General features: G+C 34.4%; 4 protein-coding genes across 4 annotated transcripts; 1 reads left to right on the top strand and 3 right to left on the bottom strand.

Moving 5' to 3' along the window:
• Positions 1 to 32,007: 32,007 nt before the first annotated feature.
• On the top strand, positions 32,008 to 34,762 carry LOC104210287 (F-box protein At5g39250). The gene is made up of 2 exons (XM_009759149.2): positions 32,008 to 32,184; positions 33,531 to 34,762. The coding sequence occupies exon 2, from the start codon at positions 33,791 to 33,793 to the stop codon at positions 34,541 to 34,543; it is 753 nt and encodes a 250-aa protein (XP_009757451.1). The 5' UTR covers positions 32,008 to 32,184; positions 33,531 to 33,790; the 3' UTR covers positions 34,544 to 34,762.
• Positions 34,763 to 35,689: 927 nt separating this feature from the next.
• On the bottom strand, positions 35,690 to 53,121 carry LOC104210286 (uncharacterized). The gene is made up of 18 exons (XM_070167698.1): positions 53,040 to 53,121; positions 52,677 to 52,785; positions 52,263 to 52,336; positions 49,320 to 49,385; positions 49,046 to 49,117; positions 47,017 to 47,089; positions 46,488 to 46,525; positions 46,294 to 46,401; positions 41,559 to 41,669; positions 41,388 to 41,468; positions 41,208 to 41,276; positions 39,346 to 39,423; positions 39,091 to 39,237; positions 38,018 to 38,125; positions 36,974 to 37,042; positions 36,793 to 36,855; positions 36,542 to 36,696; positions 35,690 to 36,351 (listed from the first exon to the last, which is right to left on the bottom strand). Exons 2-18 carry the CDS (start codon positions 52,711 to 52,713, stop codon positions 35,877 to 35,879), a joined length of 1,824 nt encoding a protein of 607 aa, XP_070023799.1. The 5' UTR covers positions 52,714 to 52,785; positions 53,040 to 53,121; the 3' UTR covers positions 35,690 to 35,876.
• A 1,568-nt stretch (positions 53,122 to 54,689) lies between these two features.
• LOC104210285 (4-coumarate--CoA ligase-like 1) lies at positions 54,690 to 57,404 on the bottom strand. Its single transcript, NM_001302584.1, has 6 exons — positions 56,951 to 57,404; positions 56,064 to 56,663; positions 55,774 to 55,960; positions 55,532 to 55,677; positions 55,126 to 55,193; positions 54,690 to 55,042 (listed from the first exon to the last, which is right to left on the bottom strand). The coding sequence occupies exons 1-6, from the start codon at positions 57,377 to 57,379 to the stop codon at positions 54,817 to 54,819; spliced, it is 1,656 nt and encodes a 551-aa protein (NP_001289513.1). The 5' UTR covers positions 57,380 to 57,404; the 3' UTR covers positions 54,690 to 54,816.
• A 1,053-nt stretch (positions 57,405 to 58,457) lies between these two features.
• On the bottom strand, positions 58,458 to 64,949 carry LOC104210284 (probable mitochondrial-processing peptidase subunit beta, mitochondrial). The gene is made up of 9 exons (XM_070167697.1): positions 64,152 to 64,949; positions 62,736 to 62,900; positions 62,468 to 62,605; positions 62,235 to 62,386; positions 62,020 to 62,128; positions 60,956 to 61,054; positions 60,794 to 60,859; positions 58,917 to 59,024; positions 58,458 to 58,789 (listed from the first exon to the last, which is right to left on the bottom strand). The coding sequence occupies exons 1-9, from the start codon at positions 64,815 to 64,817 to the stop codon at positions 58,703 to 58,705; spliced, it is 1,590 nt and encodes a 529-aa protein (XP_070023798.1). The 5' UTR covers positions 64,818 to 64,949; the 3' UTR covers positions 58,458 to 58,702.
• Between the last annotated feature and the right edge of the window lie 7,140 nt (positions 64,950 to 72,089).

Here is a 72,089-nt window from a genome sequence, read left to right as displayed (position 1 = left end):
TGACTGTCTCACTCTATTCATTATACATAAACATTTTTTACTTAATTCTAGTATAGAAATATGCATGCATGTCAAACGGGGACTGTATCATTTCACTTTCTATCCAGAAGAAATTAAGTAATTAACATTACTTTCAAAATCAGGTAATTATAGTGGCATATGCAGAAATTCATTTCCATTTTATGTACCCAATCACAAAATTATTAATATTACTATTATTTTGAGAAAGACAATGGTTGGAATTTGTCTGTTACTAGGAGTTTCTAGCTTCCCTTTTTCTTGATAGTTCTAAGACGATAGAAAGGAAAGGAAATACCAAGCTTCCTCTCCCTTTTTCATTTTTGTTTTTTCTCCAAAATTTGGAGGCATTCTGATATCTGCACATGTTCCTTAAAGCGTTACTATTACTACTGCTTGTACTAGTTGTCACTGCTGTCCATAACATAGCATGTGAGGCCATAACATGAAGAGCAGTGCTGTCTATTTCACTGAGATATCATGTGAAAACACTCAGAAATCAAAAAAAAAAAAATCAAATCACCTAAAAGATAGCTACAAACGTAAGTGAATATAATATATGAATCCTATAATTGCAAAAATACACTATATAGTGTAATACTAATAGTTGTTTAAGTTAAATACAAGTAAACTCTATTGTCAGATCTAACATTCAGTGAACAGGTCTGAAACTAAGGCGTGGGCGTGGCTTCTGAAATGAATTTTGTCATCACTTGCCACGGTTACAACATTTACCACAATGCCCCCATTGTCATCAGCATTAAGCAACCACCTCAGACATAGGGCAGATTGATGGAGAGACTTCAGATTTTTTGTCTGCACTAACTATGACAAATGACAAATTTGATGACTAAAACATCTAACAATGTTGTAATTAAATCCCTTTTTTCTTTCACCTAAATGACTCAAGAATATATTTGGACAAAGGCTAAATATCGAGAAATTAAAATATTCTATAGAATTACGTTAGCTGGTGTTTCCTTTTTCCACACCATATATAGTTAATTAGTTACCACTTAAATGAAATGAAAGAAATGAAAAACTCAAGCACAACAAAAATTAAGAACTTCATTAGTGCCTAACCAACAGTTCAAATCTTGCCCATTAGGGAAATTCAAGCAATAAGCACTTAAATAATAGTACAATTCAATTCAAGTGTACCAATCTTTTTCTCTGGAGAAAAATAAAATCTAAAAATTGAACAAATATAAGTTCATATAGCAAAAGAAAAGGTGAAGTCTTTGCGATATACTATAACTACTTGATCCTGAAATCCAGTACCCGTAACCCACCTAATACCTACCCATACATTACTTGAAACCTACTAATTAAGAGAGAAAAATAAGATTAACTCCAAAAAAAAAGGAAGAAGAAGCAATATTTTTTCTTTTTCTGTTTCTGACTTTAGAAAACTGCTATGTACTATACAGGATTTTGGTTATTTAGAGACTGGTCAGTATTGGACCCATAAAAATCGACGAGCTTCTGTAAAACGAAGACCTGGGTTTTGAGAAGAACAATATAGTCAGCAGTTTCTTGAAACAACTGGTCAACTTTGATTTCGCCATTGTTGGCTGGGATTAGCTGCTTGAGAGCCTCCAATTTTTCAGAGATAGAACGGCTGTCCTCGACAGGTCTTGAGCTATTTTGAGATTTGCATGGTTTAGATCTTCTTGTCTTTCTTATTGATAAGCTACCGGAGTTTAGATTTGAGCAAGAACCCATTGGAAGAATATTGTGTGAGTTTCTGTGGAACGGAGGGACCTGACGTTAAATCTGTTCCGTGCTACTATAACGGGAGAGAGAGGCAGCGCGTTTTGGGGTTTAAGTAAGGGAAAAGCTTTCATAATTGCCACTTTGTATTCAATAAATTACAGAACTACCATTGGCACTTTTTTGGGATTAAATTGCTGGCCTAAATATTATTTTCACTTCTATTTTATAAAGTTCAGGGCGTATCTATGGGTTCCTATTCTTTTTCTTTTTTTACTGTAATTTTTTTTATAATTAAATAAAATATATACGAGTGTATATTTAAACTAATAACAGTGGATGGTATAGCATATAGTCAATAGGTTCAATCGCTCTCAATATTTTTGACACGAGGTATAGATATAAATATAAAAAAATTATTATTTTAAATTTATAATTCCAAAGTGTATTGTGCACGTAATAAAAAATCACTAAAGATTGAACCCGTAAAATTTATATCCAGGATCCACCTTTTTATAATAGTGCAGTCATCCTCCTAAATCTTAAATTCGCACCAAAAATTACATTTAGATCTACTGATCTTAAACTAACCATGATATTCCTACGGTTATAAGAAAATTCATAAAAATAAAACGGAATATTTAAAGTTAAAAAATTTCAAACATAAAAAGATATATATTGTTTTTAGTGCAGACAAAAAAGAAAAAGCACCATCTGAAATGGAACAGAACAAGGAAGCAATACAAAACAAACATTAAAGTTTTGAAAATTTTCGTTTTAATTCGTTATAATGCTTCTGTACCGTATAGATAAAAGTAGCATTACCATTAGTCCATCACCCCACTTGCAAATAATATACTCTGTTGGTTTCAATTGATGTGAACCTGTTTTTTTTAGTCTCTTGCCAAAAAAAATGTGCCCTTTTCTTATTTGGAATTAATTTATTTTTATGCAATAATTTATAGGCACACAAAATATATGTGCTTCATTTTATACCACTAATTCAAAAGTTTTCTATATTTTCTTAAACTCTATGTCCAGTCAAATGAATTCACATAGATTGAAACGGGAAGAGTAATTCTTGGTTGAGATTAAAAATGCAACTATAACTTATTTCTTATTCAGTCGTTGAAGAGGTCAAATCAAATAGAATTAACAAGAATATACATATGACATCATTATCAGATACTATAGTTGTAACTGTCAAAATTCTCACTATGGGAGCCACTTAAATATTTCCAACAATCTTTTTGGATCTATTCTATTGCAACCGTTTAATGGACATGATCGAATTGAATAAAACCAACTAAAAGAATTAATTATAAATTTGAGATAGCAATGGGATATCAAAGCGGAGAATTATTGAAATAAAAGTCGACATCAATTAATTTCTAATTAATTCTTCAACGTTCTAGAAAAAAAACACGAGCCAAAAATAATAAATAGAGCTATCAAAATCATTTCCTGCCACAGAAGCGTTCATTAATATGTTCACATGAATAAAGCTTATTTTCATGCAGAATTAAATTACTGTATTATTTGAAAATAATGTACCACACGTGATACCCCAGCTAGTAATTCTCTTACAGCTTGTTTGGATGGTTGTTACCTATTGTATCGTATCGTATTGTTACTTTAAATATTGTTTGTTTTGATTGTTACTTAAATTTTATTGTATCGTATTGTTAAATCCGTCGTTACGTAACGATCAAATGTGCCACTTTATGTAATGATCGATTTGGTGTGGTCGCATCGTTTCCTTGTGTTTTTCTCTCAATCTCACCCTTCATTATTATTAAATAATTTTATTTTATCATTTACCCTACCTTTTTGTATACCGTATTATAATTTTTCTACCGTATTATAATTTTTCTTTGTAATATTGCAAGTTTATTCATCATATTACAGGTGCATGATACCATGAAACGATGACAAAACGACACAATTCATCCAAACATTGTATTCATCAAACGATACTCTACAATACAATACAATATGATACGATACATTATGAAACGATATGTAACAACCATCCAAACAAACTGTTAGTTCCTCTACTCTCATATTTTTGCATTTTTCCTCCTTGAAAAACATTGGCCAACAATAAAAATCATTCGGTAAGGGATTTAAAATTTAATATATACGTAAAAATACTAATATTTTATCTATATACCTAATATAATTTTCTCACGAATGCTCCGCACCTACTTAAGTCTCCAATGAAAGAACCTAGTCATCAAAATTGTGTAATTCAAGCATTATATTACCAATTTCTCTCCATTTGGATCTTTGTATATCAAGACAAATTATAATAAGCTAAATAAAAGAAGAGTCAACTTATGCCGGCTATATATATATATATATATATATATATATATATATATATATATATATATATCAAGTTAAAAAAGACTAAATTTAATATAAAATAATTCCTGAGTCATCCTGAAGAAAGGAAATATCTCAAAATGCTATGAAAACTCAAACTACATGGTTTTTTTATCTTCATGAAATTCCATATAGTCATTGGATGCTCTGGAAGAAAATATCTAGTAGTTGCAACAAAAAGAAAAGCCAAACTAACAAAACTGTAGGCTATGTAGTTTCCCATTATTTTCGAGGGAAAAAAAAGTCCCCATAAAAGTTAATGGTCCAGATCATTTATGGGCGGCTTTTTTATGATGAATTATGATATTTGGGTCCTCTCTACAATAAAAATAGGTCCCAACTCCATGAATTGTTACAATAATTCATGTGAAGAGATGTTTTTTAACTATCTCATTGAAAAAAATTATATTAAATGGTATTAGTATTTTTCTCACATATTAATAGAAAGTTAAAACAACATTTTGTAGAAATGTAGGGTAAGGCTGCTTATAATAGATCCTTGTGGTCCGGCTCTTCCCTGAGCCTCGCACATAGCGGAAGCTTAGTACATCAAGTTGTCCTTTATATTACTCCTAGAAAGTTATTATTACTCGAATTTGTGACGGTTATAGTGATACTACATTTTGAAAAGTGGTTTATTAACTACAATTTTGTTTATTAGATCAATATCTTTCTTTCAGTTTAACTAATAAACTAACGGTGAAAGAATCAAAACCATCTTATCATACTCGTCATTGCTGGTATTAGTTAATTTGGTGAAAAAACTGAATCAATTTGGTTATTTAATTTATTATGGTAGGAAATAAATTTTATATCCAAGTTGAAAAAGTTAGCGGGAAGACAGGCACAACTAGCAACAACAACAACCTTCCCTCCATCTTTCCCTCGGCATCCTTCCCTCCAAGAATTCCCACCTTGCTCTTGGGATAACTCGAACTCACAATCTCTTGATTGAAAGTGGAGGGTGTTTACCATCGGAGCAACCCACCTTGTCACAACTAGCGAGCACAGGAAATTTAGTGGACTGCCAAAGAAGGTTTGCCAGAGAAAGCTGGCTAGAACACATCCCACATGTGAAATGACGGGACCTTCTATTTTTGTTCCAAATTACCCTCAACAGATATCCAAATAAAGGTTGTACTTCTTCCCTCTTAAGTCATTTTATTTTTGGGTTATTCTCTTGTAAAACACTATTTTTGGTCTTTTTCTTCCCCTTTTCAATTTTTTGTATGATTTGAACATTTCAGTTTTTCAAGAGAAGTCATGGACGTGCCTTCAGTTCGTTTTTATCTCTTAAAATATTTTAAAGGCTTCATCCACCTAGTTTAATACGATATCAAAATCAATAAACATAATAATATGAAAATATTATGGCTGTGTGGGCTTTAAACTTAATAATAATGACCAATAGCTAATGAAACCTTCATCAAATGGTTGATGAAAATGTACCAAGACTTATGTGCAGGGTAAAAACTTATCTACACCACCATGTATAATTTATTACTTTTTATTATATGATAGAATTAGACATATACATGAAATCTTTCTGCCAGAAGATGCTGAATTTCACGATAACGTACACAATATTGTAATAACCGCTCGATGAAATAATATATATACTGACAAACCAGACATATAGTTGAGGTTAACATTTGGTAAGAAAAGTACTCATTATATAATCTTAAATTTAGCGAGACAAGAGAATGCTTTTGAAGAGCTAAAAAAGGTGAAGCAAAGATAAATAGAAAGAGAAAGAGGGGCAAGTGAGTCATTGAATAGGGAAGAAAAGGTAGTTAGCCAGTTGTGTGAGGGCACATGTGAATGTGGTATGGGGCCAGCAAAGTCTAAAAACGTACTACAAAGATCGAGATGTGAGAAAATCAAAGACCTTCCGGTCGTCGATAAGAAATAATTAATCCCAATATTAAATTTAAGAAGAGTTTATTCCATATTTGGTTAGTAGAAAAGTGCTGTAAAATTAATCTCGAGATTAGTTATCTCGGAATTATAGTATTTTTTTATCCCCACAGGAAAATAAAATAATTAATCCCGAGATAATTAATCCTGCGATAACTTCTTTCCAACCAAACGACCCCGAATTCTCTTCTCTCCACCGGTGGCCCGAAATGCGCAAAGAGGAAAAGCACATGGCAAGTGCACATGCACATGCAGAAGCTAAGACTAAGAGGCAATATATGTACATGCAAAGAGAGAAGAGGAAAGAAAAGAGGAGGAGTATTTGAGAGAGAGATGAGAGGCATGTGACAAAGTTTAGACAGTGAAGCAGCATGAAATGTACAGCATGTTCTGCACATTCCCTGCATGCTACTGCACCTTCTTTGCTCTATTTCCTTGATGTTTCCTTTGCCTCACTTCGAATGTGCGCTGTTAAAAAGTTAGTAGGTGAGTTTACACCAATTGAATAAATGTGCGATAGTGTTTATACTTTTACCACTTAATTACGACTATTTAATATGTATTCTCATCTAAATTTAGACTTTTATTATATGGTAAACTTGTATAGCTTGGTATAGCCACCAAAAGTGGATAACAAAATTTCGTTTGAGAGAGTTAGAAGGTCGGAAAACCGTCGGCACTAACTGTTTAAACTTTGTTTTTGTGTATGTATAGGTAAACGATATTAAAAAGCGTATAATTGTGCTAAATTCATAGTTATTGACAAAAAGAATATTTAGTGACTGCCATTGTAATTCGCATTTAAGGATAAAATTTCATATCCAGTTTCTTTGCACCATGTACTAATTTCGATTGGATTGAACATACATATCCTGACAATGAAAAAGGTTTTAGATACACAAAAAAATTAAGTCATCACATCAAATTTATTATACTATTAGCTAGTGCATATAATATTTTTAAAAGATGTTATATGCTTTATTTTATTTTGTAAGTCACCACATTAAATTTATTATAAACGTTAATGATAATAGGCTAGATTCATATAGTTTGGCGATTGTTTATGCTCCAACTTAACTATGTTTCACTGTTCTAGGATGGTTAAATGATGATAAATTGGCTCTAATTGTGAATTTCATGTTTTGCAGGAGCGAGTTGCGCTTATGAGGACTTAGGACAGTATTTGGAACTAAATTAAAGTAAGAAAAGTCCCTCGGAGCTGAGTACGTGTGAAAGAAGAGAGAAAAGAAGAGATAAAGTGTTGTACCAGCTTAGCGCGACCGCGCTAGCCCAGGAAATCGAGGCAGAATACTATGCTATATGCGCGGCCATTAGCGCGGGAACGTGCGCGGCCATTAACGCGGGTCCAGCTCGGAGCATATAATTTCAGGGATAAACTTGGAAGTTCGGGGGTAATTCTACTTAACCTATAAGAGGTCCAGCTCGCCCAAAGGGACTTTATCAAGGTTTTTACAACTTAGTTGAAGGCAAGAAAAGGCCAGAGACAAGGAGGATAATTCTACATCGAGTTCTACCTTTCTTCCTTTTGTATTTATCAATTATGATAAATTCTGTTGTTGTTAGTATGAATACGATTATGAGTAGCTAATTATTTAGTCTAGGGTTTTGATGGAACCTGTTGAAGGATGAACTTCGTGTTATGTTAATATAATTTGCTTAGTTTAATCTCTATTTGTTCAACTACGTTCTTGTTGTAGTTAATTGATAGGATCTTCAATTAGCTGTGCCTATTTAGTATGTATTACTCGGGAGAGAGTGCATATTTAGGTAATTGTTGAACAACACCACTCCCAAAGTATATGAGGAATCAATAACCGAGGGTTTAAAGGTGGGGTTAGGGATAACGAAACCTTGGGTGCGATCTAAAGTGAGCTGTAATAAAAGTCAGCTAGCGTAACTCGGGAGAGTATGTCTAGTAAATTGTCGTAATTACTCGGGAGAGATTTACGGTAGTAAGAGTGTTCATGATCGATAGAGACGGTTAGGCAATTCTATGCGAAACATAACAGGAAGGGATCATTCCATCAATAGGGGAAATCACAACCTTAGATCCTTCTCTTATCTATTTACAACTGAATCATAGTTAGCTTTTAGTTTACTTAACTTTCATTCAGTTATAGTTAGTAAAAATATCATCAATTGTTATTCAAAATATCTGGAAAGTTGATTACGAAGAATTCAGTGAGTCTGACAAAATGTAATTGATAGATTAATTCCCTGTGAGATTTAATTCTGGGCTAAATACTCGGATTATATTTGTAACGACCGCTTGTCTTTTTTATAAGGTATAACTTATTGTCGTAAGTCAGCTTAAAATGACGGCATAAAAAATTTATACTGTCTATGCACAAAAAATTAAGCTTTATTTCAATTATTGTTAATGCTACGGCTAATAGATATGTAATTTTCACTGATAACAGCATGGAAGATCACACATACCCAAATCACAGATAAGACTATACATTCTCTTAATTTGGTCACATGTTAGCATGTGAATCTATATACGGCATGTAAGCCACGTGTGACTAATATTGCTACATCTGCGCGATTAAATAATTGCTTAACCTATAACCTCAAAATAATAAAATTAATTTATTATGATTTGTGACAATGTTATCTTTCCAATTCAAATCCCTTTTTATCCAATAGCAGTCTTTAGAAACATCCCCCCTCCCCCCACCCACCTCTCCTTCCTTTTTCCATTCTCTATTCCTTAACCTAATTCCTTCTCCTCCTAATTAAAATTTCCAGTCATGTAGTCTATTTCAACTTACTTAAGATTAAAATATAATTGTAGAATCCTTCAGTAACCTTTATACTTTTGCAGTGGTGCATTTATTTTTCAAAAAGCTCGTAAAAAAAAAAAAAAAAAAAAAAAAAAAAAAGAACTTACTTTAATTTGGTGTAGCAGTTAAGAGAATATAGTTTATATCCTAATAGTCATTCCTTCCTCGGTTAAAAAATGTAGAGTCCATCAAAACCTATTTCACAGTAGTTCGCTTCTAGACTGGCGACCCACCTTAAAAAAACATTGCTACTTAATTTACTTGTATTAGCAAAATATGCTGATTATTAAGCCAAATAAAGATTAATTGTGCGCAGCGGAAGTGGTGATTTTGGTAGAGTGTGTGTTTTGCTTGGCCTTTTTGACCATGAGTGAGCATATCATTTTGGAGCACCTTCTTGATAGATTATTTGACCATGAGGGATAAGATTAATTATGTGGAGGGAGATTTGAATTTGTAGTCGTCACAATTATTTTAGTTATATGACCTTTTCTACGGGAGATCAACAAATTAAAACAACACAAGATATCTATAAATAAAACATATGAGATCTTTGTATAGGGTCATTTTTCTCTATTTATTTGAAAAGAGGCTTCTTTTGTGGGAAAAAAAATATGCAATTCTGTCTAATATCTAAGCAAATGCAGGGCATTGAGAAAGCAGTTTGGCTATTGCACAAGTCCAACAAAATAACACAGCCAACCTACAACTTTGCATAAAATACAACTGTTGAGTTTTTTTTTAATATGGAAAGGTATTAAAAAGAGGATGAATGAGAAATGGAGGGAAATAAAAATTTTGAGTAAAATTTTAAGTTTCCCTCTCTTTTTAATGAGATATTGTCCCTCATTGGTAGAGGAAAAGGAGTTTGGTGAGTTTATATACAAATGCACTTCATTTAGCTCTTAAAGAGTTAGGAAGAAGGCAAGCCTCGCGCCGTCGTCGTCGCTCGCTCGCTCGGCTTCGGCTACGGCTTCGGATTTATTAATAGTGAATATTAACGTAATATTATCCGTGTTTGTAACGGATATTTTCCAATCCGTGAATATTAATGAGCAAATGCTCATTCCACCATGAGTAGTGCTCCAGCCACCATTTTCATATTGATTGCTCCATTAGTAAACAGCCTGGTGCTCTGTCCACCATGGCTCTGTCCACTTCATGAGTGGCGGCGGGTCTCACAACTGACTGCTATAAATATGAACAGCAGCAGTTGGAAAAAAGACACACTGAAACTGAATTGAGAGCTATTGATCTTCTCTTCACCGAAAACTCAACGTTGGCTATAATTTGCATTCCTTCCTCTCAGAATTTCCATTTGACTTCTGAGTTTTCCTCCATTGTTCTGCATTGTTTTAAACTACAAACAAAGCATCCGTAAGTGTGATTTGCTGCCGAACTTTGTATTCGCTGAAACACTGGGGTTTGAAGTACCGCTACACCAGTGTGTAATTCGTTCTATCCTGGGAGGAAATAATCCATAACCTTGGGTACTAGGAGGGGATTAAATTCCTTAAGGAAACACTGTGAATTCAGTGGGCTCCTTTAGACTTAATTCACACAGATATTTGTGACATGAAGTCAATACCATCTCGCGGTGGAAAGAAGTATTTCATAACTTTTATTGACGATAGTACTCGATATTGCTATGTTTACTTACTTAATAGTAAAGATGAAGCAATAGACGCATTCAAGCAATACAAAAATGAAGTTGAAACGCAACTTAACAAGAAAATCAAAATGATAAGAAGTGATAGGGGTGGTGAATATGAATCTCCTTTTGAACAAATATGTTTAGAATATGGAATTATTCATCAAACAACAGCCCCTTACACGCCCCAATCCAATGGGATTGCGGAAAGAAAGAATCGTTCATTAAAGAAGATGATGAACGCATTGTTGATAAGTTCTGGTTTGCCACAGAACTTGTGGGGGGAAGCCGTTCTTACGGCTAACCGAATACTAAATCGAGTACCCCATAGCAAAATACAATCCATTCCATATGAAAAATGAAAAGGAAGGAAGCCCAACTTAAATTATTTTAAAGTGTGGGGGTGTTTATTAAAAGTGCAAGTTCCTAAACCCAAAAGGGTAAAAATAGGACCGAAAACAGTAGATTGCGTTTTCATTGAATATGCGACCAATAGTAAAACGTATCGATTTCTGGTTCATAAATTAGAAAATTCCAACATTCATAACAATACGGTTATAGAATCTGATAATGCTGAGTTCTTTGAATATATATATCCGTACAAAAAGGAATGCGAGTCGATTGATGAAGGATCTAAACGACCTCGGGAAGAAACAAAAGAAAGTACATTTAATCAGGGGGATCCAAGATGCAGTAAACGTCAAAGAACGTCTACTTCGTTTGGACCAGATTTTGTGACTTTCTTATTGGAAAATGAGCCTCGAACATTTAAAGAAGTTATGTCTTCTTCGGAATTATTGTTCTAGAAAGAGGTAGTCATTAGTGAAATAGAACCCATTTTGAACAACCATACATGGGAATTGGTTGATCTTCCTCCTAGAAATAAACCTTTGGGTTCTAAATGGATTTTTAAGAGAAAAATGAAAGATGATGGCACTACTGATAAATTTAAGGCAAGATTTATTGTCAAAGGGTATAGACAACGAGAAGGTCTTGACTACTTTGATGCATACTCCCCAGTTACAAGGATTACGTCCATACGGATGTTAGTAGCATTAGCTGCAGTGTATGATCTTGAAATTCATCAAATGGATGTTAAAACGGCCTTCTTAAATGGAGAGTTGGAGGAAGAAATTTACATGGAACAACCTGAAGGGTTTGTGGTTCCAGGTAAAGAAAATAAGGTATGTAGACTTGTTAAGTCCCTTTACGGACTAAAACAAGCACCCAAACAATGGCATGCGAAATTTGACCAAACAATGTTGTCAAATGGTTTTAAGATAAATGAATGTGATAAATGTGTGTACATTAAAAATGTTCCAAATCACATAGTCATTGTTTGCCTATATGTGGATGATATGCTGATAATGAGTAATAACATTGCCAACATAAATGCTACTAAGCGTATGCTAACTAGCAAGTTTGATATGAAGGACTTGGGAATTGCGGATTTAATTCTGGGGATTAAGATCCAAAAGACTCCTCAAGGTCTGGCATTGTCACAATCTCATTATATTAAGACAGTACTTGAAAAATTCAAGCACTTGGGCTTTAAAGTTGCAAAGACTCCAATTGACGTAAATCTTGCACTAGCAAAGAATAAAGGCCAAAGCATATCACAATTGGATTATGCTCGTGTGTTGGGATGCTTAATGTACATCATGAATTGTACACGACCAGATATAGCTTGTGCTATAAGTAAACTAAGTCGATACACGAGCAATCCAGGTCAATCTCATTGGATGGCAATGAAACGAGTTTTGGGATACTTAGAACATACCCAAAACTTTGATTTGCACTACAGTAAATATCCTGCGGTGATTGAAGGATATTGTGATGCAAATTGGATCACCGGTTCAACTGATTCGAAGTCCACAAGTGGATATGTATTCACTATTGGTGGAGGAGCGATATCTTGGAAGTCCTCCAAACAAACTTGTATTGCCTGCTCTACAATAGAGGCTGAGTTCATAGCCTTAGATAAAGCCGGTGAAGAAGCTGAATGGCTCCGGAATTTCTTGGAAGACATTCCATTTTGGCCCAAACCGTTGGCACCAATATGCATACACTGTGATAGCCAAGCGGCAATTGGAAGGGCTGGGAGCGTTATGTATAACGGTAAATCTCATCATATACGACGAAGACATAAAACTGTTAGGCAACTTCTCTCTAGAGGAATTATCATGATTGACTATGTAAAGTCAAGTGATAATGTGTCGGATCCACTTACAAAAGGCCTAACTAGAGAGGTAGTTGAGAAATCATCAAGGAGAATGGGACTATGGCCGAGAACAAGTCATTGTGGCGGTAACTCTACCTAGAAGACTAGAGATCCCAAGATCTAGGTTCAAGGAAATCAAACAAAGTCGTTAATGACGGTTTAACATTGTCAACAAAAAAAAATTGGTCCATTCTCGTGATGAGACAATGTTCAGTACCAAGGATAAAGTATGAAGGCTTTTTAATGATTTCTAAATTTGATACGGGGTATATCAAATAGTGTATCTACGGGATGACACGTTTAGAAATCACCTATGTAAGTGTGAAGTGTTAGCCGCTTCAAGGAGAATTTTGCAAGGCCAATTCTCTACGCACTTATGAAACCAGGCGGTGTTCATGGCTGAAACGAACACAACAATGAGAACCAAAGACGGTTAAGGGTTGATTGTATGACTTATGGTTGTCTAGGTATACACTAAAGTTCGACGGTTCAAAGATATCAAATCTACCGATTGACCAAGTATATCCGACATAAGTTCACTACGGAAAGTTCAAAGGGAAACCTATTTATCCAGATGCAATTAATCCTTGCTTGCAAATCACACAAGTCTTCATGCATACTTCCGTGATATAGCCATTCTCCATTCATGTGGGGGATTGTTGAGTTTCTTTTTAATATGGAAAGGTATTAAAAAGAGGATGAATGAGAAATAGAGGGAAATAAAAATTTGAGTAAAATTTTAAGTTTCCCTCTCTTTTTAATGAGACATTGTCCCTCATTGGTAGAGGAAAAGGAGTTTGGTGAGTTTATATACAAATGCACTTCATGTAGCTCTTAAAGAGTTAGGAAGAAGGCAAGCCTCGTGCTGTCGCCGTCGCTCGCTCGCTCGGCTCGGCTTCGGTTTCGGCTTCGGCTTCGGATTCGGATTCAGATTCGGATTCGGATTCGGATTTGAATTCGGATTTGGTCAAATGATCGATTGATTGATTAATTTTTTGGGCCAATTTTTTGTGTTAATAGTGAATATTAACGTAATATTATCCGTGTTTGTAACGGATGTTTTCCAATTCGTGAATATTAATGAGCAAGTGCTCATTCCACCATGAGTAGTGCTCCAGCCACCATTGCCATATTGATTGTTCCATTAGTAAGCAGCCTGGTGCTCTGTCCACCATGGACAAGTGCTCCACTTCATGAGTGGTGGCGGGTCTCACAACTGACTGTTATAAATATGAACAGCAGCAGTTGGAGAAAAGACACACCGAAACAGAATTGAGAGCTATTGATCTTCTCTTCACCGAAAACTCAACCTTGGCTATAATTTGCATTCCTTCCTCTCAGAATTTCCACTCGACTTCTGAGTTTTCCTCCATTGTTCTGTATTGTTTTAAACTACAAACAAAGCATCTGTAAGTGTGATTTGCTGCCGAACTTTGTATTCGCTGAAACACTGGGGTTTGAAGTACCGCTACACCAGTGTGTAATTCGTTCTATCCAGGGAGGAAATAATCCATAACCTTGGGTACTAGAAGGGGATTAAATTCCTTAAGAAAACACTGTGAATTCAGTGGGCTCGAATTAATTTCTCTTTTATTTATATTTACGTTTATAAGCTAACGTTCTAAGGCTTTGGATTTGGATTTGGATTTGGTCAAATGATCGATTGATTGATTAATTTTTTGGACCAAATTTATTTGTTAATAGTGAATATTAACGTAATATTATCCGTTTTTGTAACGAATGTTTTCCAATCCGTGAATATTAATGAGCAAGTGCTCATTCCACCATGAGTAGTGCTCCAGCCACCATTGCCATATTGATTGCTCCATTAGTAAACAGTCTGGTGCTCTGTCCACCATGGCCAAGTGCTCCACTTCATGAGTGGCGGAGGGTCTCACAACTGACTGTTATAAATATGAACAGCAACAGTTGGAGAAAAGACACACCGAAACAGAATTGAGAGCTATTGATCTTCTCTTCACCGCAAACTCAACGTTGGCTATAATTTGCATTCCTTCTTCTCAGAATTTCCATTCGACTTCTGAGTTTTCCTCTATTGTTCTGCATTGTTTTAAACTACAAACAAAGCATCCGTAAGTGTGATTTGATGCCGAACTTTGTATTCGCTGAAACACTGGGGTTTGAAGTACCGCTACACCAGTGTGTAATTCGTTTTATCCTGGGAGGAAATAATCCATAACCTTGGGTACTAGGAGGGGATTATATTCCTTAAGAAAACACTGTGAATTCAGTGGGCTCGAATTAATTTCTCTTTTATTTATATTTACGTTTATAAGCTAACGTTCTTAGGCTTTGGATTTGGATTTGGATTTGTTCAAATGATCGATTGATTGATTAATTTTTTGGACCAAATTTATTTGTTAATAGTGAATATTAATGTAATATTATCCGTGTTTGTAACGAATGTTTTGCAATCCGTGAATATTAATGAGCAAGTGCTCATTCCACCATGAGTAGTGCTCCAGCCACCATTGCCATATTGATTGCTCCATTAGGAAACAGTCTGGTGCTCTGTCCACCATGGCCAAGTGCTCCACTTCATGAGTGGCGGAGGGTCTCACAACTGACTGTTATAAATATGAACAGCAACAGTTGGAGAAAAGACACACCGAAACAGAATTGAGAGCTATTGATCTTCTCTTCACCGCAAACTCAACGTTGGCTATAATTTGCATTCCTTCCTCTCAGAATTTCCATTCAACTTCTGAGTTTTCCTCTATTGTTCTGCATTGTTTTAAACTACAAACAAAGCATCCGTAAGTGTGATTTGATGCCGAACTTTGTATTCGCTGAAACACTGGGGTTTGAAGTACCGCTACACCAGTGTGTAATTCGTTCTATCCTGGGAGGAAATAATCCATAACCTTGGGTACTAGGAGGGGATTATATTCCTTAAGGAAACACTGTGAATTCAGTGGGCTCGAATTAATTTCTCTTTTATTTATATTTACGTTTATAAGCTAACGTTCTTAGGCTTTGGATTTGGATTTGGATTTGGTCAAATGATCGATTGATTGATTAATTTTTTGGACCAAATTTATTTGTTAATAGAGAATATTAACGTAATATTATCTGTGCTTGTAACGAATGTTTTCCAATCCGTGAATATTAATGAGCAAGTGCTCATTCCACCATGAGTAGTGCTCCAGCCACCATTGCCATATTGATTGCTCCATTAGTAAACAGCCTGGTGCTCTGTCCACCATGGCCAAGTGCTCCACTTCATGAGTGGCGGCGGGTCTCACACCTGACTGCTATAAATATGAGCAGCAACAGTTGGATAAAAGACACACCGAAACAAAATTGAGAGCTATTGATCTTCTCTTCACCGCAAACTCAACGTTGGCTATAATTTGCATTCCTTCCTCTTAGAATTTCCATTCGACTTCAGAGTTTTCCTCCATTATTCTGCATTGTTTTAAACTACAAAGAAAGCATCTGTAAGTGTGATTTGCTGCCGAACTTTGTATTCGCTTAAACACTGGGGTTTGAAGTACCGCTACACCAGTGTGTAATTCGTTCTATCCTGGGAGGAAATAATCCATAACCTTGGGTACTAGGAGGGGATTAAATTCCTTAAGGAAACACTATGAATTCAGTGGGCTCGAATTAATTTCTCTTTTATTTATATTTACGTTTATAAGCTAATGTTCTAAGGCTTTGGATTTGGATTTGGATTTGGTCAAATGATCGATTGATTGATTAATATTTTGGACCAAATTTATTTGTTAATAGTGAATATTAACGTAATATTATCCGTTTTTGTAACGAATGTTTTCCAATCCGTGAATATTAATGAGCAAGTGCTCATTCCACCATGAGTAGTGCTCCAACCACCATTGCCATATTGATTGCTCCATTAGTAAACAGCCTGGTGCTCTGTCCACCATGGCCAAGTGCTCCTCTTCATGAGTGGTGGCGGGTCTCACAACTGACTGCTATAAATATGAACAACAGCAGTTGGAGAAAAGATACACCGAAACAGAATTGAGATCTATTGATCTTCTCTTCACCGAAAACTCAACGTTGGCTATAATTTGCATTCCTTCCTCTCAGAATTTCCATTCGACTTCTGAGTTTTCCTCCATTGTTCTGCATTGTTTTAAACTACAAACAAAGCATCCGTAAGTGTGATTTGCTGCCGAACTTTGTATTCGCTGAAACACTGGGGTTTGAAGTACCGCTAAACCAGTGTGTAATTCGTTCTATCCCGGGAGGAAATAATCCATAACCTTGGGTACTATGAGGGGATTAAATTCCTTAAGGAAACACTGTGAATTCAGTGGGCTAGAATTAATTTCTGTTTTATTTATATTTACGTTTATAAACTAACGTTCTAAGGCTTTGGATTTGGATTTGGATTTGGTCAAATGATCGATTGATTGATTAATTTTTTGGACCAAATTTATTTGTTAATAGTGAATATTAACGTAATATTATCCGTGTTTGTAACGGATATTTTCCAATCCGTGAATATTAATGAGCAAGTGCTCATTCCACCATGAGTAGTGCTCCAGCCACCATTGCTATATTGATTGCTCCATTAGTAAACAGCTTGGTGCTCTGTCCATCATGGACAAGTGCTCCACTTCATGAGTGGCGGTGGGTCTCACAACTGACTGCTATAAATATGAACAGCAGCAGTTGGAGAAAAGACACATCAAAACAGAATTGAGAGTTATTGATCTTCTTTTCACCGAAAACTCAACGTTGGCTATAATTTGCATTCCTTCCTCTCAGAATTTCCATTCAACTTCTGAGTTTTCCTCCATTGTTCTGCATTGTCTTAAACTACAAACAAAGCATCCGTAAGTGTGATTTGCTGTCGAACTTTGTATTCGCTAAAACACTGGGGTTTGAAGTACCGCTACACCAGTGTGTAATTTGTTCTATCCTGGGAGGAAATAATCCATAACCTTGGGTACTAGGAGGGGATTAAATTCCTTAAGGAAACACTGTGAATTCAGTGGGCTCGAATTAATTTCTATTTTATTTATATACGTTTATAAGCTAACGTTCTAATTTCCAGAATCATTATTTACAAATACATGCATAATAATAACAACAACTGCTTAATTATGATTATAATATTAACGTACATTAATGTTCTTATTTGATTCCCTTGCTATTTACCTAAACTTTCTTCCATTAAAATTGGAAAATGATATACAGTATCATATATTATGGTCCTTGTGTATGACCTAAATTTAGATCTAGATTTTTACACAATTAGATTTATAGTAAAACGGTTAATCTATGTCAATATTAATATCCAAATGATAGATTTAGTGTATTTATGAAAAATATCGCACGTGTGCTGTTGGATAACAATATCTTGGAGCAATAATGGAGTAATAAATAATTCAAGAATATGAAAGAAAGCAATAAATGACAATAAATGGCATTTAAATAAATAAAGGAACAAGGACGTTCACCCGACAAGAGTGAGATTTCCCCATAATTCTTCTTACTATGATGGATAATGATAAGTCAGAGGCGGATCTAGAATTTGAAGGTGGCGGATGCCACCATAAATTTTTTTAATGTAGACTTTGTAATAATTAATATAGAGCTTGTTCGGAACACTTGTTCGGTTCATTTTTTTTTTTGGGTTTATTCGGGTAATTTAATAGGCATTTTTTATTTGCAAATATGAAGATTACATCTCTATATCCTACCCTACTTGTGAGATTTCACTAGATATTTTGTTGTTATATGAAAATTATATCTCAGGCATCAAGAAGAAAATGTAATTAGCATTTTTAAAAAGGAATCACACCTTTACTATTAATAATACAAGTACAATTAATATTTTCACTTGGGAACTACATCTTTTTGTATGCTAAAAATAAATTTGCACAAGTAAAATATAATAACATCTTCAAAAGGGAATTTTACCAATCAGAATAAGAAAAATAATATATATATATATATATATATATATATATATATATATATATCGCCAATAGATGCAGAATTAGATAAACGACAAGATCCAAAAAAATTAAAATAATAAATCTCATATTTTTCTAGGCAATACTTGGAACATATTCACCATAATTTAGTAGTAAAGAAATTTAAGTTGTATTTAACAATTATAAAATATCATATTTTTTATGTTATAATTAAAAAAAATATAAAAATTAAATTTGATTTGAATCCAAAATACCTATCAAGACCCAAGTTTTTGATTTTGAAAGGAAAAACTTAAATGTTTTGAGATTAAGAGAAATACTTATTTTATGAAATTTTAAGTATTGGAGGCTCTTTTTTGAGTGTTTTTGTTAAAGATCACACATAAATAACAGAATACAGGGAAAAATTATAAAATATAATGAACGAAAAATAGGAATTAGGAGGTAGCCAAAAAGAAAAATGACTACGACAAAGTAAATAAAAAGCACAACGAAAAGGGAAAGTCAGATAAGGTTCAACATAAATTCGAAGTTGAATTTTACACACGAGAAATTAAAGCTTTCAAAAAGGCCTACCAGCCATGGCACCTTTGTTTAGTCTGCAATTGGAGATGGCATGATCAAATATTTAACCTAATTTAAAAAAATTCTACATAAATATATAATAATTTTACCAACATAGCGGGTGTCATACCACCCCACCTTAAAGGGTGGATCCGCCACTGTGATAAGCCTTTGAATAATTCGATTCTTCTTGGATCGGAGAAGAAAAGATAGATAAAGATGTGAAATGCAAACTTTGTACGAATATGATAAAGAAAGAATCTTTAGAGAATGTCAATATTGTTCTTTACAAAAAATGTTCAATCTTATTTCTATAACTACATCTCTTCTTATTTATAAGGGAACATGAACCACAAAACCTTAGATAGTATAACATGAATGAATATTCTCTAGGGAATATAAATCTTGGAACTAGCCGTTACTGCAAGCCGAGGAGGGGTGCTCGTCCTTGTCTTTTATCGGACCACCTCGACCTGTTATCTTCTCGTGGATCGACCTTTCGAAATCAAGTTATCGTGTCCTATGGACGACACGTGGCAGCCTCCAAAGGCTTTACTTCCGTTGACCTAGTCAACATATGACATGAAGTAATTTTTCGCCCATACACCTTGATCAACAATGAAACTGTATAAGTAGTTTAAAAGTTCAATATCTTTGGCCTATGGCCATTTTTCCACCTGACCTTTTTTCTTGATTTTCATCTGCCAAACAAAATTATATCCTCCGAAACACCTTCAGTAACCTAGTAGCATATCGTCTTTGTGAGAAAAAATTCAAAAAGAACCAATGCAACTAGTCACTTGTCCAATGGGTTCCTCTTCTTGCTTAAGGACATTAAATCGTGTTCAAGATTTTGAATTCTGAAGCTAGTGGATTCATATTTCTTAATTCCTTGAGAATTCTGCAGGGGTGCATTAATTATTTTTCATATAGTTCGTAAAATAGTACTAGCAAAAACTTACTTTGGTGCAGCAGTTAAAATAATAAAACTGAAATTTAAACTGATGAAACTATATATAATCTTTGAAATTTGTATCTTTTAACTACTAGACAATTAAATTACCTATAGAACAATGATATTAATGCACGTTGGCATTGTCAGAATTTGGAAAAGAAGTGTAAAAGTTTATGAATCGTTAGGAAAGAATAATATGGGGTAAGAACGTACGATAGCAATAGATCAATGTTCATGTCCCCGGCTGCCGAATGAATTTCAGTTTTGTATCTTTTGACATAGCAGTGAGCGCGTATCTCTTGAAAGTTACACAACTTCAGAGTAACAATAGCTACATGTGATCAGTGGCGGTGCCACCTTAGGTTAAGGGGTGTCAATTACACTCTTTCGTCGGAAAATTATGTATGTAATCGGATCAAAATTTTATTTTGTATATATATATATCACTACATGTTGATAAAGACAGCTTGGTGAAACATAATGGGTAATTCTCCCGGCTAGTTACTATCTACTAATCTGTAGCAGATGTAACCAGATTGAATACATCAACATCAATCGCAGCAGCAATATGTATGATTCACCATGTGTTTCAGTAGTGTGCTTTATTCCTTTTGTTTTGTGGTCGGCAGTACAAGCTTCTCTCGGATAAATTTGGTATGATGAAAATATTAAATACTACTTTTTCAGTAATTTGGTTATAACCTTCACTCCTTCAGGTATAAGTAAAATGTTTTGTCTAGTGAAAAATATTCTGCATGAAATGGGAGAAGATAACTCCTCATTTTCCGTTATAAATATCTCTACTCCTTTATATATAGTGCATATCACTTTTAATATTTTGACATTAACCTTTAATACGAAAAAATATTACTATTAAACCACTATCTTCATACATTGTCCTGCACCTTGTATGATGAATTGATCATTATATATCACCAAATTTTATATCTAACCTAATTTTGAAATATGAATCATAAAATGATTTTTTAAAGGAAAATAACGGCGTAATATATGAATAGTCACTCAATATCTATTTTATTGTATCAGAATTGTAAACTATTTTTATATTACTTAACTTTACCTAAGAATCAAAAAAATCACTAATTAATTTTTTGTAATTGAAAAGTCACTCAATTTTCTTGAAGTAACAAAGAGAATGTTTCATTTGTTTCCTCCTAGTAACTTTTTTGATATTTAGACAAAACCAGTGGCATTGTTGTTAAAAAAATAATTTAATTACTTTCATGATACTTTGATAAGTTAAATGACTTTTTTATTATAGAAATAACCTTCATCTAATAAAATGAAATTATGCCCATCCACAAAATTAACTCAAAAATTAACTACAATGGTTCCTGCATATTTCTTCTTCTTTTCCATTATTTTCCTTTTGTCGTTTTGTCCTTTTTTTCCAATTTTTGTTCTTCATTTTTCCCATCCCTTTTTCATGTTGCTGCTTACGTCGCGCACCGTATGAAGATATTGAGCCCATACTAACGCATTTCCCCCATAGTTTCCTTTAAATCATCATTGCCAAGTGCCAATGTCTATAAACCATAATAGATGTAGTCAGAGTTAAATTCAAGATTTAAATTTAATGAGTTTAATTTTTATGGTTTTCATCATTAAATTCATTGTACTATAAAAATTATGGTTCAAATTTAATATATATTAAAATTAAATTTCTACATATATATTTATACTTCGTATCAAAACTTATGGATTCACCGGCCCTTGGATGTATAGTAAGTTGCAGCTTCTTCGAGCTATACATAAGCCTACACGCTTGCGAAAAACTATTGTGCATGGTTTGAGTTGAGAGTGAGCTAAGCAAGAATCTAAACAACTACTCCCTCGGTCCACTTTTAGTTGGCACATTTTGACTTTTTACGCCTCTTAAAAAAAAAAAAATGAAGTGTATAATTTACCATGATACTCATACTAATTGATACATATTTTATTGAATTTGAGAAAATGATTTGAAAAGATTAATAAATATTGTGGGTATAACAGGAAAAAAAATTATTTTTCTTGATATGCGTAAAGTGACAAGTAAAAATTAAAATCTATTTTTAGTATACATGTCAAGTAAAAGTAAACAAAGGGAGTAGTATATTACTATAAATTACATCATTCAGTCTCACTTCAAATATTGAGTTTCCAGAACTTTAATGATAACATAAAATTTCAGATTATTTAGGACATCTTTTTTGCGGAAAACCAAAAAGTAAAAGGTAAAAAGAATAAGAAGTTTACCCTACACAGCATCCCAACAAAGGCCACAACAAAAATTAACCCGTTGTTATTTTTTAGGAATTTTAGCCTATATATTGCGTGTAATCAAAGTATAATTATTATATATACTAGTGTATAGTTTTGGTGTGTATCTTTTATTCACTGAATTTACAATTATTTTGCACTTATTATGTACTTGTCATACACTAAGTATCAGTGGCGGAGCCACACTACTAGAAATCCGGTAAATACCAACTAAAAAGACCGACCAACTTTGATCGGTTATGGCCAATTTTCGACCAAAATGTCACCAAATACGCTTGGACGATATTTTGATGGTCGTTTTAATATACTGATCAAAGTTGGTCGGAAATTACCGACCAACTTTGGTCGGTCAATTAAATTCAAAAAAAAAATATTGCAAAAAAAATCGATCAAAGTTGGTCAGTATTTTAATTATGTAATCAAAAGATTCACCATCTGGGAATTGAACCGGGGTGTATACTGTGACAGAATACTATTCTACCACTAGACCATTGGTGCATTTTGTTTTACGATTATCTTATTTTTATTTATACTCTTTAATTATATATTTGCACGAAAATAACCGACCAAAGTTGGTCGATTTTATTAAAAAATAAAATTACCGACCAAAGTTGGTCGGTTTTTTAAAATGACCGGCCGAATTTACCGACCAAAGTTGGTCGTTTTATTAAAAAATAAAATTACCGACCAAAGTTGGTCGGTTTTTTAAAATGACCGGCCGAATTTACCGACCAAAGTTGGTCGGTTTTTTTAATATTAATTTTTATTTATTTTAATTGCAAAACTGACCAAAGTTGGTCGATTTCTTGAAAAATAAATTTCGCGGGACTCAAAAATAGTTTCCTGCATTTTTGCGCCAAAGAAAACCGACCAAAGTTGGTCGGTTTCGTAAAAAAAAAATTAAAAATTAAAATATTTTGAAAAATCGACCAACTTTGGTCGGTTTTTGGCCGATTTTTTGACCGACCAAAGTTGGTCGATTTTTCTTGGTCGGTTTTTGCCGAATTTCTAGTAGTGCCACCTTAACACAAATACACTGTGTAGGTAGGTAAAAAAATAAATCATATGTATATATACTATGTATTGACTCCCCTTTAATTTCCTGGTATGTTTACTTTTATATATTTCGATACCCCTTAACGAAAATTCTCGCTCTGCCACTACTAAGTATACAACTGGCGGGAGTATTTTTATAGCCGCCTGATAGATGGGCGAAATGTACAAACAACTATTCTTAAGGTTGCTATTTAGGAATTAATCAGTACTCATTGTATCCTGAAATTTTGAACTAAAATCTTAATTCAGGACAATTCAAGTCATTTGTTTACCAAAAAATTAAACTAAAAAAACTAAAATTGAATATTCATCGGCTAATTCCTAAATATCAACTCTTTAGAGTGGCTATCTGATATCATTTTTGGTGGAAACTGCATAAGTCAAGTATATTGTTAAAATAGCACGGTCTGGCCAGTTTTCGGACTGGTTATTCAAAAATAGCCAGCGTTCGCCAAGTCATTGAAAAATAGCCACTATTTTGCTGCAACAGAGACCGGTCCAGCATAGTATACTGGAGTTCGGTGCACCTGTGTATGAACTTCCAGCATATTATGTTGAACCGGTATACTTTGCTGGCTCCAGTATAATATACTAGAGACTGGAGCACCGGTGCTCCAAACTTCAGTATATTATGTTGGACCGGTATATTATACTGGAACTCCAGTATATTATGCTGGAGTATTTTTCCGGATTTTGAATAGTGATTTTGTTCAGATTTATCTTTACATGAAAAGTGGCTAAATTTGATTACTTTTGAAATTGTGGCTATTTTTGAATGACCACTTGTAAATCTGGCTATTTTTTAAAATTTGTCCCAAGTATATTGGGTGAACTTGCCAAACACGTGGGCCGACGATAAAATAGTATAGTGCATAACGGGGAGAAATTAAAAAATAGCCAGATTTACAACTGGTCATTCAAAAATAGCTCAGTTTTAAAAGTAATCGAAATTTAGCCACTTTTCATGTAAAGATAAATCTGAGTTAAAACACTGTTCAAAACCCGGACAATACGTCAGTATATTATGCTGGAGTTCCAGCATAAGTATACTTGAACTCCAGCATATTATAGTGGAATTCCAGGATAAGTATGCAATTCCAGGATAAGTATGTTGGAACTCCAGCATAATATAATGGAGTTCCAACATAAGTACACTAGAACTCCAACATAATATACTAGAGTTTGGAGCACCAGTGCTCCAGTCTCCAGTATATTATACTGGAGCCAGCAATGTATACCGGTCCAGCATAATATGTTGGAGTTAATACACAGGTGCACCGAACTCCAGTATATTATGCTGGACCGATCTCTATTGCAGCAAAATAGTGGCTATTTTTCATTGACTTGGTAAACGCTGCTATTTTTGAATGACCAGTCCAAAAACTGGCTATACCGTGCTATTTTTATTGCATAATGCCAAGAGCCTTCTAATTCTTGGTCCGTAACAAATTCTGTACTTCATGTGTAGAAATAACACCACGCAGTCCCTCGATCTAAATGGCCGCTATTTAGGAATTAGCCAGTATATCTTAATTTTTATTTTTTTATTTTAATTTTTATGGACAAAAGTGTTGTGAATTGTTCTAAAGTTAAAAAATTTAGTTTAAATTAAAGGTTCAGGGCAAAATAAGTATTGGTTAATTTCTAAATAGCATCTTTAAAAATGGCTATCTGTGCACTTGCCCCACTTCACCTCCAGCATTTTCCATGAGCGCAATGCTACTTTGAGATTGAGTACTATTTTGAGTTCTGGCGTACGAAAAATTTACAAAAAAAATGTAACGAATATAAACAAGCACAAAAAAAAAAACGTTTGCTAATAAGAAGAATTAATAGAAGAAAAAGTTGAATACTCTTTTTGCTTTCAGAAAGGATAAAAATAGTGAGGAGTTGCAAATCATAGTTTGGGGTGTACATAGGTCGGATTGGTTCGGATTTTACAATGACCAAATCAAACCAATTGTATCGGATTATTAAATCTAACCAAACCAAATCAATAAAACTCGGGTTTTTCAATCTCGGGGTTTTTCGGGGTTTCGGGTTATTCGGATTTTTTCGGCTTTTTTCTGGTAAAATCTTCGTAGAACAAAATATATAACTTGTGCTCAAAATATTTTTTTAATCCTAGTAAGATACAACTATATAAAGTATTTTCCAAAAAAATAATACAAAATATGAGATGTGTCATGGCATTATCCTAAAATATTCAATAATAAAGACAATAAAATTATGTAATATAAATATTGCTAATTAAAAAATCATAATAAAAATAAACATAATCTAAAAGTACTAAGTCATGTTAAAATAAATAGACTAATAAGGGAGTATTAATTACATGACTAAACGCTAAAATATATATATATAAAAGTAGGTTATGCATTTTTATCTAAATTTTTGCAAAACAAAAAATAGATATTCAATACATTCCCGTTCGTAGTATTGAATTGAATGTCTTTTGTTAGCATTAGTATTGATTTGATTTTGGTTTGGGTTTTTCTTAGCATTATTTAATTTACTAATATTAATGGCTATAAAACTGATTGGAACACTCAAAAGTTCTAAGTTCAACCTTGAAATAATACCTTAAAAGATAAAATTATGAAATTTTTTAAGAAATATTTATAAAATACATCACAAAAAATATATTTATATATTAAATATATCTAAAATTTATACATATGTAATGTCGGGTTGGTTTGGTTTCGGTTTGACTTTCTTTAGTTAAAAAACCAAACCAATTATGGTCGGGTTTTTTTTCCAACACCAAACCATAGTCGGATTTTTTTTCTCGATTTGACTCGAATTATCGGGTTGGTACGATTTGTCGGTTTCTTTTGTACACCTCTAATCATAGTATTATCTTTGTCTTTCTTCTTTCTCGCCCCACCCCAACCCATACTATTATTTGTAGTAATACTACTTTAATTGATAATCAAGAACATATCCTATACTAACATTATGAACCTTTAATTTAAGGGGAATGACACAATTACCCACAAAAATAAAATTATTTATCCTTATCTATCCATTTATTTTTCTACCCATAAACTAATTACATTTTCTAACCATAGTAGTTTTTATGGGGAATTTTTTCTTTATTCTCCAATTCTTTTTTATTTCTATGCTTCTTCTCTTTTTTTTTCTTTTCTCGTTTTCTTCTTATTTTTTTCTTTTTTCCTTTTCTAATTTCATTTAACTTTTTTTATATTTTTTTCTCTTCATAATCTAATTTCATTTACTGTTTTCACTATTTTTTATTATTTTTTTATACTATTACTAAAGAAAAATCAAATTGTGTACCAATTAAATGTAACTAATACAACCAAAAAATATTAACTAATATATGATACTAGTATAGTATATAGCTATACCAACAGGGTATACAATTGTACGCAAAGAGTTGAAAAAAAAATTTAATTCAATTATTAAACTAAAATAATATCAGTTGTCAATAAAAATTTCAAAATATTCTAAAAGGATTTAATTGTAAGAGTATACCGTTACATTATATAGCATACTATAATTTATTTATTTTTGCATTTTTAATTTACCCCTCACGCTGGGTAAAAACTTAAAGCAAATTAAAAGGGAAAAGACAAGTGAATTTACGGGTAATAAGTATATTATTATAGTATATTGTATACTATTATAGCATAATGTTACATTATATTGCATATTATTACAGTATACTATAACAATATATTTTATACTATAATAGTATACTGTTGCAGTATAACTATATACTCCTATAGTATATTTTATATTGTAGCGGTATACTGTTAGGTAACTATGTTCTTCTTCGATTATTATAATATACCGTTGCAGTATATTGTAAACTACAATAGTATACTATTGCATTATAGCTATATACTCCTACAACATATTGTATACCGTAGCGGTATATTATTCGGTAGCTGTGTTCTTCGATTTTCAGGGGAAAATTTTGATCTCAATCACCTCAAATCACCTCCAAATGTTATTAAATTTCAGTATGACCTTCCAGAAGGTACTATAAGCAAGATTTAACAGCACCCACTCTAAATCAAACAAGAAATCTTCAAAAATAAAATTGAGCTTCAAGCCCAACAATGATGGATATTCAAATACACATAAAAATTTATATTCGGGAAACCAGAAAAACTCAAACTTTCTCTTTTAGCTAAGGATTCTTTCACCCCTCTCTCCATTTCCTGCTCACAGCGCTCATCCTACAAATAAGTAGCCAAGAAATGACAAAATAAACGCAACACGAAACAAAAACAAAAGGGTAGATTCAGAAGAAAACGTAGAGGAAAAAGAATTAAGTAAATTAACTGAGCCAAATCCTTGAAACAAGTAAGCAGAGCAAAAATATGAGCCAAGAGGTCAAAGGGCAGTCTATCAATTGGCATTTCTTGATCATCTACTTCTTCAACCTCCTTTCGCTTCATGGAAACAAATTAAAAGAAAAATGCAGAAATAACAAAGGGTTTCAAAATTCAACACACACACACAGAAAAATTCAAGAAGAAGAAAGAAGGAGTCGAAGTTATGTAAGTTGTGAAACAGAAAAATAATAAAAATCTAATAAGTAAGAGAGATAAAGAAGAAGATAAAAATAAAGTGTGATCAACTTTTCGTCATGTCATTCACACTTTGAATCAAATGCGAATGCAAATAGCTGTGGGCCGGGTAAATAGTCTTGATTGCATAGATAGAAAAAGTAAATAGTTTAGGTTTGGATATTTAAGGGTAAATAGTCTTGATTGCATAGGTAGAAAAATAAATAGTTTAGGTTTGGATATTTAAGGGTAAATAGTTTGGGCTTAATGGGTATAAATTGAGATTTTCAGTTTTCGATTGTCTCCTATATTTAAACTTAACCCAAAAAAAATATTAAGTGTTATAAATAGAATTCTATTTAAGGTGAATGTCTATATTTAGAGAGATTCTAGGATTTATTGCTTGGTGGCTAAGCCAATCTCTCCCTATAAATAGAGGGTTCTATTCCATTGTAATTCATCACATATCAATAAGAATTCTCTCTCTACTTTGCTCTGCAATACTCTTCTTCTTCTTTTATTATTTCATAACACTTTATCAGCACGAGACTCTAACCAATTGAGTAGAAGCTTTGGATTGAGCATAATGATTGTCAATTATTCTATGAACTTCCTTCATGATTAAATTCTGGATTTAAGGTAAGTATTTTACTTTTATCTTTCAAATTCTTGACATTCTATAATTTGATTTTAAATATAAGCAAAGACGATAAATTTTGATTGCAACTCTAATGGAGTTTGAAAGATATTATAACCACCCAAAGTGGTAAAATTTTTATGCCTTGCCATGATCAAATTCATGTATGATTGTGGGCAAAGAATTGAAAACCTGTCCCATTGAATTTGTTCCATTCTCATTCCCTTTAGAGAATGTGATAGCAGTATATGATAAGTCTGAAAGAAGATAATATTATTACTATGAATGTATCAATGGATGTGGACGTGGCAATAGACGAAATTATAATCGTCATCATTGTGGTAATGAGAACAATAAGGATTCTCAAAATAATCATTCACTTTGTGAAAGTAATATTTGTCATCAATTTGACATGAGATTTTATAAAGCACATATAGATGATTATGGTCCATTCATGATGTGAATATAACAACATCTAATTTATGAATACATATTCATTCTTGGAAGAATATGAACGTGCTAGTGGTAGTGAATATAACGCAGTCACCTCTAGAAGAAGGTTTGAGATGATATAAGAAAATAACATCATTATTATGGCATGAATGGTCATTGGTCACGTACCTATTGCGCACCAAAATATTTTGGTAATGCGATTATTAAAGAATAACATTAATGCAAGAAACATATCTTGTATATAATTTTGACCATAACCATAATGGTATAACTTTCTCTTTAAAAGAGATATTCACCATATTGATGTTGATGAATATGTGGTAGTACAAAATTAATTGAGAACTCTGCAAGAGCCAATTATACTATTTTGGAGAAACACAATTGATTACCAATAAGGTATTGTGTTGTAGTAAGTCTCAAAGAAACTTATTCAGTTTCCAAAGTACACGCGAAAGCAGTTGATTATATTGAGACTATAAATAAAGGAAAGATTTAATATCTTCTTTTACTACAACTTGTAGCAGGGTAATATGTATGTGAAAAGTTACCCGCTTTATTCTTCAGTTTGTACTACACAAATAAAAGAATGCCACAATAAAGTAGAACTTTATTGATATAAAACTCATATCATAATAAACTTGGAGTTTATTGATATCCAGTTGGCATAGCTGGTTTAGTCATATCAATTTAAGTATGATGTGCAAAAATAAAAGAGAATTCAAATGAGTAAACATTAAAGAACTAGAAAGCTCTTTACGGATTCTCCTAGGTTGCTTGTTCTCATTAATTAGTAGACCAACTAAAATTGGGATTGAATCCCATAAACGCTAGAAATATCAAAAGTGAATATGGGCTCATTCACTTGCCATGTATACCACATAAGATGCATCTATGAGATGGTTACATGTGCGATTATTATTAACCCGCAATATGATGTTTTGCGAGGTAACTTGCTCAATAATTTAATTTCGAGCATAATTTCCAGATTTTCTACTCAAGAAAGTTTTTCTTGATAAGTTGGTTTACATCACAGTTGGTTTAGCAAAATAATTTATTGAGTGCATCCACTTAATAGCTAAACTATTGCTTATGAGAATAAAGTTACCTATATCAGTTTGTATATTATATTCTCCCCTCACAAGTGGTTTAGGGTCAGGAACCAAATAATTTCATCTTGTTATTATTGATGTGCGGTGTATATATTGATTAAGACCATAACGCACAAAGATGGGTTCCCAAAATTGAGGAAGCAAGTTAGTTTTTCTAACATGAGGGGAGACATGATAAACAGTTGAGAAAAAGTTACGTGGAATGAATTATCATTTGTATATCTAGATCTTCAAATACGATAATATGAACTTGAAGTTCATAAAAAGATAATTCATCTGCAATAAACGCATTTGCTGACCCAAAGAAAGTAACTATAATCTCATTGCAAATGCTCCTATTAAGTCATAGAAGGACAAAGTCTATGGTACGCTTAAACCATATAGACAAATCAGTTTCAAATAAACTTCTTGATAAAGAAGATGAGCAAATGATCAAAATGATCATAATAAAGGAGGCAAGTGATCTAAAAGATCACATGACATAACACTTCATAAAATCTCATGAAGATTCAGGTACCTGAATATATGAATGAAGAGATCTCTATGTTATGTCTTTATGAAAAATTATTGGAATCGATATAAAATGTTCGTCGACGACATCTATCATAGCGCTAAGTATAGATGGAGATCTTAAGGCTGTCGAGACATACAAAAATATTGGCCAAATAGGCGATACACAATTCAAATAGAATTGATTTAATATGAAAGACATGTAGTTTTGGACATGTAGTTCAAATACTTGAAAGTATAAAGTCAATGGTATGTGCAATCAGTTTTCGATATCTTATATGTCTAGCATGACATAAAAACTTGATATGCATCTAAAGTCTATTATATGGATTATATGACTTAACTTATATGACAATCCATGAAGGATTTAAGTCGCTTAAAGCATATACAATTCTTGGTCTTGAAGTACCACATCCTAAGTGAAATTTGTGCACAAATGTATCTTGTTATAACTATAAGCATGATAATATGATAGCAAGAGTTTTCACCTCTATGTGAAGATATTGAACTGACGATTCCAACAAGATCATATGAAAACAATACATCTATTAAGAATGATGATTTCAAGGTTCAGCATATTCATTCAAGTTAATATGACTAATTTATTTATCAAATCTCTACCAAAGATCCTTTGAAAATGTTGCACAAGATTGGAATGCAAATGCTTAAAAATGCGAATTGATGCTCTCATCAGGGGGAGTTAATGCGCGTTGCACTCTTTTTCCCTTACAAGGTTTTGTCCCATTGGGTTTTCCTTGCAAGGTTTTTAACGAGGCAACCAAAAAGTGTATTGTTAAATATGTGTACTCTTTTTCCTTTTCTACAATTTTTTTTCATTGGGTTTTATTTAGTTAAGGTTTTAACGAGGCACATTATCTGTTGAATAGACATTCAAGGGGGAGTGTTATAAATAGAATTCTATTTAAGGTGAATGTCTATATTTAGAGAGATTCTAGGGTTTATTACTTGGTGGTTAAGCCAATCTCTTCCTATAAATAGAGGGTTCTATTTTATTGTAATTCATCTCATATCAATAAGAATTCTCTCTCAACTTTTACCAGTAATTACTACTGTATTGCTTAAAAGTGGGACGCAACGAAACGCCGTCGTTGAAGGTCGGTCTTGGCCAAGTAGAGAAGAAGCTGGATATGATCCTATACATCTGCAGCATACTGTATTAGAATGTTGCATAATCCAGCACAGTTAGATTGCTACAATCTGGTAAAATAGGACCACAGAGCCTATCCAAACGGTACACAGTTGTTTTTCTTGACGACACATCCAAACAAATCTCTTAGCAGTCTGTTTCTCTCTCCTCTCTCTATTTCTCTCTCTATTAAAATCAAAGTTTGCTAAGTCATTTTGTTCTTTGACGATAACCGTTGAGTGTATTCCGAGACTCTCTCCTTAATCTGCTTTGTTTGAAAGGTAATTTTAGCTTCTCAATTTAAATTGTTTGATTTAGCTCTTCCTTCATTTCTCATGATCATTATCTCATTTATTATAGATCAGAAAAAGCAAATATTTTTAATTTAGGGCTATATTCGATTCAGATAGAGCCGAATAAATACTACTATAGGATTCATACAACGGACTGAGGATTTTGGAATTGAGGCATACTAGTTATTGTTCTTGTCGTATTCTTTAATTTAGGGTTTCTGCTTTTCTATTTTCTATTTTTTTCTTCATTGGTTTTGTTTTTCCTCTTTTTATCCAGAAATTACACTTGTTTGTTTGTTCCAGCATTAAAAATTCGATAAATTGAACATTTTGGGCTGGGTTGTTGGAGTTACTTTGTTTTACTCGTTTCTGGATTCGAATGCTTTGTCCTTTTCCTTTTACCGCTTGCTAGGGCGTTGCTTTTTTGGGTAATTTCTTAAAATCTGTTTTCTACAGAAAGGCGCATCCTTTTCTATTCAAGTATTTTCTGGGGTGTTGATCTGTGTCACTGAGCGCTGATGACCAGTGCTGGAGCTAAGTCTGTTGAAAAATTACACTGTACAAATAGGGTAAAAACAAAGTTTTGTTATATATGTGTGTGTGTGTGTGTGAGAGAGAGAGAGAGAGAGAGAATTGTTGAATCCCTTGATAGTTTGGTCTATCACTCACTGTGCAAGTTTACATTTTTTGTACCTCGTGCTCTGCCACTGGCGGATAGTAATCTCTAAGCAGCATCTTGTCTCCTTGTTGTTTCCATAAAGCTGACAGCTAGTTGGATTTAGACAAAACCTTACTGTTTTTTGTTTAAAACTTGTACAGGCTGGTTTATGATCTTTATATGACTTCATGTTTTTATACAGATCAATAAGCAAACTGCGAAAGCTGTAGCTTGTACATGTCTTTGTCCCTCCTTCCATCTAACCGAGAGCATATTTATCCTTGCCTCTAGTCTCTTTTATTTCCAAGCATATCTCGTAAGGAAATATAATTGCGAGTTTTGGGTATTTTTTCCTATTTACTCATTCAAAATATTTATTTAGTGGGAAATAAACTCATTCGAAATAGTTTGAGATGTTTGGTCATTGTAAAATGGGACCCCAGTAATCCTAAAGTGTTTGAGATGTTTGTGTATAGTAGTGACCTCATCTGTTCTGATTCCAAACATTTCTTTATAGCTTTATCCATACTTTTTATCTTCTCTTTATTCATGATATCGAGTCATCTAAGCATGATTTAGTCTAAATATATACATAGATATTAGGGTACATTCATATATTTAATCTTGATTGTTGCATAAGGAAGCCCGTTTCTTTAACTCAAAATTCTGCATGCAGATAACTCCATGCTTCTGCAAGTCATTACCTAGGTGAAGGATTATCCGTTCTCTGAAATGCAGTTTGCTTGCATCAACTGGGATAGCATCAACTGGGATACCTGAGAGCCAATTCCTTGGATTACCAAAAAGCTCATAAAGAGCAAAAAGCAGATTTTCTTCCCTGCTGGTTTTCTTGTTGTGTACACCTTTGTATTAAACGGTATAAAGACCTAAAGAGCAGAGTTTCTCTGCCTAGCTGGTTTTATCGTTGCTCACAAAATGGCATGTGAAGAAATTCTGAAGGCTGTTTTCCCGTTTCTGGAGGGCACTGACCTGGCTACATGTATGATAGTGTGCAAACAGTGGCGAGATATTGCACGAGATGATTACTTCTGGAAATGTCTTTGTTCTAAAAAATGGCCATCAATTTGCAAACGGTCATCTCCTCCTACTGTAACCTACTATAAACTGTTTCAAAACTTTCATAAACGGCAATACCGCAGGGCTGTTCTCCCTCCGAGACTTTCCTTCAATGACTTGGAGTTCTACATTGACATTTGGACTGAAGAGAAAATAATATTTTCAGATGTGGTACCAGGGCCTGTTCTTCAGAAGGGAATTTGGATCCCGCCTCCTGGAATCTGCGATGTGCTTAGGTTCCACTTGGAAGGGCCTGAATACAAGATGACGCTACCTGTGGAACCAAGATTTACGATTCCTTTGTGCCAGACGGTCAGTGTCTCTGTGCTTGTTGGACGCAAAGATACCAATAAAGTTGCATGCATTATAAAGAAATCCCTTTTTGATTATATTGATCGAACAGCATATCGGGCTTTAGCTTTTGATTATCTTGACTTCTCCTCTCCTATTTGCTTGTTTGTATCGGGTGTTCGGGCATGGATATCTTTGCTTTTCATGGACCATAATAATGAGGGGGCACTAGATGTTTTTGGGATAGAGATGGATTTCTGTGATGCTGCCAATTCTGAAGATGAGGTCCTGTGGCTTCTGGACATGTTGGACTGGAAGTAAGCTCAGTGGCCTTTAGATCTATATCAGGTGGTCAGTCAAGTAGTTGAAGTATGTCCACTTTGGCTAAAACTTGTACATAGTTATGCTGCTAGAGTGGACTACCATTTAAGTTGTGCACAATGCCAAGTCCAATTTAAAGTTATTTTTTTCTGGAAGTACAGTTTATAGTTTTATCGCTGGAAGAACTCCGAATAAGATACTCTAGTATCATCTCATGTATTGGTTGTCTATGGCTTCTGCAGCAAAACCTGTTCATCTTTTTCTCTCTTCGCTGATGAAGATCTTTTAAATGTATGACTAGTTGATTTAGAGTTGCCCTAGGGATCAAAGAGCTTTAGTGGTTCTTGCTTTTGAATTTAGTGGCATCATCCTTTAACGGAGTATCAGAATCTGTTATGCTTTCGCAATTGGTAATATGCTTGAATGTGCTTTGCCCCTTTCCGGTTGTATAAAACCGATTAGCACAACATGCCAAGGAAATATATCCTTTAGATGTTAAATTGTTAATTGTGCCTGATCCACTGGCCACTATTTTTAGCTTTGTGCGGCAGCTGGTATGTCCCCCCCGCCAAGACCGTCTACTGTAAATTGTACTGTAAGTTTGGCTAATTACTGAACAATTGATTCAATTTTGTTCATTAGTCCACTATGGCGGAAAAGAGCAATGGTATGTTGGTGGGGACCGACTCAGATATGGTAAATTATTTGTAAACGGAAGAAAGAGTTGTTTAAGACTACTGTTTTTCCTTCATACCATGAAGCTTGGCAGTGCGATGGCGTTTAAAGGAAGGGTACAGTCAGGTAAAAAGAAAATTCCTTCAAACCCTTGAATAGGTATCCACAGGAGCTATGTAGTGACTATAATTAATTTGTCTTACTGTATATGCACCGAGTGAAAAAGAAAAGCATACATTATCTTGTTTCTATTCATACCGTAACAAGTAACTACAAAGCAATGAGTTTTTTGAAACCAAAGAGACTTATTACCAAAGATCTAAAATATTTTGGTTAAATAAACCACCTCCAGCTGGGAGAATGGGGATTTTCTTTTTTCGTGAAGAAGTTGACGAATAGAAGCTTTTGGGTTATCAACTCGTTGTTTCTACTAAGCCATAATAATGTCAATGGTCATAGTACACACTTCCACCGGAGAAAAATTGTAATTGCCGAAATTCCAAATAGCACCTTCGCAATCAATGAAGTCAATGAGAAACATAACCAAATAATCCTGCTAACAGCTACTATTTTACAGCTGCGGATGAACAAAAATACGCATCATTATGTTACATAGGTTTGGCAATAAGCCATTTGTAAATTAGAATGCTCAGAACGTTCAGTACAGGCTTCGATGATGACTTGAGCTCTTGGGAACAATTGGCTCGCCAGTGAAGGGGTCAAATTTGTATGGCTCACCAGTGAAGGGATCAAACCTGATCCGTGGTCGAGTATGTTGATGATCAGCAGTTGCGGTAATGTGTGAATGAAGTCCAATTCTGTCATTAGTAGGAGAAGGGCTCCATGTTGCCTGCAAATTGGGACTTGCTTCATCCATCCTTGATACCCGACCAGATGGAAGGAGTGTTGCCTGCAAAATCGGACTTGCTTCCTCCATCCTTCTTGTCGTCACCCCACCAGATAGGAGCGACTGCAAAGTGGAACCTGCCTCCTCCATCCTCGTTGCCACCCGACTAGACAGAAGTGAAGTCGCCTGCAAATGGGAACTTGCTTCCTCCATCCTCTTTGCTGTCATCCGACCAGACAGATGGGGATCTAAATACGCTGAATAGTGAGATGTGTAAACATCAGTCCTGCAAGAAACCAGCAGCAAGGAGATCCTGTTACCTCAATAGTTTCCAACCTTCACTAATAGGCTTCTCTAAAGAGCCAGCAAAGCAAATTATCACTCCAAGACTATTTTTACTTGCTCAACATCATTCTGTTCTTAGCTCCAGACATGTGGCATAGTTCTAATGATCTAGCATTGAAATGCAAGCTAACCTAGGCATGGGCAAGGGTACTCGTGAGGCATATGAATCTAGATCTGGCAAACGAACTCTTGTAGAGAACCTGTCTGGTTCTGGCACCCTCAAGCCAACATCTTCTATCCTTGACCTACTATCGAATTGTTTCGGTCCCAGTTTTTCAACCTGCTGCTATATCCAGAAAAGAATTTGTTTGATAATGAGCGAAAAAGAGTATACTAACAAGGATAAAAATTTTGATGCTTATCTGCTCTCCACAGAACATACCTTAGAAATTAATGAAGCTAGATATCCTCCCTTGTTCTGCATATCAGCTCCAGACAACATGAACTATACATAAAAGGCATTGGAAAATAGAAGCATGAGGATCGAAATCGATATTTAATTGTTTTTGAATATACTGAAATTCTCACTAGAAAGATTCACAAAAGGTATAAATATTTCAGACCTGGTCAAGAATAGATATGGCAGCTGACTGGGGCAATATCTTAAGACTGGTTAAACTTTCAACATCTATCTGAAAATAAAAACTCATTCAAAACCTTTAGCTGGTTCTAGGTAATACACAACAATCAACATCATAAATCGGTAGTCTTACAGCAACTATTATGAGGTAACGGATGTTGCATAAAGCAGGTGAAAAGCTTATGTTGCAAAATAATATGTCGGCAGATTTCATAATGCGACGTGCGAACCAGGTAAAAACTCTAGTTGTTGTTTGACCACACAAGCATACACGTAAATCATGTATTTGTATAATTTACATTATGTCTCATTTTTCCACCTTCCTGAAGAGATAAAATGGCGCATCCCAGATCCTAAGAAATAAGAACAAAATCTTCCATACCGTAATTAGTACACAACTCGCCCGCTACAACAATGAACTAATACAGACAAAATTACAGACTATTTCATCAAAAACATGGAAAATTCCATGGATAACTACACTAGTATTAGACATTTACATTAGAACAAAGAATTAATAGGTACCATAAAAAAACATGGAAAGATTCCATGGATAAATACACTAATATTAGACAATTACATTAGTAAAAAAGAATTGACAACTATAGATACCACATGACAGAAAACAAAGAATTTATATCTTGCCACTACTCACCACTTCTAGGTTGTGCATCGTGAGTTTGCTTTTGGAAGGAGCCAACACCACTCCTCAAGAATCCATATAACGGAAGAGGCAAGAAAGAGGATCTCAAATTTTATATCAGCTTGTTTGGCAGTTCAATACACAAACACTAGAAACCAATACAAACAAACTACATAATGCAATCAACACCGAACATGTCTTTCTTTGTTAATACATACTCACAGGAAAAGAAGAAATTTTGCATATTTTGCTTATGATGATAACAGAATAAAAAATAACACTACTTGGGCAGAATTGACATGAAAACCTTCTTGACAAATTAGGAAGACTTAATAAACAAACAGAATTACTACTTCGGATAGTAGTGTCCGTCCGTTAACTTACATCATATCTAGTAGCAATACCAAGCCGCAAGATCCGAACTAAACGCTCCTTGACAACCACAGGTAATGCAACTACAGCAGCTTCATAAGGATCCGAATAATCCATCTCCTGATTGAAGAAATATAATCAAACCAAAGAAGACAGATTTGGAGTTGTACGACAAATATCAACCATTCTAATCAAAATGAGCTTAACAGTTCAATCATGTAGCTCACAAATACTTAACATATAGACTTGCTTCAAGCATTTATGCTCATAAGACCGAATACAGTATTATTACTCCTATTATATTATCTTGATATGGTAAACCCCATCCTACCAAACCTCCATGGTTGAAGTGGAGGAGAGCTACCAGAATATTAGGTGCTAGGAGGATATCCACAAGAGCAAGAGGCAAGTTTTATAAAACGTCTATTAGACCAGCATTGTTATATGGGAGTGAACTTCGGTCCTCTAAGGTCCCATATCCACTCCACAATATAAGTGTTGAAGAAATTCTAATGTTAAGATAGATGTGCCACCATACAAGATTAGAGAAAATCAGAATGACCACATACGACATAAGGTTCAAGTAGAATAAAATGAGAGCTCTTAAGACAATTTGGTCATGTCCTACATAGACCTCCAAATGAAAAGAAACAAGGTAGACCTAAAATCACATAGAATGAAGTTATCTCAAAGACCTACAGTCGCATGAATCCATGCAGATTTAGAGAACCTCTAGTACCATGGAACTCCACGTTATAGAATATCCAATGAAATGAGTTCAAATAGAGTGCAATGGTAGAGTAAATTCATATGGCGACCCCAACTAGCTTGAGATTGAGGCATAATTGTAGTCGTTGTCTCTTGCATATTTGAAAAGAAGAAATGATGGCATACTACAAACATAGAAGCATCAATTTGGCAAATAAGAGCAAGCGCAGGAAATTCCTATCAGAACTGCTTTTACTTTAGTTTCAAGGAAATTTTACCGGCAAACATTTGCAAGATTGAAAAGCCAGCATTTTAAATATTTTAGAGGAGAAGATCGTCGGAATTTTAAAAAAAAATTAACATCTCATTTGCATCACCAGTTGAGCAGTTGATTTAGGAGCCCTAATCATCTCAACATCTGGATCATCCTTCAAAAGCTTGGAATGACTCTCAATGGTACTGGACATGTTTGGATCCTCACGACCTCGTTTCCTGTTCTTGTCCATTGGCCTAGCAACTTCGACCTGTTAGCAAATCATAATTAATCACCAATATAGGCTTACGTATCTGTAAACTATCGTTGAAGATATCAGCTTGGACAACTTATGAAAACTAGAAAGGATAAAAATCACCTGAAGCTTGCATGAGGGACCTCCCATTGGCCCTTGTACAGTTTTCTCATTCAACGCCATAATAGCATTGTCAAGATCCTATCCTCACAGCAGAGAGGAAATGGGATTGGGGAAAGAAACAAAAGAAAGACAATGTCAGCTGTACTAGAAGCGAAATTGCAATCTTAAGGGTCACTTTTTATTTGGATTTCTAATTTTTCCTCATAAAGTCAGATTTTCCCACAGAACTGATAGCCAATGCCACTACACAGATGATATCCTTTCAGTTTATTGTACTGCTTCTAGACAAAAAGAATAGTAATTGTCTATTATTCATCATGAGTAGAAGCAGTAGCTTTAATGTTGCTAAATGAGACTTGTAAGCATATTAGTGAAAGAAAGTAATGACAAACTGCGCTTCAAGAAATTTTTGCAATGGCGCTATTGGCATATTGCCAAACTTTCTGTTACTCTCTCACACATCCTTCCAGATATACAGAAAATTTCCCTTTGAGGACATCATTTTCCTTCTCCCACTGCCCATTGAATTCACCTCTTGAGCCCTCACTATATAGGTCCCCTAACATCAGCTCACTCCATAGAATATTGATGGTTAAGGTATGTCCCACCACCTTAATCTGCTTCCGAATTGCCTGGCAGCTAGTCTTTGATGCTTTAGGTTAGGAAGAATCTCTTGTAGTTGACCAGGCACAAGCAGTTTACCTCTTAACATCATTTGGTAATTTGAGCATTCCATCAATATTTTAACAAGAATGAAGATGATTAGATGGTCAAAATTATGTAGCGAGTAAGAGACTTGAGAGGATTTGCGAAGCTAATGGAATTGATGGCTAGGAGTTTATTGAATGTGAAGATGAGAATAGACATTTTAGATTCAGGAAAAGTGAGGGAGGAAAGTTTGTTTTGATTTCCTTTTTTTGGGGGGTTGGGGGGGGGGGGGTTGACTGAGACAGGCTTAAATGAACGAAGCGGACAGTGATACGTCATATAGGCAACCCCAACTTGTTTTTGGGGGGTGGGGGGTTTCCAATAGGGTTTGGCACAAAGAGCTTCAATGGGTTATTTTTGCATCATATCGAAGAGCTGACAATGAAGACAGAGGATCATTTTAATAAAATAAATGCACTTAAAAATACTAAGAACTCTTTTATCACCTTTTTTTTGTTTTAAAAACATTGTACTTGCATAACATTGGCATGAGGTGAGTTTTTTTTTCCTGATAAATATTGGCATGAGATGAGTTTAAATTGAGTAACATGGTCAGTGAGGATCCTATACACGACCCCAACTTGTTTGGGACTGGGGTGTAGTTGTTGTTATATTGTTTTGAAAAGCACTCAACTACTTTACTGCAAGCTATTGAAAAGAAATCAAAATTTCTAACTACATAACAAAAATAAAAGGAACAATAATTTCATCTTAAATTTGAATGACCAAACGAAACTGACAAATTAATTTTGATCAAGTCGACACTGACAAACTTTTGCGGGCTATAAGATGGCTTCTTGATCATTAGGTGTTGAATAACACATTCTGGAGGAGCTTTAACCCAAATTTGAAATTCAAAATAGTTAATTTGTTTATTTGTTCTAGGTTTTTTATTTTGAAGACATTATAATCAGACATTAAAATAATTTCACATTTGATATACATGAATATAAGAAATCAATGATTTGCACCTAAAAGTTGCCAGAGGACAAAAAAAAGTAGCATTCACCAAAATTACAGGGGGTAGTGAAATTAGTAACTAGAGCAGGAGTAGAACATCCACAAGTTGAAGGGACTTGCACACAAATGCCAAATTGATCAGCTCCAAGAAAGAAAGTCAAACTCATACTAACAATGACAACGGCTAAACTTACAGATCGCTTATCGAAGTAAACGAATCCAATGGTGGAGCTACCTTTCCTGGATAGAGCTATCCTCTCTACCTGAGATATATTAATCACATGTATGGAAGAAGTCATCAGAGTTCAATTTTTTTGAAATTTTTAATGCAACTAATAGCGAAACATCAAAATGAAATTGCAAGGTAATAATACATTGCCAAAGGGCTGAAAGAGCTTCTTCAAGTAATCTTCATCAGCACCAGGAGGTACATTTCTAACGAAGGCTGCTTTGATCTGACAATCCAAACGAAGGTAAGGTGAAAATAACAGAAATCTAAGGATTTTCATTCTATGAGTATCGTAAAAGGGAAGAGAGGAAAAAACCTGAGCAAGTTCATTGGGATCAGGTTCCTCAGCCCACTGTACAGATGGATGTAACTTGCCATCAATGAGAAAATCAGATTGGGAGCCTACCCGAAAAGCACGAGCCGCAGCCTGTGATTGAGAATTTTGAAGGAAGTTTATATTTGGGATTTGTTTTCATTAGAGTAGCATATTCATAATGGGGTGGAAGTATTGGATTTTATTGAATTATTTATTTGGCAGGGACCAATGGTTACAGCACTATATTCAAGAGTTTTGGGCAACAAGACGGTGAAGCAGTTTGAGCGGAGAAGACAAGGACAAATTATTTGAAGTATGAATTAATACATATTCCTTCTGCTCTGATTCTTACCGAAGATTTTGAACTATGAACTTGCACAGCAAGATACAGTAACTTTAGCTCGGGAAAGGCAACAGATTAAAGGCCAAATGAGGGTTCCAATCCACCATGAAGATATTTTGACCCAACTTGCCGTAAATTGAGCAGATTACATAATCATATGAAGTTGGTTAAGTTCATAGTCGAGGATTAACAAAATTTTGTTTCTCACTTACAAGCTATCTCAAATCCTATAGAGGCCGACACAGAGGTTGACATTATAGCATCGAAGATGAGTTTTTTCCTGACAAATGACATTGAGACTGGGATTTATGGATATTAGCATCTCTTTGTTACTTCAACAACACTATGCCTTAATCCTAAACTAGCTGGGATCGGTATATGAAATCCTCTGTATCTTATGATAAATCAGAAAATAAGAGCTAATATCCATAAGATCATAGCTTCATTTAAGATTACCAATTGTTCTAGAACTACTTAGGTACATACAATTGAATCATTAATGACTAAGAATCTACAAGTTTATTAACAGCTAGAAGAATCAAGAAAATAACAGAAAACATTGATTCCAGTATGTAACTTCAACAGAGTGCCTATTTACACATTTTTTTGAGCATTATCTATGTAAAACATGAAAATATTACAGACGAGACCAGGAATCAACATAAAAAGATAGACTGTGCAACGATATTAAAGAGTTGGTTTGGTTCTTCCTGCATTTCAAAATTAATATCTAGTTATGACTTGGCACTGGTAGGCCTGAGCAAAGATACAGAGGTTTGAAGCTGGAAAAATGTAAGGAACTTTCTCTTTTTCTTTTGGCGGAATTGGAGTAAAATTACCTTTTAGGAAAAGCGAGAACTACTTTGAACAGACCACAAAACAAAGATTGAGACTCGGCTTAGGACCTAGGAGCAGTATATTATCATGTTATAAGGAAATTAAGTAAATTGTCCACAATAGGCATAAAAATTGGTTTTCAATAGGAAAAGTCAAGTAGATAATTCAAGAATATGGGTAGCAAATTGGACAGCTTTTATAAGCTTGAATTCTTAACACATGTGAATAATGTTTGGACCTTTACATTGGTCAAATAATATTTGGTATATTCTATTTGTATAAGTATGTCAGACATTTGAAATATCCCTAAGAGAGAGTATGTGACTGAAAGAAACTGAAGCAACTGGTCAAGCTAACTGGATGGGTTATAACAAAGGCTAGAGAATGTAGACAACTAATAGCAAGAGGAAATAGGTCAAGATCCAGAGAAAAGAACAGTGTGACCTAAAGTATGAGAAAAATACAATAAGTTACTGCATGGAGACTCCAAGTATGTGAAATGATATTGTTAATATCATACTCCAGGAAAATATTGTTTGTCATGGAATCCATGACAGAGACAGCCGGCAGCAAGAATCCCAATAGCAGTAAGAGACAGACCATTTTCACGACATAGAATAACTACTAGAAAAGGAAGTTCAAACTGAAAGAAAATAGTTTAAATCCTCAAGCAGATTACGAGTGTTAGACAACATAATTCATCTTCTCCCAATCAACATATATAAAAGAGACATATCTTCTCCTCAATAGTGATAATACACATAGCTTCTTGTTGGAATTTTTGCATGACCATGAGATATATAGAAGAATAGCTTGTGCATTTGAAATTTTGTCACAGGAATCTTTAAAGTCCGCTTAGATACTTGTATGCCACTACAGGGAGAAGTGTAACATTTAAATAACATTTAACTATAGAGAATCTCTACTTAAAAATCAACCCAAATAAAATGAAAGGGATAAGGAGGATTCATAGCAGATCCAGGTAGTTTGGGTTGAGACATAGTTGATTGATACGAGATATACAGACATTTATATCTACTAATTATATCAGTGGCTGAACGTTATATTTCCTCAGGTGTCTATCAAGTCAATGATGATGTACTTGAATGGTTGGGCATCTCACACATATGGAGCTACATGTTTTGCAAGAATCACAGGATTCTGGGATTCACAAGTAATAATAGAAGCATCAAGGAAAGTGATGCATCCCAGACGTGTTATTTTTACTTTACAATATTACTCAGGATGTTAGCCACAAATTAGCTCGAAAGCAAAGGTGGAGAATATTAAGCAACTTGTACAGATTTTCAAGTGCATAGATGAATCACCTCTGATATTTGGGTTTACCCTTGGAAGAAAATCAGAAACTGTGCCGTGGAATCCGGCAACTGTGAAGGTTGAGAAAACCTTAGAAGGACGTAAATGAAGTACTTGCCTAATGAAGGAAGGAGGTTTTAAGCAAAGTACACAGTCTAGCTTTTCCACGTACTACACGTCTTTGATGCACATATCCACAGCAATAGTGGGAGTATTTTAAGAGAAAACAAGGAAATTTCTTGAGGGATTCAACAAGAGTAGAAAGTTTCCATTGACAAGGAAGATAGCAACTTCTCGCAAGGGTGTGAGAGAGCTGAGGGTCTTAACAAGGCTCCACTGGGAAAGTGGATAGGGAGGTTTAGATACAATTCTGGCATTATGTACCGTGTCATAGCAGAGAAATATGGAGTTTAAGAAGTGGTCGGAGAACTGCTTAGATTTCAATGCCATATAGTGGGAGGACTATGGCAGTGTATAATGAAACTGTGAGAGGAGTTTACAGGGAATGTTAATTTCAAAATGGGAAATTCAGCCCTGGTCAATATTGGAGATAGATGATGTGATTTTTCTGTCCATCACTTATCCAGCTATTTACTCAATCTCATGTCAGCATAAACTAAATGTTATTATACAGATCAGTGGAAAGAAACGTTCTGCAGGATTGAAAAGTTGAAGAACCCCAAAACCTCCTTGACCTGTTGTATAAGCAGAGATCTCAATCACACATCAGGACACGTGGAGATGAAACACAGAATGTTGTCCTTTTCACAATAAGGTTGTTTATCATAGGTTGATGAGAAGGGAGAACAAATTCTCCTTTGAATGATTAGCTGCATGTGAAGTCCTAGTCACAATAAAGTTTTGAGGAAAAGGAAGATAAAACCAGATTATCTAGTCGTTATGTCTAAAAAGGCAGGGGAGGATGTGAACTATCTATTACTACAGTCAAGTGGCACATCTATTATGGTACAAGCTTGGAATTGGTTGGGTGATGCCGAGCACCCTCAAAACCATGCTACATATGTAGGAACAGAAGGAGGAGAAGCAGAGGATTGAAATCAACCCCCTGAGTAATCACTTGTGGACAATATAGAGAGTGAAATCGACAAGCTTTAAGGAATGAAAATTACTTATGTAAGATTAGGAGATTTCTCTTTTTCTTATAGTATATGTTTAAAGTACCTATGAGGTAACAGTTAGCATAAATGGTTGGATGCTCTTGTAAAGAATCATACTCTTATTTCAAGTTCTCTACCTTTGTTTATTTTTTGCATGTTTTCCTTTTAAAGCAATAAAACTAATAATTTATCCAATAAAATAAAAAGAAAAGGGAATATATTAATACATTGAAGGGAAGGAAAAAGAATCCATTAACAACACATCATCTTTGATCTTACTTGCACCAGACAAGGAAAGCATAAGCAACTTAACAATAAACTAAGGCACCAGACAAGGAAAGCATATTGTTTCAGGGAACAATAAATTGAGGCGATAGCACTTAAGCACTTATGATCCATCAACGTCATTCTAGGCATACTCAAAGTTATAGATGAAAACATGGATACTGGAACACTGGAGACATCAACGATCAGATATTGGAAGTCCATATAGAGATGTCAGCTCTGGAGATACTAAAAGTGAAAACAACATTAGATGTACAAAAAGATGATAGTACTTTTATCAGTTTAGTTGATATAGAAATTGTATAGCATTACGCTTAGGATTCATATTAATATATGGAACTTTTATTTTGTCCTTTTTAGTATCCAATAGGCATATTAATTACCAACTCTTAAAGAGTTTCTCATTAGCGCATGTTGCATTTTAATGTGGTGTACATAATTTTGTAGAGAACAAAATTTGCAGCTTTTGTTTCACGTTTTAGAATGTCGCATATGCATTTCAGTCATACGTTAAAGATTGAAAAGAATGCTAGCGCAATATTTTAAAGCTGAATTTCCCAATCTGTAATAACATGTCTGAGAGTTTTTTCTTCTTTTTTTCGATAAGATGAGGTTAATAAAATGTCTGAGAATTTGTTTCATTAAGGGAGATTCCTCAAGAATATAGGCATCATAATTTGGTTCTGGAACTGAGAATCAAAACCACGAACCTGAGCTTCTATCCTGTAGTATTTAAGATGCAACAATATGAGTAAAAGTGATGTTACAACAAGGTTAAAATAATTCAACCACCATAATACTAATTAATAATGTAAAACATGGACAGAGGCATTACAGCATGAGATGGGAATTTCACGAAAGCAAAACCCCGATTCCGTTGCTTCTGACCAGGTTGGACATCTCCAAGAAGTGCAAGATCAACAGATACAACATCTGGAAAAACCTAGAGAGAGAGAGAGGGGGAGATGGATATTCAACAATATTTCAAGAGATTAAGAAAAGTGCACTGTAAGCAGTTAAAAGGTGTACCTGGCGCACAATACTCTCAAATTCCTCCGCACCCCAACCTTGAAATAGTCCAAACAAGCAATAAGGAAAGCACACAAACAAAGAAAAATTGTCTCTTGCTCAAGTGCCAGAAAACATAAGTAGAAGGAAGATGATTTAAGGCTCAAATTCACAAATCCAGAGAAGAAAATGTATCCTAGTAAACTACAAGAGTACAAAGCCCAAAATGAATGAGAAAAAGAAAAAGAAACAATTTAACAGTCAAATTCATAATCCAGATATAGAGTATACTGTAATAAACTACAAGCGTGAAAAGCCAATTATTATATAGCACCTGCATAACCAGAGTAGCAGCAAGACAATGGATATTTATGAAAGATCAGCCCGTAAAATTGTAATATAATGCTAAGTCCTTGTATGTTCAACATATCTTCTATGTAATGGCATCTTCTATGTATTGTCATTAAAGAACTTCTCCAGTGTCACAGAAAGACCCTAATTAAATCAGGCAATAACTCTTGCACAACAAGATTTGCAAGACAAGACGAACCTTTGTTAAGATTTCCAAGAAATAAAGTGTCCTGCTCAACTGAGGGGCGAACCCCGAGTTTCTTCCCATCCAGCTGAAATAATAGCCACAAAACAAATCTAATATAATAGGGAGAGAAAAATTCCACTGTTCAACAGAATACAAGCAACCAAACTCATAGCAGGATGACAATCTTTGAGAATCTTCCAAACATTTCATACTCAGAGAGAAGTAACTTTATCCAGTCACCGAGTTTCAAACCGTAAGCAACTGGCCCTCGGGGATTTCTCGGTCATCAAAAGAAAAATTAGTAACGGGTAATATGAGCCCAGATAAATTGAACATTGGTCCATGAAAACCATCTTTATGCCATTAATATAGTAAAACTAACTTAATACATTGCACAAAAAACACAATACAGTGAACAAGGAAATTCCCCATTTCCCTGAGAGTAGACTAAGTAAAACTTGAGAAGTGAACATATCAATCATATGCATAAAGCTTATTGATAACAGTTCCAATACTTCTCCTCAATTTGAGGCATAAAAATACTAGTACTCACCAAGCTTGTTAAAATATACAATGACTTCAAGGTCCCCCCTTAGAGGCTTTGTTGAGATGTTTGTTAGTTGTTCATGGAGATAACAGATTCAATGACTATTTCCTTGAAACGAACCTTTTTACCCAAATAAATTGGCAGGCCACATATATGCTCAGGTGCTTCATGAAAAATCGAATAGAGGTTGTGCACAATGCTGCTTGATTATCACAACATAACCTTATTCGTTTAGCATCTCCAAACTTCAAAGCTATAAGCAATTGTATAATCCATAGTAACTATAACCATGGGCTGAAACTTGCCTTATGTGCTAAAAACAATGTTATGTTTCTTAATTTTCCATGATATATACTCACCAGCAGAAAAGACATAGTATCCAGATATAAATAGTTGATCAATAGAAGAATCAACCCAATTTGCGTCAGAGTATCCTACATCTTGAGAATTTCAGTTATCTTTGCATAGTAACATTTAGCTTAGTGCTTTACTAATGTGCCATAGTTCATACAACAGCATCCCAATAATCAGCGTTTGGAGAGCCTGAATTGACAAACTACGACCACGGCAAAAGAAGGGCCTGATATGGTAATAGGAAGGTAGTTTAATGTACCAACCAACCTTTTGTTACCTGTTAAGATCTACACACGCTCCCCCTGATATGATAGGGGTTTACTATTTGGATCCATGGAACTATTAATACGTCTATGGTCTATAACTATCAATAGGTCTTTAGTCCAGCTTACAGTTTTTTACTAGACTAACATTACACTATGTTATCGAATATAACAGATAATCTAATGAATTGTACGTGCAAAGCCCTTTATTAAAGTTTCTAAGTCCTACTCAGATGTACTACATAATGCCCATAAAACTATTTGCTACTTAAATAATAAGTAAAGAGATATCCTAACAAAACAAAGGCGTCCATAGTTGAACAAATACCAAATTAGGTGTCCATAGCTATCCAAAGAACGAAAAAGAAAGTAAAAAGGAAAAAGAGAAACAAAAAACATAGAACAAATCAGTTGCTCCAATTGCTGGAACAAAAATCATGTATCTGACGCGTGAACTTTCAATAAAGCAAGATGCGTAATTCAAGCTTATCTTCGTGAAAAAAATATTGTCGTAATGAGCTAAAGTGTCAAAATGCCAAGAAATAGTTATACAGCAATCTTTTATTCTAGGGAAAAATCTATATTCCAAGTAAAGTGCAACTCTTTTTAATATTCTTATATGAGGACCAATTCTTGAATCAACAGAAGGCAAATCTTTGACAATGATGTAAGCCATCAACTAAAAGATTCTGTTAGTTACTAGGAGTATTAAACTATTGCTTATAATTCTCTATATTATCCAAGCAAGTGGTCGTCTTATGTACATGCATGAGCAATAAGAGCATCACACATGCAAGTTGATAGGAATAAGTGAAAATGTAAGAGTTTATCAAGACAAGACAATGAAATATCTAATGCATCTATCGTGAGGCTTTACCACATATCCAGATTTTTCCTTCAGAGCTTTGTCAGCAGCATATTTTGTTGCAAATCGTACAAAGCAAAACCCCTGTCATCATTCATAACAAATTAAAGGTACAACATTAGCATCTAAACCTTCATTTTTCTATTGCCGCTTTTCATTTCTTATTCTTCTCTTTTAGCTTTGTTTTTTTTTTCTTTTTTTTTTGGGGGGGGGGGGGAGGGGGGAGGGGGTGTGCTGAAGCATGAGTAATTACAGGTAATACAAATAAGCAGATCATACTGACAACCTTAGGAACGCCTGTCTGGTCTTTTATCAACCGTATTTCCACAATCTCACCACATGAAGAAAATACCTGTAAAATGCAGATGTTTTACACACATAATCTGACACAAATACAGAGTGATACTGTAAGATAGTTACAATCATTGACAATAAGAAGTCCAGCTCTAGTCATATTGTTCTTACCATTATGTTCCTGTAACCCCTAAACTCCGAAACACCAGCTTTTGGCATGGGATTGGTTTGTTAGTTTTTTAAAGATAAAAGTAGAGTCAAGAGAAATAAATTTGCAACTGCATAACGTAATTAGGTAAACTGATCTACCACAAAAAAAGGCATAATTAATTTTAACAATTTCCCCTCAAGAGAGAGGAATAAAAGAGACAAACAATAGTGGTGGTATCATATAGTGTATTTAGAACAAATTGATTATTAAAAGTAGAACAATATCCATTTTGTAATGTAATTCCTCAGAATAACAACAACAACAATCCAGTGTTGTCCCACAAGTGGGGTCTGGGGAGGGTAGGATGTACGCAGCCTTACCCCTACCCTGGAAGGGCAGAGAGAGTGTTTCCGATAGACCCTCGGCTACAGAAGGTGAGAGAAGCCCTGGTAGCAAGTAATAGCACAACCCTAATTCCTCAGAATAACAATTTATGAAATAACGAGCAAAAGGAGCAATTGTTTGTGTCATTAGCATAATAAGGGGCTTTTTGTGAAACCTAATATATGTTCATGAGTAAGGGTGACAATATACCTAAAATTGTAGCATAAAAAGTTAAAGTCACTACGTACTGCAAAGATTCGAGGAATAAACCCTACTTGCCTCAAATGAAGCATGATCTGTTTAAAAAATGACCCAACACAAGCCCTCAAAGACAGCAGAAAACTAGGCATCCCTAGAATTCAGTGAATTTAACCCTTTGACTGAATAAGCAATCTAACCTAACTCTAATTCTTCAAGTCAATAGGAGACTTAACTTAAATTGTTAGCTAGTTTAACAGATTGGCTAGACTATATAAGGTGAGAGAACAGTATGAGCAACACCCACACAGAAGGCATCAGTTTGAAGGATCAATCAGAGTTATGAAGGAGAGAGGGAGTCCGTCTATCTACTTTCCTTATCCTGGCTATGGAAAGTGTAAGAGGGATTCTAAGCAGGATTATGGTTTAGAGTGGGAAGAAGTATAAAGTCTGAAGTCACAGTTCCTCACATTTATGTGCTGATGGTACCTTGATTTTTTGGAGCAGAGGAGAAGCACGTATGATGCTAAAGGTGGTTCTTTAGCTTTGGAAGCTGTCTTTGGATGCACATAAAAATAGGCAAAAGCCTGTCATACCCTATAAATGATGCGATCTATGTGCAATCCTCCTTAGAAGATACTTGGATGCAAAACTGGTGAATTTCCATGTCTTGGTCTCCCCCCAGGCACCAGATAAAAGTCAGAAGTAGTATCCCGGGGGGGGGGGGGTAACAGATTTAAATAAAAACTAGTCACTTGAAAGAAACAATATTGCTCAGTGGGAGGATGACTGACCCTGATCCATAGTGTCCTGGAAGATACTCTATACATCAATCTTAACTACACCTCCCAGAGGTATTAAAACAGCTAGGGCGTATAAAAAGAAACTTGGGAAGTTAGCATTTATCAGCATAAGTTCCATTTCATAAGGTAGTTAGATGTGCGGAAACCAAATAATGTTGGTGAAATTGATGAAAAAATTAAGGCTCCATAAATGAGTCTATTGCATAAATAGTTGTGGAGGCATATTTTTGAAGGTGATTATGAAATATAGGACCACTGGTGCACTCAAAATGTCTCCACTTTCGATACAGCAAGGCCATGGAAATACATTAGAAAGTTATGGGACGAATTCCAAAGCCATATTTATCCTGAAGTGGGCAATTGTATGAAGATAAAATGTTGGCAAGATCTTTGGCTTGGTCACACTTCTGAGAGATAAATACCCTTGATTTATTCAGGTTTGTAGTGTATCCTGATGCCATGATACTTTAGGGTAGAGCAAATGGTACCTAAATATAAGGTATTGTGGGGATTGGATATTGAGAGGATGATTTCTTTGCTAGAAAAACTTGAATACAGGACACAGACTTCTGAAAAAGTGAAACGGAGATATTAACTTTTAGTAAGTCATACACTCAATACTATCATAATCTGCTGAAAGGTGGAAGACATCCAGTGACTGGCCTTGGAAACTGTTATGCAAGATAAAGCTCCACTCGAGGTCACATGCTTTAGTCGGACGCTTTACATGATGTATGCCTCACTCAAAGACGACAAGATAATGAGATGTTTTATCCCATGTGATCGGTGTTTTACGTATGACAAGGATATCGAGGATACTAATCATCTCTTCTACATTATAGAGTGGCAAGGGAGTTATGGGACCTTTTCTAAAAATCTAATTGGGATCCATTGAGTAATGCAAAGGACTCTGAATATACCTATCTCCATGCAGCTAGTAGGAACACAAGAAAGACTGCACAAGATTCTGTTTACAGTCCCAACATGAATCGTGTGGACTCTCCCCAGTGAAGCACCCGATGTGGTTTGATGGTGAAACTTACCCTAGTCATATACTGATCTACAAGTGTTTAACTGACCTTGTTTTGGTGTAACAAAAATTTAATATAATGTCGTTTGATAAGTTGAAATTTGTTAACAATGTAGATAACACATTCGTTTTTACAGGTATAAGTTAAAATTTGTTAATAATGTAGATAACACATTTGTTTTACAGGACTTCCTTCATGTACTTTTTGTAACTCAGCAATAGCTCAGTGCTGACCCAGTTAATACTTAATAATGTTTACTTATTTTATCCACACACAAAACAAAACAAGCTCAATGAAAAAATAAACTTGAACCAAAAAAATAAACTTGAAGAACCAAAAAGACAATGTAACATAAATCTGAAACAAACCTCATGAATTTTGCTTTCAGTAGTAGTACGGGCCAAACCACCAACAAAAACCTCTGTCCCTTTCATGTCCTGTTCTGCTCCGCCAGAAAAAGAAGTACAGCCCATTAAAAGTTAAAACCACCTTTTTCTAAACAAAGTAACATGCAAAACCCACATTGAAACCTTGTGTAAGAAGGGAATTGGGAACAAACAATTACCCCTCTCCATAAGAGAGCCAGATAAGGAGTCTATACGAAAGCACATAACTACAGATCATTCAACATCTTCTTACTGTAGTGACCATTTATTATTGGAGATGTCTAAAAGATCACAATTTGAGAACCAACTTCTAGTGAATTACTATATAAACTACATAAAAGTGTGTTTGCAACTGAAAAGAAATTAAAAATATTTTTTTTTAAAAGGGAACCTTACTATTATTTGCTAGGTGATGCTCAATCAACCGGCTCATCTGCAATCGGACGGGATGGAGTAAATCTCCCAGTGAAGCCGAAAAGACAGCGTTTTCAGAATTTTCAGGATTCTACAAGTAATGAGCTATGCTGAGGCTGCTTTTGTCTACAATTCAATGATTTGCATTAAAAATACTGCAGTAAAATTCTCAATTTCACTTTGGGCCAATAAATTATGGCAGCCCAAATCGTCTGTAAACAAATATCACATAGGTGGTAACGTTTATCCAACTTTCTTCTTCTCCCAAACTATTTGGGTGAGGTATTTTAGTAGTCATAGGAGCATTGGTAACTGTATGAATTGATTCTATAACAAATTAATTACCTTAGCCGCTGGGAAAAATGGAAGTCTCCAATGAACTCTCAATCCGCGGGAATTTAGAGCAATTTGGAACCCTAAGTTTTCAAATCAGATGTTGCTGTTCGGATCTTCCCAGCCTGAGTTTTCAGCATATCATACTCTTTCCTATATTGACTATAATGCCCTTTGTTGTGTGTGATTAATTTTGAAACACGGTTGATTAGGAAAATAATTATTTTATTTTGAGATATTACTACATTCAAACCTCTCCATATCAACATTCTTGTATAACAGTCTATTAAAGTCATATTTTTCTCGAAACTAATTTTTTATATTATATTTCACCTATTTACAATAGTTTTTTTTTTACCTATTACAGCAACGTTCATCTTTATAAAATTAACCTTCTATAACATTCATATAGAATTTATAAGATTACTAATAAAAAGCCTAAAAATTTTAATTTGATCATTCTTTTTACTTTAATGCACCACTTATAATAAAAATATTATATTAGTACATACTTTCATAATGAAATATTTTATTTAATTCGATTAAAAGATATGCTTGTATATTTTTATTTCATTGCGCAAAAGGTTCTATCATGCATAATATCATATCTTTCATTGGACAAAATTTTCATCTTGTATAATGCTTAAGATTGGAAGATTTTGCACATATCTTTTTCAAAGTTCTTCCATCAATCTTGAAAGAATTTAATTTCCAAGTAGCTTTAAAATGCATGCCTTAAAGTTTAAATTTTTGCATATTTAGTTATGGATTTATAATATATTAATTGACTTTAATATTTAATTAGTGAAATATACATATCTTTTGAGATTTTAAATTTAAATAATTTCTCGTCCTGTATATGCAACACTAAAGAAGGGGATTTTTTTTTATAATTTTTGTATGTAACAGTCAAAAAATATTTAAACAACAAATTATGTTATAGGTGTATAACAACCATTAACTATAAAGCCTAAAAATGTCCGAACAATGTTGTTATAGAGAGGTTTGATTGTATATCACTTTTGGTCTCTCAGTTATTGGCAAATTCTGATTTTGGTCGTATGACTCACCACATTTATCCTTTCATTAATTAAAATGTGTACTTTTTATTTTTTTATGTAGGAAATATATTATATTTGAATTATATTTAAATATTTTTTATCCTCAATATAGAGTAATAATACAAGTTTAACACATATGAGTAATTAATGGTAAAATAATTCTGATAATTTATAAATATTCACAGGATAAGTGCACATTTTTTGAAATACCCTTGCATTGGTAAAATATGAAGACTTCTGCTTCAGTATTATCCTTCCATTCAGCAATCACTGAAACAAGTATATATGGTGAAACATGTCACAGTTTTCTCTCTTTTATTCTTTTTATGCATATTCGCATTTAGTGTTTGTTCAGCCAATTATTCCTTGAATCAATCAGTTCGGGATTGAGGTATAGTTGTTGATATTGTTTACATTTCTAGAGAATCTACATTTTGCTCAACCTGCATTGCCAACATAAAAGAGGAAGCATCTTATAATTCTTACTTTATAAAGATTTAGTCCAATGTCTGTACGTCCTGTAATTTGAGCTCATTTTTAGAATGAAATACAATCATTGTTTGTGTTCTACATTGCTAGTAAACTTTAAAGTTTTATAGATGTAAAAGAGCAGACATTATGGAATATTGCTTCCTTACAAACATGATGATAGAATATAGGCAAGTCAATACCAACTTGAGATGGGTAAATGTTGTTATATGTTAGAATAATGTATTTGGAACATCACTCTATGCATTCTTAAGTCTCTCTAGCATCTTATCCTTGATAAGTCTTCTCAGTATTTTTCCAGAAGGAGATTTTGGAATACTATCAACGAACTGCACCACTCTCACTCGTTTATACTGTGCAACAGTCGATGCAATGTAGTTGATAATGTCCTCTTCGCTTTCTTTTGCTTTTGAGTTCAAGACTACCCATGCCACTGGTATCTCTCCTGCTTCTTCATCTGGCAGCCTATAGTTATGAAGAATATCCATCCGTTATTCGTGACAGTTTTGCCAGTTGAAACCTTAATTCAACTAATTGATTTTACTTACCCAACTACTGCAGCATCTTCTACTGAAGGATGTGTGAGAAGGATCCCTTCTAACTCAGCTGGAGCAACCTGTTAAACCAACAAGGAGGTCCGAAAACAGAATAAAGGTAAATATAGAATTCTAGATTCAGCATAGTAAATTTGGTGAAAGGGAGCCTTAGGGTAACCGGTAAAGTTAATGTCATGTGACCAGGAGGTCACGAGTTCGAGCTGTGGAAACAGCCTCTTGTAGAAATGCAGGGTAAGACTGCATACAATTGACCTTTGCGGTCCGGCCCTTTCCCGGACCGCGCGCATAGCGGGAATTTAGTGCACCAGGGTGCCCTTTTAGCATAGTAAATTTCGTCAAGTATTTAAGATAGGTCAATGTGCTCTCCTCTAAAGCTCATGGTTAGTGTTATCCTTACTTGGAATCCCTTGTACTTGATAAGCTCTTTGATACGATCGACTAGGAAGATATCTCCATCATCGTCAATGTAGCCAATGTCACCAGTCTGAAGCCATCCATCCTTATCAATGGTAAGGCAAGTCTCAAATTCATTTTTGTAGTAACCTGAAAAATTTTCACATCAAAGGGTTAAATTCCATATATCTACCAATGCCTACTAGAACAAAAGGGTCATTTAAGGGAAAAATTATGTTCAGTTACCCTTCATAACACATTGGCTTTTGACACATATCTCGCCTGGTTTGTTTTTGGGGAGAGATCTACCGGTATCAGGATCAACGAACTTTACCTCCAAATTAGGTAGAATAAAACCAACAGAATTTCTTTTAGCAGTATGCTGGTCACTATGAGAAAGAGTAATGCAGCTGTGCTCAGTCATCCCATATGCCTAGCAGTTAAATAAAAACACAGACCACAACTTGTCAAAAATAACGCTGGGCCGAATAATGCATTGACATTAGGAGAAACATAAGTGTCTAGTGGATGTTCACCTCTTGGACCTGAACATCGGGAAATTTCTTTTCAAATTCATTAAGAATCTCAGGGGCAAGTGGGGCTGCCGCTGTCATGATGGATCTAAGCTTAAGCTTGCTGAGATCAAATTCATCCACAATAGGATTCTTAACAAGTGCCAAGATGATAGGTGGCACAATTGGTGCAAATGTGACTTCATGTGTAATGAGTGCATTTAGAAATGCCCTCAGTTCGTACCTACGCAAGACTACCACTTTCCCTTTGTTTCTAATGGTTGCACAACAGATTCCAGTTATCCCATAAATGTGGAAGAATGGTATCAAACCCAGTGTTGTAACTTGGCCTACCATTTCTGGGCTAACACTGAAGAGTGTAGAGCAGAGGTTTGCTACTAGATTTCTGTGGGTTAACATCACTCCCTTGGACAGCCCCGTAGTGCCTGACGAGAAGGGCAGTGCACATAAATCATTTTGCTGCACCATTTCATCTTCATGGTTTGTTATGTGATCAGTTCTGGAACCGGCACGCTCTGCAGCTTCAAGCAATTCATCCCAATGAATTGTTCCTTCTACATGTTCTTCACCTAGTATTATTACTGGCAGCCCACAATCTTTAACCTGCAGTCATAAAACTCTAACTTGCAGGCTAGATAAATCATACATATACTAACAGTATAAAAAGAACTCTTACACTATGAGTGTATTTTAACCTATTGTAGAAGGTAACTTGCCTGATTTTTCATGTTAAAAATCCCACTTATGGATTGATATGTGTAGTTATCTGTTCATTACATTAGGTGGAAGATTAAAGCCTTTTTTTATCATCATAAGATGCAAATTTCTGTTGGACCAGAGAGAGTAACAAATACAAGAAGTTTGATCTCACTGAGTTGGAGGTGTACTACCTTGTGATAGGTTGGTAGATCAGAGACAATAAGCTTGCCATCAGCAGATTCAACTTGTTTCACGATTTCTGATGAATGAGCTGCTGGATTTGCACCGGAGAAGACGCCACCAGCAGCCATGATTCCAAGAGCAACAATAGCATATTCTGGTACATTTGGAAGAACTACCACCACCACCCGTCCTTTCCTTAAGCCAAGGGATCTCAAGGCCTTGGCGAACCTCCTTATGTCTCTTGCAACTTGGCCATAAGTGTAGCCTTTGCCAGTGGTAGCATCCACAAATGCCATTTTGTCAGTGTATAACTCTACATTGTGAAGCACAAAATCCGGGAGGGTCACATTGTCCGGTACTTGAACCGGAGGATATCTACTCCGGAAAATATGTTCACATTCTTGCTGCTGTGAGCTTTCTACTGCACGAGTTCCCATTGTCTGTAATATGCCTGATCTTGACTCCCCAAGCTAATTTATAAGTGGATGTTTGGTTACCTCGTTAAGTAGTAGCGCCAGTTGTCTCCATCAAGAAAATGAAATGTGCATGCATGGAGGTTAGATGAAAGGTAGATAAGGCTTATTAACTGGTAAGAATTTGTTGAATCATTCCATTCTGCAACACCTCCTCACACCTGAGGCAATGTTCCTCTAACTGGCCTTCATTTTTGCAAGAGTTAATATGTTAAACTGGAGTCTGACACTTGATATCTGAACATCTAGAAGTAGGTGAGCCCACCTAAGTTATTCACATGGAATATTGCTTTGTATGTCGCATCTGCATTTTGCAGTCCCTTTTAACAAGTTGGATTGGTGAGCAAAAATGAGAAAAGTTGAGATAAATTCAACTCTTTGAAAAAATCTTGCTATTTTTTTTTCTAACGTCACGCTGGCTCCAACAAGTTTACTGTTCCCTTCTATAAAGTAGGTACTGTTTATCAACAGCCTAAATTTCAATAGCATAAATGCAGACGCGGCAGTTGGAATACCGTAACTAATGTTAGCTTTCCGCAAGGGCAATAACAAATATTGCTCACTATGATCATCTGCGTTCATACGTGGTGTTCGTAGTATAAGTTTGTCTGGTCTGGTGTAGGTTGTGCTTTGGATTTGGCACAAAGACTTCAGATTTACTTCCGAAAAAATTTCAATTCATTTCATTTGTTGAAAATTGTTTGCAAGTTTAACACTATAATTTAGTTGCTTTCATGACTCAAAAATAAAGTATTAACCGTACTTGCAGCTAAATTCTATTTCGTACAAGAACAAAAGATAATGGGTCAAAACAGTTGAAGCTGAAAGCTAGCTGCTACACTTTTTGGACCAGCAGACAACATCCCCCTTCTTTTTTTTCTTTTTTGAATACAAAATTAAAATCAACATTCTCATGTTTATTTTAGAGAAGAGCTGCCAAGAGATTCTAGACATCTTCTGTATGAAGACGGTTGCAGGGTCAATTTCCTGCAAAACACCAAAAAAAGAAACACGAACTACATGGTCCACACATGTACAAACCTTAATCAAAGACAAATTTTAGATTGCAAGCTTGCATTTTTAAGGAATATGAAAACACAACGTTAACAACCAAATTATTGAATATAGGCCGCTTATTTTTATAGGAAAGAAACTAGAAATCATTACAAAACCAGAAAGAATGCAAGAAGAATAATTAGAAAAGCAAGACCTATATATTCGAGAAGGGAGTGGTTGCACGAGATGGGTAAAATTGTGATGCATACAACTCCAAAAACAAAGAATGACCTAATAACGGAGCATGTAGGTCCTGCGCCTGAACCAGTTATAATCAGGTAGAGTCTGAATAGGACCCACAGCGGATATAGCAACATCCTGCCAAAAGGAAGAAATGAAATACAAATTGGTTAACACTCAAAATAGGAACCAAAGAATTTTGAGTAACAAGATTCTTTCATAGTAATGGGCTCCGAAGCCACAAATAATTTTTAAGAATCCTCACCTGGTCAAATATAAATCTGTTTGCAACCCGTTTGATGGCACTGGCATCTACAGCATCAATCCTTGCAAACAGCTCCGTAACTGGAATCCTTCTACCATATGTGAGTAGCTGCAAGCAGGAGAAATAAAAAAGGGAAATGAAATTGGTACAATTATATTAGAAAGCGAATACGGTAAAAGCAGCTTTTCCAAAAACAAAAAGATCAAAGAGGCAACAAGGTCCATGGGATTTGAACCGAAAAGCAAGAAGTGAAGCCCACCCTTCTATAAAGTGAAGCCCACCATTCACGAAAAATAAAAAGTACAACACATGAATTCAGTATTATAATAAAAAAATACAATTAAATAACTAGTATCAGCATACAATTTACAATAATGTTGATATTAATCCAACCAAAGTTGAGATTCAACGGATCGACCATTTCTCGTTGGAATTACTTTGTGCACCATAAGCGTCTTTATCCGTGAAGCGCTGACCTCTCTCCTTAGCTTGACAACATCTCTGAACCCCATTTGCAAAATGGATCAAACTTAGACAAAATACATTGATTCTTTTTCTTTCTCAACCCAAAGCTTCTCTGAGGTTTTTCTTTAATCTTTTTTTTTTGGTTTTGGGAGGGGGTTAAGAAATTGGGAAAGCTTTAGCAATCTATCTTCTCTACTTGAGAGCAGACAATGCAGCATAATTCACACCATAGAAAACATAGTCCTACACTTGATGATGCATCCAAAACTTGTCAACATCAATTTTCCTAACTCAACTTGAGCACAGGGAGTACTGCCGAAGAGCTACTTTTTTTAAAGGTCTGTTTAAGAGCTGCTTTTTTAATAACCAAGAAATCTTTGAAGGTCTTTAGCGCTGGGTAGAAACTCGGTGGATAATGAACCCGCCCCTTTACCCTTCTCCACTTAAATACCAAGCTTCTGTCAACAAGAAGGTCTAAAGTGATGCATGAGCCTAACACACGTTCCGCTCTTACCACTGCGGCTGTTTAAGAGTTATTCTTACCACCAACCAGCTGGTACCAAGACCTTTCACCCTTCATTTTGATCTTATATTTTCCAGATGTTAAGCATGCACAAATAAAGCATCATGACACTTGTAATAATGACATCAACATCATTTCCTAGCCCCTAATAATCCTCTTGCACGAGAATAATCAGGCTAGTTAGTCAATGTGCCACGAGACCATTTTGGTTTCTTCTTTTTTCCTTTCATCCAAAGCCACCTTAATTACTCTGCTTCATACTGCTTCATTCCACCACTCAGCCACACTACCTACCATTTTCGAGCATGGCCTTTAGTGGCTGATATGGCTACAGCACATTATTACATTTTGTGGCAGCAACATATTGGCAGTAGAAGTAATAGCGGTGAAGAGGATGTTTCCAACATTGTGGAATCAGACCTTCAGAATCTATATGCAATAATGGGACCAATCTGTTGCCATCATATAGGTGGTGGCAATGAGATTAGTAGCACTTTGGCACGGTTCAACTAAAACTTCTCCAAGAACAATTTTATTATACGCATCTAGTGTAGTGGCAATGAAATTAGTAGTGATGCGGTACAGTTTAACTAAAACTGGTCTAAGGGTAATGAAATTATGTAAGGGTTTAGGAGCATAGATCGACTGAAGAACATGAAGCAGTTCAGTGTTTTATTATGCGCATATATGGAGGCATCCTGCACATATCTTCTGGAAATTAGTACTATGGGAAAAGTAAGCAAATTCCATGTGCGGCGACTTATCCATGACTCACCCCAATTCAAATACTTCTTCCCGGAAAATAAAAGGAATAACAAAAACAAAGTAGATCACATACAATCATGGCACGACACATTACTACACCCATGAGATTAGATGTCAATAGTACCTGACGTCCAATGTCTTCGGCAACAGGACTAGTTCCATCAATGTGAAGCATGAGAGAAGATTTCAACTGCAAACCGAAATTAGTGAGTGGAGAAACCCACACAAAAAAGAAAGGGGAAAAAAAGACAATTACACCTGACCATTAAATAATAAATAAACCTACCTGATTGCAAGCACGAACGACATCATCATCCGAAGCACGATAGCACAATTTGACTATCTCTTGCATAATGCAGTAGGACAAATCACTCAAACAATCAGGCTGCAAATTAAGATTTCAATTGACATAAAACTGGTGTTATTCACAACCATATGCCAGTCAAAAGTATACAGAAAGATTAAGGGGTCGTTTGGTTGGAATACGATTTATATCGGTATAAATTATATTGGGATAAGTTATGCTGGGATTAGTTATGCTGGGATTGTTGTTTATTCATTGTTTGACATGTTATATTAAGAATGACAATTGCATAATTTCTAAGAAGAAGTTATAAGTTATACCGGTGCTAATTAACCCACCTTCTATAAGTTATAAGTTATCCCGGTGTTAAAATTAACACCGGGATAACTTATACCTGGTTTGCTAACCCAACAGAGTATTAAGGTGGTATTAAATTTTTATACCACCCTTGTACCTTCTTATACCTCATACCAAACGACCCCTAAGTGCTTTTAAAAGAGCAAATAATTAAATTGCTCAATTCTTGCAATCCACAATATCTCAAAAGAATCAAAGCAGATTAGTACAACATAGCCTAACATTCAATGTTAGAAGATATGAATTTGCATCAACCCAAAGCATGACCAGTAAATTAGAGAAGAAGAACGACTTCACGTCCACGTTCAACATATACAACCAATAATAATGCTTAGAAGACATTTTAAGCATATTCAAGAATCCAAATTGCATTTTGATCTCAGCCAATTTAGAACACATCTGGAGGATATAATAGAAGGTAAATTTGAATATCTAGACACACGATGCAAGAAGGGCATAAACCCCTTTTACACTCTAAAACACCAAGCAGGCAATCAAGCACTTGCATTTATTGCAGTTCTTCAGCATGAAAACAGCTCAACCCCTCACCCCACCCCAGGAAAAAAAATAGAGCAAAACACATCCACACCAAACTTATGTGACAAAAGAAAATGCAAGGAAATAAGAAAACATATCATCACACCACATTCTATTCAACAAATGGAAGACAAAGTGATGAAAATCCTCACCTTTGCAACAGCATAGACACCAAACAGACCAGTATCTTTATAGTTGGTGTTAAAAGCCATCATGCTCTCTGCTAGTTCATTAATGGCAACCCTTTGGGCAAGCCCGGAACTGCAAATAATTAGGAGCTCTATAAGAAAATAAGAAACAAACAATTTCCTTGCTCATGCTCGCAAGGACATAGATATTGCACTAAACTAGACAAAAAACAACTCACCCCATGTGCTTCCCCCCTCCAGCATTCTTATTCCAAGTGCCCAGCATCGATTGCATTACCATCAGCGGAATGGTATCTGGATCAGTCCATGGTGCCCCTTGAAAAGCCACAGCAAATTGCGCCAATGGAATGTCATCGTCAATTACCCTAACCTGATTTTAGTAAAAAGATCAGCATGAAAACCATATTCTAGGGGAAAAGCACCATGAAGCACCCCCATGAAGTAGGCATACCTCTGAACCTGTAAAAATTGCTGGTTCTCTGGCAACCAATTCTGAGGCTGTAGTTGGATCGGTTGAAAGCTTAGTAAATTGTTTCTTAACTTGATCAACAAATTCTTCATGTTTAACAGGCCCAGTAGCTACAATTACCTATTTTAATGCCCACGAAGAAGGCTGAGAGTTTAGACAATAGAAAGCAGATGATAATGTTAAAACAATCAAGTTTCTGCTAATAAGCAAGCAGACTTAGACAAGGAACATGAAATCATTTCCAAAATACCATTCTAGGAGCAGTATAATGTGTTGATATGTAGTCCTTTAGATGACTTCTGGTGATTGTCTTTATATTCTGGGCAGGTCCGAGAATAGTCCTACCCAAAGGTGAGTACTGGAATGCAGTTGAGTGCAAATGGTCAAAGATGACTTCCTCTGTTTGACCTTCAACCTGCAAACAGACAAGATAAGACACGACTACAGAAAGCAAGATACACTTAAGCTCTAGTATGTACAGGCTTCTTGCATCACGAAAGCTACCTTCACACAAGCCACAGCTGCAATAAACTAGATAGAACAAAGGAAATGGCAGAATGTTGAGACTAAACAACCAGACAATAAACAGAAAAACTCTCAATGACTGCTCAATCAAACTATTTATTCAAAAAGATACTCGGTGGCTATTATTGCATGGAATCAACAAGTGCAAGCGCCTTATGCACTACAATCCTTACAAAATAGAAAGTACTAAATCACTTTTAGATCTACTTGTCTATGCTTCCAGTCGTATACTAATAGCCCGTTTGGCCAAGCTGCAAAAATAAGCTTATTTTGAGAAGTGCTTTTCTCAAAAGTGCTTTTGGTGAGAGGCAGTTTGTGTTTGGCTAATTAGTTTGAAAAGCACTTCTGAGCAGCAATTAGTGCTTGGTCAAGCTTTAAAAAACTGCTTCTAAGTGTATTTTTCTCAAAAGTGCTTCTCAAAAAAGTGCTTTTGGAGATAACTATTTTTTTCTAAAAAGTGCTTTTGGAGATAACTATTTTTTTCTAAAATCTCCAAAACTGCATTTGCTTCTCCTCAAAAGCACTTTTTTTCCTTCTAAAAGCTTGGCCAAACACCTCAATTTTTGGCCAAAAGTGCTTTTGGCAAAAAAAAAAAAACACTTTTGGCCAAAAAGAAGCTTGGCCAAACAGGCTATAAATGGACTATATCCTTGCATAAACCTGACGAAACTAGAGATAATTTTTTAAAAAGGAGAAAGAACGGACATATGAGACAGAGGTAGAACCTACAAGCATCCAGCAACTCGACAAAAGTTGGTTATCTTGAACTTCTGTACAGGAAACTAGGCTTGTGTGTGTTACTTCTCCTATGTGAGCTCACACTACAGGTTGCCTAATTGGTTATCTTGAATTTTAGAACAGGAAACTTGGCTTGTCTAAGTTTCTTATCCTATGTGAGCTCACAATGCAGGTTAAGCTACATCTGTGTAAAACTAGTCAATTTACGACTAAATATGCCGATTAGCTATACTCTAGAAGAGGATATCTTAATTTTAATGACCAGATTGCCCAGGTAAACTACAAGTGCATGCAGAAACAAGTAAAATACTACTTATAATATAGGGTACTTGCAGCTCATCAACAAAGGGAAAAAAAAAAGCAAACTTTATATTCAGAATTCAAAGAATAGAGAAAATTTGACCTCCTCCATCTCCCTAAGGATGACATCACGTTCACGTTCAATTTTTTTCTCTTCAAACTTGGAATTCTGAAGTATATCAGCCAAAATATCCAAAGCTACAGGCACATCCTTATCTAAAACCTTAGCATAATACGCAGTTTGCTCTCTAGAAGTATAAGCATTCAAATGCCCACCCATATTCTCAATCTCCTCCTCCATTTCCCATGACGTCCGCTTTTCAGTCCCCTTAAAAATCATATGCTCAAGAAAATGGGCTGTTCCATTAGTCTCATCAGTCTCAAAACGTGACCCTGCATCAATGAATACACCTACAGTGGCTGTCTTGGCAGCAAGATTTGTCTCAGTAGCCACGCGCAGGCCTGATGGAAGTGTGGTCACGCGCGTATCAGGGAAGCTGAGGATTGGTGTGTGGTCGGTTAAGGTTGGGTGAGGGGAGTTGTACTGGAGGAATCGTGAATCGGGATTCTCGAGCCGTTTGATTTTGTGCTTAACGTCTTCGGCTAATCGGTCGTAGATCATTGCATCTGGAGGAGGTGGACCGGTGGCCGGAGAGGTGGAGGATGTGGCGGCGACGGCGGATGAAGATGTAGAGAGACGTCGGAGTGATTGGCATGTGGTGAGGTTTCGGGACCGGCGGGCTAGGGTTAAGAGCTGCCGGATCGTCATGGCTGTGGCTTCTTAATTCGGCTAGGGTTTGTCCGGTTCCTATACAAGGGGGAAAAGATGGAAAATGGGAACGAAGCTCAAGAAAACCAGACTCTGCAGATTCCGCTTAAGAACAAAGAGGCACACGCTTGTCGACTAAAAAGAGTTACGACGTCGTTCCACATATGTTGTTGTTGCTTTTCTTATGGACTTCCCACGCGATTCCGTAAGGTAGGCCCATTAAAATTTCGGGAATAAGTACGCCCCATTATATTCGGGAATGGCCCAATAAGTACCAGGGGGATTTGCATTTATACTCGTTTTTTAGGTCACGTTTTAGCTTATACCCACTTTGCAAAAAAAAATTGCAAGCATACCCACTTTTCGCGTAAACTTCAGGCATACGGGCTTGAAGTAGCAAAGGCAATCACGCAAACTTCAGCATTCTAGTAGACGGGCCTGAAGTTGTTTGTAATTGCTGAACATAAGCATTCTATTAGCTAAAGTTTTGTTCTCGAACTTCAGCATGTTTTAGCTTAAGCTTTGTCATGGTTGTGATGAACTTCAGGGTTAAAATTTATTTTGTATTGAAGATAGAATTTTTCATCTTTCTACTGATATAGCTCATAAAATCTTTCTGATCTTTCTGGTTGGGTACAAAGCATGTTATCTGAGCTCAACAACACTTCAGTTCCCTCTAATTTCGACATAAAAATCCCTCTAGTTTTATACAATCTCAGCTCCAGTTCTCCATTTGAGGACTCTGTCGAAACTGCATTGCATAATGCAAAAGAACCATCAGTAAAGAATGAATAGAGTCATTAAAGGGGGGAGTAGCAGTAATTTTGTAGGAAGAACTAGTAAAATAATCAATAGAACGTAACGTACTCATGATAGTATGGGGTAGGAAGGAGAAAAGCGTCGCCTTGGTCAGCTAGACAAAACATGAGAGTTTCATTTGCGGGAGAGGAAAAGAAAGGAGGAAGAAAGGAGCGCGCATGTAGCAGGATGAAGGAGGCGCCTGAAGTTGTAAAAATTAGGGTATAGGTTAAATAATTTTAAAAATATGGGTATAGAAATTTGTCGTCCCGTACAATTTTTACTACGAACCACTCCCACCGGGCGAAGTGCACAAATACCCAATTTTAGTGCCACTATTTATATATCTAAGTTTATAAATTTTGCAAGTTTACCTACTTTGGAAAAACTCCACACATTCGGTGTCTGAAATTAGTCTCGGCAAAGCCGTAAATGCACAATGGAGCATCTTTCAAAAAGTATTTAAGAAAATGATATTAATTCTTGTTTATTCCATATATAGCATATTCTTTTACAATATTAGCGTACGTAAAGATTATGTGCACAATTAATGAGTAACATAAATTATGGGATCAGTTTTATCCTTTATCTTCTTACACTCTTTCTATCGCAGCCCCTTTCTTCTTTTTAACTTGAACTGTGGTACACGACCTCCTTTTACTGGAAAGACCTCTATTGGACTGGGAAGTAGCGCGGGAAAGTATGAAATGCTCATTTGCTAGTTAAGTAGATCCTTTGTAAAGTGTATTCCTTCCTTGGCAGTACGGAAAGTCTGTATCTATAAGGAAGTCTCGGGGCTCCCAAGTACACGATTGTTTAGGTGTGTGCTAACATTTTAAATTTTAGTTGCTAAATTTAGAATTCAACTCTCTCTCTCTCTCTCTTCTAAATTTCTTTCCTTTAATTTAGCATTTTAAAATATTCTTTGAATATTTGTAGTACTTTGAATATATATATATATATATATATATATTAAAGGAATAAAGTTACCATATATAATTAGCATTGCGGTTAAGTCAAGTGGCAAGTTATTAACAAGCCAAGTGGCAATTTATTAAAAAGCCACTTGGCAACCTTATTAAATCAAAATTAAAATATATGTTGTACTACACAGATTTTTCGGGAAACAAACATTCAATCATCCCATTTTTATCGACTCTTCTGTAGAAAATTTCCTTTACATAAAGTTAATTGCTAATTTTTTTAGGATTAATAAATTAAAAGGTACTGAAATAAGGAAACACCAAAACTTAAACAAAAGAACCATACATATAATTTTTATGCCTTCTTATCGCTATCTCTTCCTAAAACATCTATATATATATATATATATATATTAACGGAATAAAATTACCATATATAATTAGCATTATGGTTAAGCCAAGTGGCAAGTTATTAACAAGCCAAGTGGCAATTTATTAAAAAGCTACTTGGCAACCTTATTAAATCAAAATTAAAATATATGATGTACTACAAAGATTTTTCGGTAAACAAACATTCAATCATCCTATTTTTATCGGCTTTTCTCTAGAAAATTTCCTTTACATAAAGTTAATTGCTAATTCTTTTTAGGATTAATAAATTAAAAGGTACTGAAAATAAGGAAATACCAAAACTTAAACAAAAGAACCGTACATATATTTTTTATGCCTTCTTATCGCTATCTCTTCCTAAAACATTTTCCAAATCTCTCTATATATATTAAAGGAATAAAGTTATCATATATAATTAGCATTGTGATTAAGCCAAGTGGCAAGTTATTAACAAGCCAAGTGACAATTTATTAAAAAGCCACTTGGCAACCTTATTAAATCAAAATTAAAATATATGTTGTACTACACAGATTTTCCGGGAAACAAACATTCAATCATCCTATTTTTATCGGCTCTTCTATAGAAAATTTTCTTTACATAAAATTAATTACTATTTTTTTTAGAATTAATAAATTAAAAGGTACTGAAAATAAGGAAACACCAAAACTTAAACAAAAGAACCATACATATATTTTTTATGCCTTTTTATCGCTATCTCTTCCTAAAACATTTTCCAAATCTCTCTATATATATTAAAGGAATAAAGTTATCATATATAATTAGCATTGTGGTTAAGCCAAGTGGCAAGTTATTAACAAATCAAGTGGCAATTTATTAAAATGCCACTTCGCAACCTTATTAAATCAAAATTAAAATATATGCTATACTACACAGATTTTTCGGGGAACAAACATTCAATCATCCCATTTTTATCGGCTTTTTTATAGAAAATTTCCTTTACATAAAGTTAATTGCTAATTTTTTTAGGATTAATAAATTAAAAGGTACTGAAAATAAGGAAACACCAAAACCTAAACAAAAGAACCGTACATATATTTTTTATGCCTTCTTATCGCTATTTCTTCCTAAAACATTTCCCAAATAATAATAATAATAATAATAATAATAATAATAATAATAATAATCTATCTATATATTTATTAAAGGAATAACATTTGCACTATGGTTATGCAAAGTGACAAGCTACTATAAAGCCACTTGGCCAAGGATATAACCCATTGCCCTATCTCAATTAATAAATTAAAATTAAATTAAATTTAAAGGTAAAAACAACACCCCAATCTCAACTAATTATAAAGATATATATGGAGGTATTATCAGCACTTACTACTATTGCTCCTAATAATAAATAAGTTATATGTATATTAAAGAAATAAAGTTTGCATTATGACCAAGCCAAGTGAAAAGTTACTATAAAGCAACTTAGCAATTTAAAATAATATTTAACTAAAATTTAAAGGTAAGATTTTTTTTTTTTGAATTTAAATTGAAAGATAGAAAATAAGATTCTTCTAAATATGAACAGAAAGAAAGTGAATATTTTTTCTAAGGATATAGCCTACTGTCCCATCTTAACTAATAAATTAAAATAAAATTAAATTTAAAGGTAAAAAGCAACATCCCAATCTTAACTAATTATAAAGATATAGATGGAAGTATTATTAGCACATACTACTGTTGCTCCCAAGAAGAAGAAGAAGAAGAGGAATACGAAAAAAAAGTATAATCTATGTATTTTATGTCTATTATTTCTTAAATAAATTGATTCAATTCTTTTTCAAGCTTTTAAATTGAAAAACAAACAAACCAAATCTTATCCAAGCTTTTCAATAGGAAAAGAAAACTCCAAGGATAAAAAACAACACCTCAAAATTTTGGTGAAGTATAAGAAAATATGAGTAGATGCTCTTCTATTTTTTCTATTATTGAATTAAATATAAAATAAAATAACTCTATAAGATTTGATAATAGAAAAATTAATATACAAAGAGTTAGTAGAAATAGTGTGAGAGAATTTATAATTGTAAAAAAAAGATAATAATAAATAATAAATAATGAATAATATTATTAGTAAATTTATATTAGTACGAGTAGTAGAACAAGAGAATAAAAATAAATAAAAAAGTTATTACAATTAAAAGAAAAGTCAAATTCGCTATAATATATTATAATACGAGTAGTGAACAAGGATATGAACTATTCTAAGTTATGGTTAACATAATAACATGAACAAAGAATTAAAAAGAAAAAGAGAAAAAATATGTAAATAAGTAATTTCAACGTAGAGATATATAGAGGGATAATATTTATTTGATTCTTGAAAAGAGAAAATATCTTAATAATGAGAAAAGTCATATTATATGGATAAGATATACGTATTTGAGAATCCATATAGATAAAATTAAAACCAAAATCATAAACAATTGACATAATTTCAAGAAATAGATTAGAAATATAAAAATATAATTTAAATTTTTATGTAAATAATTTAAATAAAAAATTAAAAGTTAGACTTCATTACAAATAAAAGAATTGTATAGAATTTTATTGTAAGAGAAATAATATAGAAAGAGGGGATAGAGATATTGTGAGAAAATATACTTTAAATTAATTTAAAACATAAATTTATATGTTTTGTTCAATTAACATTTCAGGTTTGAGAATCAAGATGTGTGATATATATAGTTTGGATTCGAACAATTTTAAGTGATTCTCAACAAGACAATGGTCATAGACATGCACTTTGGTTCAATCATTTTAATGCAACCATAAATGTACACAAGAAGAGGAGGAACTGATGGCAAGCTATATATCAATTTATTTTGTGAGGATAATATTTTTAAGTATGAAGTTATTCAGGCATCAACTGAATTAAGTATCAATTGTATTACCTTACGGTGAAATTAATTATCCAAAATTTTACAACTTGTCTTATATATCAGTTGTTTGAAAGCAATATGTATACTTATTATTTTATTTTTTAATCGATGCTAGCAGTTGCTATGCTAAATTAGATAGGAATTGGGAGTATGGATTCTTTTTTGATAGCTCAGGTATGGACTGTGACTTTTTAGTCAGTTGTTGATATTTATGCTCTCAAAAATTATTTTAACCAATTGATTGAGCAACTGTTGAGGTCGATATATACGTGTAAATTAGAATGGAATAGATTTAAACAGAGTGAACATATAGAGGAATATTATTGTTGTCGCACCTCCTTTTGCCGCGCCCGCGGGGCGCGTGGGGAGTTTTTTCCAATTAAAGGACAGTCGAAACGGGATTTATTTAATTATTTAAGAGTCTCCACTTGGGAATTTTAAGGTGTCCCAAGTCACCAAAGGAGAATATGACTCTGTTTATTATTCTGCGAACCAGAAATCCTGAGTAAGGAATTCTGTTAATCCGGAAGAAGGTGTTAGGCATTTCCGAATTCCGTGGTTCTAGCACGTTCGCTTAACTGTTTTTATTATTGGCTTAATTATCTTGATTAAATATATTGATGTTATATGATTTTTGCTACCGCTTATACTTACTGTGATTGAGGACCCTTCTTTGAATCGAATTACGCGTACGTATATTCGTGTTTTTTAAAAAAATTGCGGACTTGTGTCACGCGTACGTGTACACAATAACTTTTGATAATATACTTATTAAGCAATCATTTTTCGAAATCGTGTCGAATCAAGAATATTCGTTTTTCTTGAATAGTGAACCGTACATCTCGGGTTTTTATGAAATTGATTTCACGCCTTTGGAAAAATCCTTTTATTAAATATTCGTTCGAAATTGCGCGTACGCATAATCCGAATTTTTTACTTTTAAAAATATAACCAGGGTACGCGAACGTATCCCTGATTGCGCAAAATATTTGTAATGGTTTAGGGATTTTCCACAAATTGTTTATTATATTCACGTATTTCTTTTATGTGAAAATCATGAGAAACTCCTATTTAGAGGCCTATAAATTCTTTGAAAAGAATTCGCCATCTATTAGAGGTTGTTCGTCGATTATGATTTCCGAATATAAGTTATATTCATTCCAACTATTCAAATTCAAAGAACAGAATAAAAATATGATTAATACTATTTTTAAACAAATATGACATATATATATATATGCCAAAGAATAAATTGCATATGAAACTGAAAATAAATGATTCATAAAGAAAGGAAATATTTTCCGAGATTTTTTCATTATTTACTTAATGCAAAGTCTATTTCTAATTATCATTGATGTAAAGTGTGGCAATTTATGTTTGTACATCTCTTTTCATTCTCATATACTCGCTTTTAATCTAATAGGCCTAATTATTTGGTCACTTTGTTTTATGAAGGTAGATAAACATCGAATTTATAGAAAGAGAATTATTATACAAGTTAATTCAACAAAGTTACCTTACATGCAACCTAACTGTTTGGCGTAAACATTCATAACGTTTTAACGTCATGACGAGCTATACCAACTTACTTTACTCATATGATTATACCTGTCATCATACCATATAATAACTTATACCAATCTAAACAAAATCATATTTGTTACAAGATATTCTACTAATGTAACTTCTTAATCTTTACATTTAGCTAATGGTATTATGGGATGTAATCAATGGCCCATTTTTATACCTTACTCCCTGTTTTGACAATTCACATATACCTATACCAATGAGATTTCGGAATGACTAACATTATTACAAAAACTTTATATGAATTTCCAAATAAGACAATTTAACTCATAGCTATCAAATTGAATTCACTACTAGTTAACTAACATAAAATGACATTAAAACTAATGAACTTGGACAATTGGAAAATAGCATTTCAATTCAAGCTTCATTGATGAGTCATGTTGAAATCTCTTTCCAACTTAAATTTTAAAAGACATGTACCTGAAAATGGTGGTAGAAGAAGTAAGTTTCAGCAGTTGCAGCAGTAACAAAATCAGTAGAATATACTGATAACACAGCAAATCTGAACAAGAATAGGATTCGAAGAGCCCAGATGCACAGTAAAAATACTTTTAAGAAACTTCAGATTTTTAACTGAAGAATGAGATCGAACAAATCCGGACAGATTCAATACCAAGAGTAATATTTCTGATTTTTGATGTTTAGAACAAAACAGACTGAAAACTTTCAAT

Source organism: Nicotiana sylvestris, chromosome 2 (assembly GCF_000393655.2).
Source record: "Nicotiana sylvestris chromosome 2, ASM39365v2, whole genome shotgun sequence".
Taxonomy (NCBI): domain Eukaryota; kingdom Viridiplantae; phylum Streptophyta; class Magnoliopsida; order Solanales; family Solanaceae; genus Nicotiana; species Nicotiana sylvestris.
The sequence above is the reverse complement of the archived record's forward strand: the minus strand, read 5'-3'. Positions and strand labels throughout refer to the sequence as shown.

What these genes read in the sequence shown, in the direction of transcription:
- LOC104210287 (XM_009759149.2), top strand. Translation starts at nt 33,791, where the DNA reads ATGGCATGTGAAGAAATTCTGAAGGCTGTTTTCCCGTTTCTGGAGGGC.
- LOC104210286 (XM_070167698.1), bottom strand. Translation starts at nt 52,713, where the DNA reads ATGAGCCGGTTGATTGAGCATCACCTAGCAAATAATA. An exon ending in AGGAAAAATCTGGATATGTG is followed by an intron (nt 47,090 to 49,045) that starts GTAAAGCCTCAC and finishes CTATTATTTCAG; the next exon opens with CTGGATGGGAAGAAACTCGG. An exon ending in GTCCCTCATGCAAGCTTCAG is followed by an intron (nt 39,238 to 39,345) that starts GTGATTTTTATC and finishes ATTTGCTAACAG; the next exon opens with GTCGAAGTTGCTAGGCCAAT.
- LOC104210285 (NM_001302584.1), bottom strand. Translation starts at nt 57,379, where the DNA reads ATGGGAACTCGTGCAGTAGAAAGCTCACAGCAGCAAGAATGTGAACAT. An exon ending in ATCTACCAACCTATCACAAG is followed by an intron (nt 56,664 to 56,950) that starts GTAGTACACCTC and finishes TTATGACTGCAG; the next exon opens with GTTAAAGATTGTGGGCTGCC. An exon ending in AAGCCAATGTGTTATGAAGG is followed by an intron (nt 55,678 to 55,773) that starts GTAACTGAACAT and finishes AAAATTTTTCAG; the next exon opens with GTTACTACAAAAATGAATTT.
- LOC104210284 (XM_070167697.1), bottom strand. Translation starts at nt 64,817, where the DNA reads ATGACGATCCGGCAGCTCTTAACCCTAGCCCGCCGGTCCCGAAACCTC. An exon ending in TCCTTAGGGAGATGGAGGAG is followed by an intron (nt 62,901 to 64,151) that starts GTCAAATTTTCT and finishes GTCTGTTTGCAG; the next exon opens with GTTGAAGGTCAAACAGAGGA. An exon ending in TCGTTCGTGCTTGCAATCAG is followed by an intron (nt 60,860 to 60,955) that starts GTAGGTTTATTT and finishes TTCGGTTTGCAG; the next exon opens with TTGAAATCTTCTCTCATGCT.